Source organism: Miscanthus floridulus, chromosome 16, assembly GCF_019320115.1.
Source record: "Miscanthus floridulus cultivar M001 chromosome 16, ASM1932011v1, whole genome shotgun sequence".
Classification (NCBI taxonomy): Eukaryota; Viridiplantae; Streptophyta; class Magnoliopsida; order Poales; family Poaceae; genus Miscanthus; species Miscanthus floridulus.
In genome coordinates, this window is record NC_089595.1 from 74,363,758 (window position 1) to 74,435,846 (window position 72,089).

Here is a 72,089-nt window from a genome sequence, read left to right on the forward strand (position 1 = left end):
ATGTAATTAATTCATGGCTTGCATGTCATGAGTATGACAATATGGCTGGAGCCACAAAGATATTGTCAATTTGATGTAATGGCCTACGTGCCAACCTATGATGATCCTATCTGCGACTATGTAATTTTCTTCACTGCCTTGCGTTAGTGATAGCTAGTCTTGGTGGACTCATCACTGAAGGATGGCATACATGGATCATGGAGATCATCATGAGGAACAGTTCGATTGAGATGGAGATCCCCAAAGAAACAATGGGTTATACCATGTCATATCTGTGTTAATGCCGTTCTTACTATGTTCTACTTTCACGTGCGATAATATTTTTGTCTACATGCGATGGTGAAGTAGAACAATCCCTCGGCAATGCTTAAGTTAAAATGCTTCCCCAAACCTTGCACTATCATGTGTCTTGTACAATCGGTGGTGGGTCTATGAAATTAGGGTGCCACTGGTTTTCCTTGACTAGACAGGTTCGTATCGGATACTTACAGCAGAAGGGTTGGTTACATTGGACAAGGTCATCCTAACAGTTAGGGACCTTGGAGCATGAGTAGTTGGGCACCAAAGCATAGAGATGCTACCCAACAATAAGAGTCATATGTGATATGATTAGCAAAGAGCTGCTTACCAATTTACCATGTCTTCTAGCGGTGATGCTAAAGCTCACTAGTAGACTTGTTAGTTGTGGATCTTGAATCACTAAGTTTCAAGAGAGGGATATTGATTTTAGTGGGAGTAGGTTCTATTAAAGGTTTAATATTGTTTACTCTGTCTTGGATACATTGTCTTAGTATTTTGTATTACTTTTGTTGTAGATAAATGGTGCCTAGCAATCAACCATTTACTTTGCGTTCAATTCTTGAGAAAGATAAGTTGAATGGAACAAACTATACGGATTGGATCCACAACCTGAGAATTGTTCTCAGGGTTGAGAAAAAGGAAAGAAATTCTAGACACCCCATTACCAGAAGAGCCTTGCTGATAATGCACCTGCTGTAGAGAAAAACGCTTACAAGAGAGCATGTGATGCTGATCTTGAAGTGAGTTGCCTTATGCTTGCTTGTATGGAACCAGATCTGCAGTTGCGGTTTGACAATAACCATGCAGCGCACGATATGATTGTGGCGCTCAATGATATGTTCTAGACTCAAGCCAGGACTGAAAGGTTCAATGTCTCAAAGGCTTTTGCTAAAACCAAGCTAGCAGAGGGCACAACAGTTGGGCCACATGTGATCAAAATGGTTGGTTACACTTAGAGGTTGGAGAAGCTGGGCTTCCCAATTGGCCCTGAATTAGCTACTGATTTTATTCTCGCGTCTCTTCCGTCTAGCTATGGAAATTTCATCGCAAACTACCATATGCATAGGGCGGAGAAGGGCTTGAATGAATTATGTGGCATGCTTAAAACAGCAGAGGCTGATATCAAGAAAGGTGCTGGCAGCAGTTATGTGATGGCGGTCCAAAACAAGCCTAAGTTTAAGAAGAAGGGCAATTCTTAGAAGAAGAAAAAGGGCAAGGCTAAAGATGAGATCTCTAAGCCAAACCCACCTGCGCCCAAGGGCTAGACCACCTGCTGATGCTGAGTGCTTTCATTGTCATGGGAAAGGTCACTGGAAGAGGAACTGCAAGCTGTACCTGGAATCCATAAAGGATCGCGGCAGTAAAGGTACTCCCACAGCTTGTACACTTGTTTATGTTACGGACATTTTCCTTGCTAATTCTTATATTAATTCTTGGGTATTTGATACTGGATCAGTTGCTCATATTTGTAATACGATGCAGGGAATGATAAGAAGTAGAAGCGTGAAAAATGGAGAAGTTAATTTCCGCGTAGGCAATAATGCAAGAGTTGTTGCGTTGAACGTCGGGACGATGCAACTCCACCTCCTATCAGGATTTATTATGGAGTTGAATAATTGTTATTTTGTTCCTAGTTTAAGTCAAAACATTGTGTCACCTTCATATTTGATGAAGGATGGTTATTCATTTGCGAGTAAAGACAATGGTTGTGTGATCTCTAAAAATGGCATGTTTGTGGCTTCTGCATCCATTGTGAATGGGTTATTTATTTTAAATCTTGAAGATGCTCCTGTCTATAATATAAGTGCTAAAAAGCCTCGGCTTAATGAGTTAAGTCCTACCTATATGTGGCATTGTCGTTTAGGTCATATAAGTGAGAATCGCATGAAGAGGCTCCATTCTGATGGGCTTTTAACTTTGTTTGATTTTGAATCATACGAGACATGTGAGGCTTGCCTGCTGGGCAAGATGACCAAGACGCCCTTCACAGGTTTTCCTGAGAGGGCGACAGACTTGCTAGAACTCATACATACTAATGTGTGTGGACCAATGAGTACGACAGCAAGAGGCGGATTCCAATACTTCATAACCTTCACTGATGACTTTAGTAGATATGGCTATGTCTACTTAATGAGACATAAGTCTGAGACATTTGAAAAGTTCAAGGAGTTTTAGAATGAAGTAGAGAATCAACGTGGCAAGAAAATTAAGGCTTTGTGATCTGATCGTGGAGGCGAATATTTGAGCCACGAGTTTAGCAATCATCTAAAGAGTTGCGGAATTGTTCCACAGCTTACGCCACCTGAAATGCCTCAGAGAAATGGCGTGTCCGAGCGACGTAATCGGACTTTGTTGGACATGGTTCGGTCTATGATGAGCCAGTCAGACCTACCAGTTATCATTTTGGGGATACGCTCTAGAAACTAGCCACTTTCACATTGAATAGGGTACCGTCTAAGTCCGTAGTTAAGACACCACATGAGATGTGGACTGGTAAGAGTCCCAGTTTGTCTTTTCTAAAAATTTGGGGTTGTGAAGTTTATGTCAAATGACTTATGACAGATAAACTAACACCCAAGTCAGATAAATGGTTTTTTCGTGGGATATCCGAAGGAAACTTTAGGGTATTACTTCTACAACCGATTAGAGGGCAAAGTGTTTGTTGCTCGGAATGGTGTTTTCTTAGAGAAAGAGTTTCTCAAAAGAGAGAAATGTGGACATAAGGTGTATCTTGAAGAAGTTCAAGATGAGCCAGTTGGGAAGGACTCTACGAGTGATGCTAATGTAGCAGAATAAGTTGAGATACCCATGGCAATAGAAACACCACCACAACCACGAAGGTCAGCAAGAATCCGTGAGTTGCGTGGGGATTTGTTATTGCTAGACGATGATGAACCTATGACTTATGCGGAAGCAATGATGGACCTAGATTTTGAGAAATGGCAAAGTGCCATGAGATCCGAGATAGATTCCATGGGAAACAATCAAGTTTGGAGCTTGGTTGACCCGCCTGATGGGGTTAGACCCATAGAGTGCAAATGGATCTATAAAAAGAAAAAGGATATGGATGGAAATGTTCACATCTATAAAGCTCGACTTGTTGCAAAGGGTTTTCGACAAGTTCAAGGAATTGACTACGACGAGACTTTCTCACTGGTAGCGATGCTTAAATCTATCTAGATCATTCTAGCAATAGCTGCTTATTTCGATTATGAGATATGGCAGATGGATGTTAAAACAGCCTTTCTAAATGGAAATTTGGATGAGGATGTGTATATGATACAACCTGAAGGTTTTGTTGATCCAAACAATGCTGGAAAAATTTGCAAGCTTCAGAAATCCATTTATGGATTAAAGCAAGCATCTCGGAGTTGGAACATTCGTTTTGATGAAGTGGTCAAAGCGTTTGACTTCCATCAGAATGAAGAAGAACCTTGTGTTTACAAGAAGGAAAGTGGGAGCGCTATTATATTTCTGATCTTGTATGTGGATGGCATATTATTGATAGGGAATGATATTCATATGTTGCAATCCGTAAAGACTTCACTGAATAATATTTTTTCTATGAAGGATTTAGGAGAAGTAGCATACATTTTGGGCATCAAGATCTATAAGATAGATCGACGAGGCTTATAGGATTAAGCCAAGATACGTACATTGACAAGGTGTTGAAACGATTCAACATGGAACAGTCCAAGAAAGGGTTCTTGCCTATGTCACATGGTATGCGCTTTAGCAATAAATAGTGTCCTTCGACAGCTGATGAGCGGAAGCGCATGAGTAAGGTTCCATATGCCTTGGCAGTTGGTTCCATCATGTACGCCATGATATGTACTCGTCCAAATGTCTCATTTGCTCTAAGTGTTGCGAGCAGGTACCAAGCTGATCCAGGAGAGAGTCACTGGACACTTGTTAAAAACATTCTTAAGTACTTGAGAAGGACTAAAGATGTGTTCCTAATCTATGGAGGTGAGGAGGAGCTCGTTGTAAATGGTTACACCGATGCTAGCTTCCAAACTGACACGGATGATTCACAGTCTCAATCAGGTTTTGTGTTCACAATAAATGGTGGTGCTGTAAGCTGGAAAAGTTCCAAGCAGGAGACGGTGACCAATTCTACAGCAGAGGCCGAGTAGATTGCAGCTTTTGGAGCTGCGAAGGAAGGTGTTTGGATGAGGAGGTTCCTCATTGAACTTGGTGTGTTTCCGAATGCGTCCAGCCCATTGAATCTACATTGTGACAACAATGGGGCAATTGCGCAGGCTAAGGAGCCAAGGAATCACCAAAAGAACAAACATGTACTGTGGAAATTTCACCTCATTTGAGAGTTCATTAGACGAGATGAGATCAAGATGTGCAAGATATACACAAATTTGAATATTGCAGATCCTTTGACAAAGGCTCTTCCACAGCCTAAGCATGAGGCGCACATGAGAGCTATGGGTATTAGATATCTTTGAGATTAACTCTAGTGTAAGTAGGAGATTGTTGGGAGTATGCCCTAGAGATAATCATAGAGATGATTATATTGCCTTGTATCCATGATATATTATAAGTTCATTGAATTTCCATTAAAGACAACCTATATCGATTAGCAATTATGTGAATTGTTTGTGAAACTCTTTTACTTGTATGGTTATTCTAATGTTGTCCCTTGGTCAGAGTTCGTGTGAGGACACACATGAATAATGGATCAGCACATTATTAGTTGATGACTATGTTTCACAAGTCATAGACATGGAGATGCCAAACTAATAATATGGGCACATGTATGACATGGGGCTAGACTGACCCAACGTGAGACGTTATTATCTCTATTCACATCATGTATGTTATGTCCTTCGACCTGAGATTGTTGTATGTATTCAAGATGTGAAATGACCTACTCAGGGACTATCAAACGCTACTCCGTAACAGGGTAGTTATAAAGGTGGTTTTTAGGTTTGTCGAGAAACATGCTATGAGACATAGACAATCAAGAAGGAATTTGCCCTCTTGTATATGAGAGAGATATCACTGGATCACTCTAATGATTAGATCAAGAAATGCATGGCCGTGCTTGGGTTAAGTGTTAACCTATGAGTTGGACCAAATATCGTGAGGCAAGGGAATAACAAGTATGTGGTTTTGTGGTGGTTCGTCTGATATGATCTTTGCGTACGCATAGAGTTGACATGCCTTGCTAGAGGCCGCTATCAACTAATGGCCGAGTAGGAGTACTCGGGCCATGTCTATGTGTGCATGAACCCATAGGGTCGCACGCTTAAGGGGCTGAAAGCCTAATTCGGATTGGATCCGAGTTAGACAAGGCTTAGGGTTACTAATGGGCCTCCAACTCGGGAGCTCATTAGGAACGCCTATAAATAAGTGGGGTGGGCAACGGAGCTAGTGATCCACGCCATTTTGGCAGCCGTCGCCGCCCATCCTACGCCTGCGCCTACTGCTCCTCGCGGACCTAGCAGTCCGAAGGCGTGACGTTTCCTCCCTATACGTGTGGATACCTTGAAGTTGCTGCATCTAGAGCACAAGGACGAACCGCATGAAGGGGACGGACGTACGAACGACCTTGGAACTACATGACACTGCTACGACGCGTACGACTACATCGAGTCGCTTCCACTGCACCTGCGCGTCTAGTGGTAATCCCATGATCTATAACTAGCAGTAGATCCTGGTTTATGAGATCGATTTTTTTATTTTCTGGCTAGCGTAGCATCCTCATAACCCTACAAACATTTCTTGTTGGCAGTGACTCACTTCCTATGCTCAAGGTCATAGGACATCTTTTGGGATTCAAAATCTCTCTCTAGTTGCCCAAGCGGCATCAGCCTCGTTTGTCTCCCTCACCGGTGCCACAAGCTCAGTGGGACACGGTGAGATGACTACACAGTCCACCTCAGCCAAGATGAAGGCCAGGTCAATCTTTTTCTTCTACTCCGTGTAGTTGTCATCTTTGAGAGTGGGGATCTCTTTGATACAACCCATTAAGTTGTATCCACCTGAAAACATAATTCATATAGAGAGAACATAAATAATAACAACAATTGCATGCCTTGATTCAAACGTTGGTCAAAATTAAAAAATACAACTGTTTATACATTAAATCTACGTCACCATTGGGCAGAAATAAAAATAATGCATAAAATCATTAAAATTATGATATTGTTATTAACAACGTTGGTTAGAAAATAACATCATAATCATGTTAAAATCTCTTTTTCTCCTAATTAAATATCACGTTGGTTCAAAATAACTAGGAGAATAAACTATTTCTTTAGCAGCGGAAACTTAAACATAATTTGTGAATTTTACCCACAAGGAAAATTCATATTTCTACTATTTTCTTTGAGCCATTTTTCATTTTTCTAGAAATAAACATTTACTAGAAAACAAAAAAATAAGGAAAGAACTGGGCTTAATCAATGCAGTTTCTCAGGCCCAAAACGACAAAACCGCCCTGGCCCAGCTCCCTTGCACTCGCGCTGACCCGCACCCAGGCCGCAACCTGGGCCTAGGCCGGCAAAGCCGCGCGGCCGCGTGCGCCCGCCCGGGCCGGCCTCCGGTCAGGCTACTCTCCGCCGTCCATCTTAATCCGACTGGCCACGCGGGCGTTTCGCTCGAACAAAAACGCCCGGCGCGGCGTCCTTCCCCGAACCCTAACTCATTCTTCTCTCGCCCTCTCTCTCTCACGCAGCAGCTCTTAGCGCAACGAGTAGCAGCAGCGACCAAGCGAGCATGGCGCCGTTGCCGGCCCTCTTGCCGACGTGCGCGCTCCCCACGTGGGTGAGCACGCCGCCGTCGAGCGGACTAGGGGCGGCGCCCTTGGCCGGAGCTCGCGCAAGCCCGAGGAGCGACGATGGCTCAGCTTCTCCCCGCTCGTCGACGAGACGACGACGGAGCTCCTTCCCGCACGCCGGTAGGAGACAACCCATGCGATGCCGGTGGTGACGCGCGGCAGAAGAGTCCGGTAGGTCCTCCTCTCCGTCGTCCGATCTGTTTCTTGGGTGAGGATTTTCTATGGTTAGGGTTAGAGACTGTTCTTCTTCCCTGAGATGATTTCACGGGTTAGTGTTCGGCTTTGAGATCCTTTCCAAAAACCGTCACCCTTTCTCTTCACTGTGCTTCACTCGATTAGGGTTAGGGTTACTCTTGCTACCGGCGACCGTCGGTCTAGCTTCGGCAAGCCACCTCCCATGCCCTTTCCCCTTTCCCCTTCTCTGTCTTTAGATCTTGCTGTGTTCTTCTCAGTTCTTTGCCGATTGGGGATTATGGTTAGGGTTAGGGTTTCGTTAGGGTTAGGATTAACCCGATTCGTTTTTCGTTCACCCGATCTAGATCTAAAAACCCTAGAAGACCTAACTCTGATACCATTGTTGAGATCGAAAAGATCATCTAGGGTTAGATCTAGCGGGTTCTCTATACTGTGAATGCGATATCGAGAGTAGAGGGACAGAGAGGAATAGAAGAAGAACAAGTCGAACCTGACACCGCAGAGGGAGATGGTCCAGAAGCCGCCATCTCGTTCGTCGGTGAAGTCTGCGCACGGGCAGCTACGTTCGGGGAAGAGGTCAATGAAGTCGTCGACGTCGGTGGAGCGGGGCGGCACGGCTGGTGGCTTCCCGTCACTGGCTGCGCCCCTCTCTGATCGGGATTAGGGTTTAGGTTTCGGTGGGGAGCTCGGCTCAGACGAACCTCGTACTCAGAGCCGCCGGCCCCCACCTCTATATATTGCGCAGTGAGACAGGGGTCCTCTAGCCATAATGGGCTGGGCGCCTCCGATCAGGGCATGGATCAAAGGCCTAGGATTAGAGATCAATCAAACAATTGGGAGCAATACCTTTCTCAATCATCTCATGAAGCAGGAGACAGGCCTCATAAGATTTCCCCAGGAAATTGAGATGACGGATCAAAGTATTGTATGTCACAACATCAGCGACAAACTCTTCACTTCCAAGCAAGCAAAGTGCTTCATGAAGCTTCCCAAGTTTACAGAGACTGTGGATCACAATGCTGAAAGTCCAGCTATTTGGAGCAATTCCCTTCTTGACCATATCGACGAAGAGCTTGACAACAGCCAACCATCTCCGATCATCACAAAGCCTCCTCATCACAGTGTTGTAGTTGACAACATTGACATGACATCCAATCTCTGCACTACACTCCAAGAGGCACTTTGCAGCCCAAGCAGTTGACCTGCGGCAAACCCCATCAAGGAGGATATTCAGAGTAATCTCATTGGGACGCAGCCCAACAGACAGCATCTTATCTACCAATGCAAGGCTCTTATCTACTCTGCCATTTTTGCATAGTCCATCCATGTAAGTACTGTATGTGATTGTATCTATTGTCCACCCTTTTGCACTGCTCTCCTCAAGAAGCGCATCTACTTCCTGGAAAGCACAAGCCTTGCATAGAGCTTCAACCAGGACATTATAAGTGGCTGTGCTTGGTGCAAAACCAGCTGCAATCATCGTTTCCAAGAGATCCTTGGCCTCATGTATCATCCCACTCGTGCAGTAGGCGTGCAAGATAGGCGTATACGAGTGAGCATTGGGCTGGCACCCTTCCTCCAGCATCAAGTCCAGCACGCCAAGAGCCTCAGCCACCCGCCCGGCACTGCACAGCCCAGATATCAGCGTCGAGCAGGTGACTACGTCCGGGGCCACGCTGTTCACCGCCATCCCCCTCACGACCTCGTAGGCCGCGTCGAACCAATGCAAGCGGCAGGCGTACACCCCGCACGCGGCAGCGTCGGGCACGACGCCATCGGCGGCCATGGCATTTAGCACCGCGAGCGTGGCTCCCGGTTGAGACGCCGATGAGAACGCCGCGGCGGCCGTGGTGAAGCAGGCGGCATCGGGGCGGCGCCCCATGAGGCTCCGCATTTCGTCGAGCAGGTGCAGGGCCCGCTCGGCGCCGGCGCCTGGGTGGTCACCGCCACTGAAGCAGCGAGCGCGGAGATGAGACAGTTGTAGTCGTACAGGTGTGGGGACCGTGGTCGTGACGGAAGAGGCGGGGGCGGGGGCTGGTCGGAGTGTTCCTTCGCGATGGCGGCGAAGTGGAGTAGGTAATCTCGAGCGGACTTGGACAAGCGGCGTAGATGCAGGAGACGGGCAATGGGAGCAGAGGGGGAGGGCATAAGGAGGTGGGGGAGACTGTGGCGGCGACATCTGAGAGCGGCGGCTGGCTGCAGCTTTGCTGCCCGGAACGCAAGAAGGATGTCTGCCCACACACGGGTTAGGTTTAGCAGAAAAAGGAGCGGTGAGATGATAGACAACAATTGATTTTTTTTTTGGTTGCTGCCCGCAGCGGACGCAGCCTCCGCTCTTGGAAGTTGGAATCGCGGCGCGCCGCCTCCACGGGCCTCCCACGCTCCTCTCCCACTCCGTGAGTCCGTGCCCGCGAGGCCGCGAGCCGCGCATAGCGCAGACAACCGTCGCCTCCCCAAAGGTTGGTTTTTACCCGCCACGCTGGCCCTCCCGCCCCCACGCACGGAGGATGTTCGACGAAATGCCCGCAGCCGACGCCTTAGGTACAACTAGTCGGCAGTCGTGGGCACGCTGTTGCTACTCGTGGGGTGTTTCTTTGCGCGATGGTTTTTATTTGGGATTCGCTTTGCTTCTATTGAGGCCTGCGTTCTGTTCACGCGGGACTGTCTGCTTAGGGTTATTACCTACCACTCCCTCTATCCAAGTTACAAGAATGGGGTGAGTTAAAGAATGCTTTCTTTGAAATATACCTTGTTTTACTTTGTGTATCGATCTCTTAGATGGTCCAAGCAATTAATATGGCTTACATTGTTCTGCCTAATGTTGAAAGAGGAGATTATAATATGTTTTTTGGTATGTTCATATGCCTGTACATTCTGTTTTAGTTGTGCCGTGAGTTATTAACATACAAAATTGCTGATCATGCCATTCTCCACTTTGCTTCATACTTCTCAGTATTAGTTCCGTTTCATTGTTATGTAAAGTGAGTTTTAATCTTAACAACCTTCACCTGTGGTCCTCTTTAGCCTTGCAAGATTGACTCTGAGGAAAAGGCGAGGAAGGTTGTAGGGTGCTTCCGTGTTGTCGTCAAGGTGAATACCGATTTCCTACTGTACTACTACAAGCAACTACTTCCGATTATCTCTACTTTTTTACTTAAATGATGCCCAAGTGAAATCTCAGCACTGGGGTGTAGGATTTAGAATTGTGGCACTCAACTTTCGGCTTTCAAACATGTGAAGCTTAAGCAAATGGGAAATGCCCTAAAGATGGGAAGTTCATAATAAACCAATTTGAGGTTGAAATTTTGTTTTGCAAGGACCAGCCAAGACAACATAATATATTTACTCTGGGAGCTTGCACAATATGTGAAGTATTTGTTTTTTCAGGAACATTGGCTGGCTTCTAGTATGTGAGGCGGTTCTCTGTCTTGGTACTTCTGAAAAATTGAAGGGATTAGATGGAGCTGGTAATTTCAGGGCACTGAAAACTGCAACTGACTTTTGCAAAGGAGAATATAAGGTGTAATAAATTGTTGAAAATTGTCAAAGCTACCAGATGGTGGGGAGAAGATAAGGAGGCAGAGAGGAGAAGCTGACTTATGCAGAGAATAAGAAGGGGGCTGCTTGAGTTATTTGCTTGGATGATCTGAGCGCAGATATGGGGAGCATAGTACTATCCGTTTTGGCTATGGAGTTTTCATGTGAAGTTGTCTGTTTAGGCTAGCCGGGTATGTGTTGTGAAGTTGTGTTGCTAGAAAAAACTAATAGCTTTTAGTCACTAAGTTCTAACTAACAAGGCCACCAGTGGGTACTAGATATATTATTGTGCACTTTTGGTATGCCTCACAAGGCTATTTAGCTTTATTTGTAACACTTAACTCTAATCCTAAACTAGGAGGAAATTTCCCTTTTCTCATTTTTTCATCACTATAAAAGTAAAAGGTTGATGTTGCATATCCCTGTGGTGCCCCATACAATTAATTAGTTATTCCAACAAAGAACTATTCAGAAAATGAGTAGAATATGATTGGGTTAATCTTATTCAATCTGAATTTTTTCTTAAAAAACTTGCACGGAAGACATCAAGCATTCAAGCTACACTAACATGAATACTGGCTGGTGGCTGGTAGAGAAGGTGATCCTGTTTGTCTTCAAATGTGAGATGTCAAATTTGAGATTATGTTAGGTTGTTCAATGTTCGAAGTTGATGAGGATTTCATCTCACGCTTTTCTCGATTGGTTCTCTTTTAATTTTCTTAATGAATTCATCTACCCTCCAGTGGCCTCCCACAATGGTGACCATGCGCCTGCAGCTTTACAGAACCTCGGTTCGTCACACTGGGGATCATTAATAGTCCACCAAATGCAATGATGCGCTGCCCAGCCTTCCGAGGTTTGATTTCTCACATCATGGTGTACTGATGTTGTCAAGATTGATCAACTGATTGCTGTATGATTGGATCTGTGTATAGTTGAGTTTCATGCAAGTAGAGAGCATTTGGAACACTTGCAAATGAATGCGACTTTACCTGAAATTGTTCTACATAATTAAAAAATATAGGTACTTTATTTACAATTAATAGAAATGATTTTGTAAACCTAGACAATGCAATGCCCTGGAATGTATCTTACTCGTCCATTCTTCTTTACCATCAGTGCCTCCAAATATGGCGATTTGGCCACTGAAAACTTAATGTTTGATGCAGCTAGCTAGAAACTGAGCTGCAAGTTTGTGAGTATGATTTAAAAGCACACAGATTAGCCTACAGATTATTGGATTAGGTGTAAGATTTGAGGTTTTGTGCATCTTCCTTGTGCACTTTGATTTACTGAATCTGCGTAGTTTGGTTTCATCTAAACCTTGATATATATTTCCAGATATGCAATTTGGGCTTCGATATTTTCTTTAAAGGGCTAATTTATATTTTATTAATCACTTGTGCATTTACCCTTTCTGCTGGGAACTAAGCCTAACGGTTCAAGCGGTTCGAGCTTTGTACATGGAGCCTTTCAGCGCGCTTTGCTTAGCTGACGGGAGAATAAATGAACAGGGCACTTTGTCTCTTGACAAACAAGAAGCTAAACAAAGGAAGTTGTTACCTCAACCGCTACGCTGGTGAGTTGGCTTCCTTCCCTGTTCCTTCAATACAAAGATATATGAGGGTTTGAATGCTCGATGGATGCAGTGATTTGGTTTAGTTTAGTGTTACTCTTGATTTAAGCTGATTTGGGTTGGTGGATTGGTAGAACTGCCATTACAAACACTCTGTTTTCTGCATGATTTGAGGTGTAGAAATGTAGGCAATGCCATGGAATGAAAAATACAATGTATGTTTGTCCTGGAAATCTGAAATGTATAACTCTGCAAATATGTTTCTTTGGTTTTTTTCCCCCAAAATAGAACCATCTGAAGTTTCACTCTGCCAGTCTGCCGTATTCTGAAGCTCTTGCATTATCCAAACACATTTGTTATGGCATTTCTCTGTCTAATCTAAAATGTGTTAGCCTATAGGTTGGCCTGAATAAAGGTTCCACACATTTCTGACTAATGACTCGCTATTACTTCACATGTGTTGAATATTTTTGGCTTCCAGAACTCTCTTTACTGAAGCTGCAGAAATTCGAACAAAAGGGGTGTGCAGTTCGGGTGCCTTTGTCAAAATGACATCGATTTAGTTTTGAGGGAAATTAATTACAGTTAGTTTCGAGGGATTACACAACATTGATCAAACTGGTTTTGGTTCCACATTGTGTCTCTTTTAAGTTTAGCAATATTTTTGGTTCATATTTGAGGCAGATTATAGTCTTGGGACGTCTGCAAGTTTTAGTCTTCCTATTGCCTCCATTGGTTATAAAGGTGGTGTTCATGTCATCCATAGTAGTGTGGGAGGAGAGGAGGTTTCATGCCCACAAGGTGGTGTTGACTGCACAGCCTCATGTAATAAGATCAAAACTTTTTTTTATGGTTGCCAACACTATCTTTGGTATATTTTATTCAAATAGAATGGATATTGTTATGTAATCGATCTTATACTGCAATCTATCCAAAGTTCAAAATAGTTCCTCCGCAATGATGACTAAACTTTTGTAACACCCTGGTGTTACATTGTAACGTTTTGCTGAAACATTTCGTAAGCATCTGATTCAGGTGCATTTGTGTATGATAGGCTTTATAATCCATGTTTGGCTTTGAAACATTTTTACGAAACGGGAAAGCATAAGGTTATGTTTCGTGTCACATAACGCGTTTATTACCTTAATCGAATTATTGTTAACGCTAAATGTTATAAAACGTTTTGGGAATGACGATAAAAAGTTGCAGTCGATGACATGGATGGCTAGCGCGTACGTCCCAGGGGTCGGGTTTGGGGTTTCGACGCGAAACCTTTCATATCGACGTCCTCCGCGTAAGTATTTGAAGTGGTCGACGAAGCCACCTTTGGCATTAGTTGTAGAACAATTGGCTTAAGAAGTAGCGCAATGTCGCGACTGAGAGTGATGGCTCGGTGTACTCCTTTTCGCATCGAGCAATTGGAGTAGCGTTTGGAGCGCGGCGTACACATTTTCTAGCTGCTTTAAAAGTCGTGCACGTCACCTGGCTGAACTCTGGGCACGGTCACCACCCCGTTTGGTTTGCCAGCACGCTTTGCCGCGCGGGTCAGAGCCACTGCCGCGCCCGGCTGCGCTCGCTGCACCGTGCACGCGCACGACCCGCGCGTCCTGGCCTCCTGCTCGCTGCTGCCCGCCTACGCGCTCTGCCCCGCTGCTGCTCGCCTGCCGCCACGTCTGGCCCGTCCTGCGCGCCGGCACGGCCACATTTTCCTTGTCACCGAGACGCGACGCGCACGTCTTGCTCTGCTCTGCTTTGGCCGGGAGAGCGCCGGTCCCGCGCTGCACGTCGCCTGTCGCCACGGCGGTTCTGCGCCGTTGACATCGCCTTGGCTGTTTGTGCGTTGGACGACGGTCTGCCCGCCGTCACCTCGCGTCGCACTCGCGCTGTGGACCTTGTCGGATGCTGCCCACTGCGTCGCCGTATCGTTGATTCGTCGGCTTGCTGCCACACCTTGCTGGCTGGCGCCTGGAGCCACGCCCTACTGTTTCCCCATGGCCGTGTAGGTCAGTAATTGCATTGGCGACCACCGCAGGTCCGAGCCATGCCGCGCCAGGATCTCCCCTGTCCCCACTGTCTCCTTGCTGCCGAAGCAATTTTCCCCAATTCGCCTTAATCATAGCCGTAGGCTCATTTCGCCTTAGGCACGGCTCCGTTAGGCGTCTGGCCACGCCCCGTTCCCACCTTGCGGTGGGTGTCCTTACACATGATCGGAATTTCTTAATTCCGCGTCACCGGCTCCATAAGACCGAACTGACGTCCTCCAACGGCGAGCCAGACCCGCAGTGCATCTCGTATCGATTCAGTGCACCCACAGTCTCACCATACCCCCTGAGCACCCCGCGCACCTCAGTCGTAGCATCGCAGCAGGCCAGCCCCACCGCCGCGGTAGTGCCCCCGTCGGTCACCACCGCACCGCCGCGAGCTCACGTGGCTAGCCTTGCTTAGACCGCCTCTAACCTAACCATGAACGCAAGGGTGTCGGTGAGTACTCCCTGGTGCTCGCTAGCTCGTGCGCTGGCCTCGCCGTCGCTGTTGCTCACGGGAACGCGCTCGCCTTTGCAGGTCAGGAGCCACCGCCGGGGAGGGGGTTTGCGCCTGTGTCTCTGCTCGTCGTGTCGCCTCCAGTAGCTTCTACGTGCTATCCAGGTACCTATCAACCCCTTAGGTAGGCAGTAGGGGTTCAGGTGAGGTCGGCGTGGTCGCCCGGTGCCGTGCCGTCGCGCCGGTGCGTGCCCTAGGGGCCAGGGACCTCCTCGCGGTGAAGAAGAAGTGGGAGGGTGCAGATGTAAAATGGTAGACTAGCGAAACAGTACCGTAGAGCTCGTAGCAAATACCGAGTTCGTCGGGGGTGTTCGTGCATTTTTGCTGACGTGCGCAGACTTTCCCCTTCGCGGGCCGTTGGCCATCTGGGCCGCGCCTCTACGTGGGCCGCACGCTGGACTGCTGTCGCGCGCGGGCGGGATAACGCGCTGGACTGGGCTGCGCGTGGTGGGCCGGCGAAAGAGGATTCGATTTTCATTAATTCCTGGAAATTGAAATGCTTATTTATTTCCTGTTATGAATACAACTTCGATAAATTGTAGTAAATTGCATGGTGGTCCAAAAATAGCGAAACTAAGTTTGTTAGGTTCGCAAAAATGTCGCCTACCTGTTAGTACAGTGAGTTCACCATTAGCGGTTAGGATGGTAGGCTCATAAGCTTGAAGTAGAAAGCTTAGCGGTATATTGATCTTTAATTGCAAGATTTATTGTGGTAGACCGACGAAAACTTTAGCTTTGAAATCGTTACCGTAGGTTCCTTAGGCATTTATATGCTTGCTGTAAAAATGGTAACCATAGAACGAGTCGTTTAATGACGTAGTTATTATCCTTGCTTTATCGTAAACTAGCATTAGGAGTATGAATATCCGTAGTCATCGTAAGAATGTAGGACACGGTCATACATGTTAGTAGTACTGGTATATAGCTTAGACTTTAGGGGTCGTTTAGTTGGCCAAACTTTGGAGTGGCCAAATTTGCATAGTGTAAGATTCCCTACTGTAGCATTTTGTTTGTATTTGGTAATAATTATCCAATCGTTGACTAATTAGGCTCAAAACGTTCGTCTCGTAAAGTACAACCAAACTGTGCAATTAGTTTTTGATTTCGTCAACATTTAGTACTCCATGCATGTACCGCAAATTTGATGTGATGGGGAATCTTCTTTTTGCATAGTGCGAAAGTTGGGATTTTAGGTGAACTAAACATGGGCTTAGTAGGAAGACCTCGCTTAGTAATGTAATAGAGGTACTTTTGCATTGAGAATTTCTGTTGCCATAGTGTAATCATTGCATCGTCATTTCATGTAGATCACGAACAGGTAGACTTCGTACCTGTCGGTGATCCAGAGTACGACGAGGTGATCGAGGAGTACGAGGACGAGCTTTTCACATAGGAGAGAGCCCAGGAGCCTGTCGGTACTGACTTTGCTGACTCGGCACCTGCCCAAGGCAAGCCCCGGTGCATAACCCCTATTTTTAAATGATCACTGAATATATTTATATGATATGCATTTACGTTATAGGCATTTTATGGAAACTACATGCATAGATATATCTACCCTAAGTCCTACTAGTGCAGGTCGAGTAGCTGCTATGCTCAGGATGTCGGTAGCGTGAGTAACCTGACGTTACTCGCAAATAGGTGATTACACTATAATATCATGATAAAATAATGGGAAGGAAAAATGGTGACCGGATAGGGATGTGGATTTGGTACTGGTGGGTGTGAGGGGTTGTGTCCTGCGGCCAACAGGGCATAGCCCGGTTACACTTTTTCCCTGTCTGTGTCGATTAAGGACCGGTCGTTGCATATGACTCTAGGCAAGTCACAGACTATTGTCCCGAGCACATACTTGGGTATGGGCGTAGGGAAGACTTGCTGCTCTCTTGTCGTGGATCCGGCTCTTTCTGGACCGACTGATGGAAAGAGGAGGTGGTGGAGGTCCTTGCGCCGCACTGAGTCCGGGATTCAGAGGCGGGGGCTTGGAGTCCAAGTTTGGATAGGGACCTGGACACCCAGGACAGGAGAGTGGTAGGTTCGTCCTGCTTGTGCCTGGGGTACAAGTGGGGCGTGTGTCTTTGAGGCACCCAGCTAGGCACATTGATTCGCGAATCGCCGGGTTATCCGGTACGGCTTGTCTACGGTTTAGCACCATAGTAAGAACTGGAAGTGGAAAAGGAGAAGGAACAATATCGATTGCTCAACTCTTGCTTGAAAGTAGTACAGGTGCTTATATAGATTGACTAGATAAAAACTTAATACGGCTGATGATAATAATATATCAATAAGGACTCACTATTAGTACTGCTTTTGGCTAAAAGAGAACCAGCAACCATAAAGCCTGGCATATTCCTTGGAGTCGGGAAAGTATTCCTGCTATCGGATAAGTCTTGCGAGTACATTGTGTACTCAGGGTTTATTTACCCCTGTTGCAGGTGACGCTTGAGGAGTTTCTTGAGTGGAGGATCCACCTGGTGGGCTCAGACGAAATCCTCGTTATCTTATCGCTAGATGTTATCCTTTTAATATTCCGTTGTTTATCATTCCAAACTCTCTATTTGTTATTGTAATAATGTACTTTTTCAGAAACTCTAATGTATGAAATGGACTTGTGTTGTAACTCGTTTTCATTATTGGATCCTTGGGGAAAAATGTGGATCTTTCGGGCTCTCCCTCGGGGTGTGTCTGACGGATACCGCTCGTGGTAGTGGCTTTCGGGGTGCTTAGTGTCTGGTGGAAGACGAGCGCCTCCGTAAGTACGCTATTCCGGGTGGTTTTGGCACAGTTGGTACCAGAGCCAATAATGGTCACGAGTTCATCACTCTTTTACAAAACTAAAAGTTGACCAACAAAGGTTTTGTGAAAAGTAGGATGCGATTAAGTAAGTTATATAAGTATAAGCCCTAGCTATATGATATATCTAGGATAGCGGCACTGGTTTTACCTAATCAGTTTTCTGTAGGTACACTGACTTACGTTGTGTAAGAAATCGCTTAGTATACGGAAAGTGAGTGTGCGATGTGCCAAAAAATTTACGAACGCCGCTATATTCCGGCTGGAGTGAACGTATAGGTCGAAGCATGCATCATATATTAGCATCTTTTGAACTAGGAATCCCCCTTCACGTATAATGAAAGTAGTAAATTGGCAGGACTGACTTAATGAATACTTTAATAAATGTGCTGCCATCTCTTTAATCCCTAGATTCTAATCGGGAGGGTGTCCTAATGGATGGTTCGTCTCTCTTACAGATGAATCTGAGGTCCGGACATGGGAGTACCAGTTCAGGAGCGGCCAACAAGGGCCATGGTGACAGTGCTTGGGCCTTTGAGCGTGACAACGAGGGAGCTCGGGAGGTTCCACCTTTGGTTCCTCATCCTTTCTCGCCGCCACCACCGCCTCTGCCGCTGTCCGCCGTGGAGGTCATGGTGGAGTTGTTGGCTGCTCGTCGGGAGTCAGCCGCGGCTCGACAAGAGACTGCTCGTGCCTTGGAGATTATGGCACAGGCCGTCGCGGGTCTCGCCCGTGGAGGACCCGGAGGCAATGGTGGGAATAGGGGTGGTGCTCGCCGTCTTGAGGGACAGTCCTCTTACCAGGACTTCCTCAAGACCCACCCGCCCATGTTCACGCCATCGGATGATCCGTTGGAGACGAAGCACTGGCTTTGCACGCTGGAGCAGAAGTTTCAGCTGCTCGGAGTGGCCAACGAGCAGAAGGTGCACTTTGCGTCCCAGCAGCTTTTGGGGTCCACAGGTGCCTGGTGGGAGACTTTCCTAGCCGCAGAGCTGCCAGATCACCCGGCAACGTGGCAGGAGTTCTCCATCGCCTTCCGTGAGTTCTTCATACCTACTGGCGTTATCCACCAGAAGGTGACCGAGTTCATGGAGTTGCGTCAAGGGAGCAGGACGGTAATAGAGTATGTGAATCAGTTCAACCACTTGGCTCAGTATGCTGGTAGTCAGGTGGACACAGATGACAAGAAGAAGGATCGCTTCTTTCGTGGTCTCACTCCCGTTCTTCAGGAGAAACTATACCTGGGAAACTATCAGACCTTTGGGGCTCTGATGAACGCCGCCATTGCTCTTAAGGGTTTTCAGCAGGCATCTCAGGCGGATTGGAAGCGGAGGAGGGTGGCAGCTAGATCCTCCAGCCACCCTCATACTCAGAAGGTGCAAATTGTGAGGCGAGGGTCCTATCAATCATCCGGCGAGCCTCCGTTCTGGTCACCCCAGCAGACCTCATAGACTTCTGCTACTCAGTACAAGGCACCTCAGCAGCAGGTGCAGCCCCAGCAGACTCAGGGACAGCAGGTCCCACCTCGTTAGGGATTCAGAAACAAGCCTGGTGCTTGTTTCAAGTGTGGTAAGGAGGGCCACTATGCCAGGGAGTGTCCTCAGCAGCAGACAGCTTAGCCGTCTCAGCCGTTTGCAAATTCTAGGCTGATTAAGGGGACTTTCATTAAGAGGAAGGTGCCCAGCATATCTGGTCAGGTGCACTTCACGGATGCTCAGTAGGTTGTGCAGTAGGAGACAGTTATGGCTGGTATGTTTACCATCGAATCCCATCCAGCTTTGGTGTTGTTTGATTCTGGTGCATCGCATTCCTTTATGAGCATGGGGTTTGTAGAGCGGCACAATTTATCACTTGTGGCTATACCATATGCCTATAAGATCCGTACTGTGGGTTCTCAGATGTTTATCAATACCCGCACGAATACAGTAAGTTTGGTATTAGCCACCCACACTTATCGTCTACAGTTCATGATAATGCCTGGGCAAGGCATTGATGTTATTCTTGGGATGAACTGGTTGCGGGTGTATGGGGTATTGGATATGAAGAGAAGAAGTGTAGAATTACGGCTTCCGTCTTCTAAGGATAGGATATCTCTCATCATACCCTCAGAACCGATCTTACTTATTGCTGCCCATGCTGAAGCCGTTCCTAATCTTACCTCCATTCCAGTAGTATGTGAGTTCCCAGATGTTTTCCCGGAGGATCTTCCTGGATTGCCACCGGACCGTGAGGTAGAATTCTCCATTGAGCTTGAGCCTGGTACTGCTCCTATCTCCAGACGTCCGTACCGCATGGCTCCAAGAGAACTAGCAGAAATGAAGAAGCAACTAGAGGAGTTGATGGACAAGGGGTTCATCCGCCCAAGTTCTTCACCATGGGGTTGCCCAACGATTTTCGTAAAGAAGAAGGATGGTACACTACGGATGTGTGTGGATTACCGCCCCCTCAATGCGGTAACAGTTAAGAACAAGTATCCCTTGCCCCGCATTGATACTTTGTTTGATCAGTTAGCTGGTGCCATGGTGTTCTCGAAGATAGATCTCTGATCGAGCTACCATCAGATCAAGATCAGGCCACAGGATATACCAAGGACAGCTTTCTCTACTAGGTATGGGCTATATGAATACCTAGTGATGTCTTTCGGCCTCACCAATGCGGGCTTTCTTCATGTACTTGATGAACTCAGTTTTTATGCTGGAGCTAGATAAGTTTGTGGTAGTTTTCATTGATGACATCTTAATCTATTCCAAGAATGAGGAAGAGCATGCCCGTCACCTTCGGATAATACTGACTCAGCTAAGGGAGCACCAGCTGTATGCTAAATTCAGCAAGTGCGAGTTTTGGCTTGATCAAGTGTAGTTTTTGGGACATGTGTTGACACCTAAGGGCGTTTCTGTGGATCCCAGCAAGGTGCAAGATGTATTAGATTGGAAGTCTCCAAGGTCTATGCACCAGATCCGTTAGTTCCTTGGGCTAGCTGGATACTATCGACGTTTCATCCCTGATTTCTCCAAGATAGCCTAGCCCATGACTAAGCTGCTCCAGAAAGAAGCTAAGTTTGTTTGGAGTCCAGCTTGTGAAGAAGCTTTTCTGTCCCTAAAGACTTTTCTGACCACTGCTCCTGTGTTGGCTCAACCTGATATTGAGAGGCCCTTTGATGTTTACTGTGATGCCTCGAAGACGGGATTGGGGTGTGTGCTTATGCAAGAAGGGCATGTGATAGCTTATGCTTCGTGCCAACTGAAGAAGCACGAGGTGAACTACCCTACCCATGATTTAGAGCTAGCTGTTGTAGTTCACTCTCTGAAGATTTGGAGGCATTATTTGTTGGGCAACAAAGTGCATATCTTCATTGACCACAAGAGCCTTAAGTATATTTTCACTCAGTCTGAGTTAAACATGAGACAAAGGAGATGGTTAGAGTTGATCAAGGATTATGATTTGGAAGTCCACTATCATCCAGGAAAAGCCAATGTGGTGGCAGATGCTTTGAGTCATAAGTCGCATCAGGTTGAGGAAATACCCTTGTCACTCCACCACACTGAGGTGCTAGCTCAGATTACTTTGACCTCATAATTACTGGAGCAAATTATTCAGGAACAGAAGGGAGATCACGAAGAGATTCCTCACATCAAGAAGTTGCTAGCAGAAGGGCATGGATCTCATTTTAGCATTGATGAGCAGGGAGTCATAAGATACAAGGATAGACTGGTAGTTCCATCCAATGAAGCGCTGAAAAGAAAGATTTTGCAAGAAGCCCATCATTCCAAGCTGTCTATCCACCCTGGTAGCAACAAGATGTATCATGATCTATGCAAGCTATACTGGTGGTCATACATGAAGCAAGATATCACCCAGTTCGTTGTGGAATGTGACACTTGTGGCAGAGTCAAGGCAGATCATATGCGTACTTTGGGATATCTACAGCCCTTGCCCATTCCTGTTTGGAAATGGGAGGATATTTCCCTAGATTTCATTGTGGGTTTACCCTGCACCTCCTCTGGTTTTGATTCTATTTGGGTCATCGTGGACCGTCTCACCAAGTCTGCCCACTTCCTTCTGGTGGACACTTGATACAATGCCAAGAAGTATGCAGAGTTATACTTTGATCGGATTGTGACCCTACATGGAGTTCCTCTCACCATCATCTCTGATAGAGGGTCAGTTTTTGTCTCTCGTTTCTAGGAGAAACTCCAGGAGTGTTTGGGTACTCGTCTTCTCAGAAGCTTGGCATACCACCCACAGACGGATGGTCAAACTGAGAGGGTGAACTAGGTGCTCGAGGATATGCTGCGGGCTTGTACCATCTCTTTTCCTGAGAAGTGGGATCATTGTTTGAAGCTGGCAGAATTTTCATATAATAACAGCTATCAAGAGAGTATCCGCATGGCGCCGTTTGAAGCTTTATATGGACAAAAATGTAGGACACCACTAAACTGGGTTGAAGTAGGAGACCGTGGGTACTTTAGGCCTGATTTCATAAAGGAGGCTCGTGAGAAAGTAAATATAATTCGTGAACACTTGAAGTCAGCTCAGAGTCGACAGAAGGCTTACGCAAACAAGCGAAGGAGGCCTTTAGAATTTGCAGCTGGAGATTACGTGTATCTCAAGGTATCTCCTATGAGAGGGGTACATCGATTTGGTGTTCATGGCAAGTTAGCCCCTCGATATGTGGGTCCATACAAGGTGTTGCAGCAGTGTGGGCCCGTTGCTTATCGTCTCCAACTCCTTGAAATTCTCTCGGCGGTGCACAATGTATTTCACGTCTCGCAACTGAAGAAATGCCTATGAGTTCCTGAAGAATCTGTGGAAATAGAAGAACTTTCGCTACAACCTGATCTGTCCTATGTGGAGCATCCTATAAAAATCTTGGATGAGAAGGAGAGAGTAACTAGGAACAGGGTGATAAAGTTTTATAAGGTACAATGGCAAAACCATGCAGAGGACGAAGCCACCTGGGTGCAAGAGAGTTACTTATCAAAGCATTACCCCCATCTCCTCTCTGGGTTGGATAGTTAGCTTTGCACAAAATGTACTCCATACCCTTTCTCACACTAGGCACATGAAATCTCGGGTCGAGATTTTGTTTTAGGGGGGTAGATTTGTAACACCCTAGTGTTACATTGTAACGTTTTGCTGAAACATTTCGTAAGCATCTGATTCAGGTGCATTTGTGTATGATAGGCTTTATAATCCATGTTTGGCTTTGAAACATTTTTATGAAACAGGAAAGCATAAGGTTATGTTTCGTGTCACATAACGCGTTTATTACCTTAATCGAATTATTATTAACGCTAAATGTTATAAAACGTTTTAGGAATGACGATAAAAAGTTGCGGTCGATGACATGGATGGCTAGCACGTACGTCCCGGGGGTCGGGTTTGGGGTTTCGACGCGAAACCTTTCAAATCGACGTCCTCCACGTAATTATTTGAAGTGGTCGACGAAGCCACCTTTGGCATTAGTTGTAGAACAATTGGCTTAAGAAGTAGCGTAATGTCGCGACTGAGAGTGATGGCTCGGTGTACTCCTTTTCGCATCGAGCAATTGGAGTAGCGTTTGGAGCGCGGCGTACACATTTTCTAGCTACTTTAAAAGTCGTGCACGTCACCTGGCTGAACAATGGGCACGGTCACCACCCCGTTTGGTTTGCCAGCACGCTCTACCGCATGGGTCAGAGCCACTGCCGCACCCGGCTGCGCTCGCTGCACCGTGCACGCTCACGACCTGCGCGTCCTAGCCTCCTGCTCACTGCTGCCCGCCTACGCGCTCTGCCCCGCTGCTGCTCGCCTACCGTCACGTCTAGCCCGTCATGCGTGCCAGCACGGCCATGTTTTCCTTACCACCGAGACGCGACACGCACGTCTTGCTCTGCTCTGCTTTGGCCAGGAGCGCGCTGGTCCCACATTGCACGTCGCCTGTCGCCACGGTGGTTCTACGCCGTTGACATCGCCTTGGCTGTTTGTGCGTTGGACGACGGTCTGCCCGCCGTCACCTCGCGTCGCACTCGCGCTGTGGACCTTGTCGGATGTTGCCCGCTGTGTCGCCGTATCATTGATTCGTCGGCTTGCTGCCACACCTTGCTGGCTGGCGCCTGGAGCCATGCCCTACTGTTTCCCCATGGCCATGCAGGTCAGTAATTGCATTGGCGACCACCGTAGGTCCGAGCCATGCCGCGCCAGGATCTCCCCTGTCCCCACTGTCTCCTTGCCGTCGAAGCAATTTTCCCCAATTTGCCTTAACCATAGCTGTAGGTCTCATTTCGCCTTAGGCACGGCTCCGTTAGGCGTCTGGCTGTGCCCCGTTCGCACCTTGCGGTGGGTGTCCTTGCACATGATTGGAATTTCTTAATTCCGCATCACCGGCTCCATAAGACCGAACCGACGTCCTCCAATGGCGAGCCAGGCCCGCAGTGCATCTCGTATCGATTCAGTGCACCCACAGTCTCGCCATATCCCCTTGAGCACCCCGCGCACCTCAGTCGTATCATCGCAGCAGGCCAGCCCCACCGCCACGGTAGTGCCCCCGTCGGTCACCACCGCACCGCCGCGAGCTCACGTGGCTAGCCTTGCTCAGACCGCCTCCAACCTAACCGTCAACGCAAGGGTGTCGGTGAGTACTCCCTGGTGCTCGCTAGGTCGTGCGCTGGCCTCGCCGTCGCTGTTGCTCACGAGAACACGCTCGCCTTTGCAGGTTAGGAGCCACCACCGTGGAGGGGGTTTGCGCCTGCGTCTCTGCTCGTCGTGTCGCCTCCAGTAGCTTCTACGTGCTGTCCAGGTACCTATCGACCCCTTAGGTAGGCAGTAGGGGTTCAGGTGAGGTCAGCGTGGTCGCCCGGTGCCGTGCCGTCGCACCGGTGCGCGCCCTGGGGGCCAGGGACCTCCTCGCGGTGAAGAAGAAGAAGTGGGAGGGTGCAGATGTAAAACGATAGACTAGCGAAACAGTACCGTAGAGCTCGTAGCAAATACCGAGTTCGTTGGGGGTGTTCGTGCATTTTTACCGACGCGCGTAGACTTTCCCCTTCGCGGGCCGTTGGCCATCTGGGCCGCGCCTCCGCGTAGGCCGCGCGCTGGACTGCTGTCGCGCGCGGGCGGGATAACGCGCTGGACTGGGCTGCGCGTGGTGGGCCGGCGAAAGAGGATTCGATTTTCATTAATTCCTGGAAATTGAAATGCTTATTTATTTCCTGTTATGAATACAACTTCGATAAATTGTAGTAAATTGCATGGTGGTCCAAAAATAGCGAAACTAAGTTTGTTAGGTTCGCAAAAATGTCGCCTACCTGTTAGTACAGTGAGTTCACCATTAGCGGTTAGGATGGTAGGCTCATAAGCTTGAAGTAGAAAGCTTAGCGGTATATCAATCTTTAATTGCAAGATTTATTGTGGTAGACCGACGAAAACTTTAGCTTTGAAATCGTTACCGTAGGTTCCTTAGGCATTTATATGCTTGCTGTAAAAATGGTAACCATAGAACGAGTCGTTTAATGACGTAGTTATTATCCTTGCTTTATCGTAAACTGGCATTAGGAGTATGAATATCCGTAGTCATCGTAAGAATGTAGGACACGGTCATACATGTTAGTAGTACTGGTATATAGCTTAGACTTTAGTAGGAAGACGTCGCTTAGTAATGTAATAGAGGTACTTTTGCATTGAGAATTTCTGTTGCCAGAGTGTAATCATTGCATCGGCATTTCATGTAGATCACGAACAGGTAGACTTCGTACCTGTCGGTGATCCGGAGTACGACGAGGTGATCGAGGAGTACGAGGAGGAGCTTTTCACATAGGAGGGGGCCCAGGAGCCTGTCAGTACTGACTTTGCTGACTCGGCACCTGCCTAAGGCAAGCCCCGGTGCATAACCCCTATTTTTAAATGATCACTGAATATATTTATATGATATGCATTTACGTTACAGGCATTTTATGAAAACTACATGCATAGATATATCTACCCTGAGTCCTACCAGTGCAGGTCGAGTAGCTGCTATGCTCAGGATGTCGGTAGCGTGAGTAACCTGACGTTACTCGCAAATAGGTGATTACACTATAATATCATGATAAAATAATGGGAAGGAAAAATGGTGACCGGACAGGGATGTGGATTTGGTACTGGTGGGTGTGAGGGGTTGTGTCCTGCGGCCAACAGGGCATAGCCCGGTTATACTTTTTCCCTGTCTGTGTCGATTACGGACCGGTCATTGCATATGACTCTAGGCAAGTCACAGACTATTGTCCCGAGCACATACTTGAGTATGGGCGCAGGGAAGACTTGCTGCTCTCTTGTCGCGAATCCGGCTATTTCCGGACCGTCTGATGGGAAGAGGAGGTGGTGGAGGTCCTTGCGCCGCACTGAGTCCGGGATTCAGAGGCGGGGGCTTGGAGTCCAAGTTTGGATGGGGACCTGGACACCCGGGACAGGAGAGTGGTAGGTTAGTCCTGCTTGTGCCTGGGGTACAAGTGAGGCGTGTGTCTTCGGGGCACCCAGCTGGGCACATTGATTCGCGAATCGCCGGGTTATCCGGTACGGCTTGTCTGCGGTTTAGCACCATAGTAAGAACTGGAAGTGGAAAAGGAGAAGGAACAATATTGATTGCTCAACTCTTGCTTGAAAGTAGTACATGTGCTTATATAGATTGACTAGATAAAAACTTAATACGGCTGATGATAATAATATATCAATAAGGACTCACTGTTAGTACTGCTTTTGGCTAAAAGAGAACCAGCAACCATAAAGCCTGGCATATTCCTTGGAGTCGGGAAAGTATTCCCGCTATCGGATAAGTCTTGCGAGTACATTGTGTACTCAGGATTTATTTACCTCTGTTGCAGGTGACGCTTGAGGAGTTTCTTGAGTGGAAGATCCACCTGGTGGGCTCAGACGGAATCCTCGTTATCTTATCGCTAGATGTTATCCTTTTAATATTCCGCTGTTTATCATTCCGAACTCTGTATTTGTTATTGTAATAATGTACTTTTTCAGAAACTCTAATGTATGAAATGGACTTGTGTTGTAACTCGTTTTCATTATTGGATCCTTGGGGAAAATTGTGAATCTTTCGTGCTCTCCCTCGGGGTGTGTCCGACGGATACCGCTCGTGGTAGTGGCTTTCGGGGTGCTTAGTGTCTGGTGGAAGACGAGCGCCTCCGTAAGTACGCTATTCCAGGTGGTTCTGCCACAACTTTGGTCCTTACGTGATGGAAATATGCACGTAACAACACATTTAGCTAGTTAAGACTTAATAAGAAATAGAATTGACCGGATTTATAAGAAAACTGGGTTTGAAAACCTATGGGATGCACAGTTTATTAAAGAAAATCTAGAAACCAGTGCGTTTCAGAAAATACCAATGATGGTGCCTGCAACAGATATACTAATGTCAGCACAAAGGAAATCTAGAAATGTGCCACCCACAAAGGGCTCTTTTTCAATCCTACAAAGGGCTCTTTTTCAAGGACATCTTATATGACTATCATGTTGACTGTGTGTAAGAGACTCAAAAATATTATGAGAAGGTGCTTTTTTAAAAGAAAATTGATCCTCAAAAAGCTTATGCTTTGGAACCGGTTGCATTCTCCCGGAAAACCTAGAAGATTCTCTATGCTGTTAATTCCGAGAAGATCTAATATGGAGGATTTTGCTATTAGGGAGTTCTATGTAGCTGCTTCATAAAAAGCTTAGGAGAAGTTGGACCGTAGTAACTCTGTATGGTCGTGCTCGCGATGATGAAAAAGAACAATTTCTTATTGAACTGTCTCGATATATTAAGGCCCCGTTCGCTGGTCTGAAACTAGCTGAAAAACACTGTTCCGGCTGAATTATTGTGAGAGAAAAACATTGTTTCGGTTAAAAAAAGAAGCCGAACAAGCCGAATATAGAGTAAGCCGAACAGGGCCTAAAGGTTCAAAACAGAATTTCGTGGGGAATAAAAATACTAACATGTTTCATGTAATCATAAACTCATATTAACTTAGGCCTCGTTTAGTTTCTCTCTCTAAAGTTTACTTCCTATCACATCGGATGTTTGGACACATGCATTGTGAGACGAATTTTTTAAGCCTAATTAACCCATGATTTGACAATATGGTGCTACAGTAAACATGTGCTAATGATGGATTAATTGGGCTTAATAAATTCGTCTCACGGATTACTGAGGATTTCTGTAATTTATTTTATTATTACTATCTAAACACTCCCATATAATACCTCGATGTGACAATCGATGTGATATCTCTAAATTTTTTTCTCTCGATTTAAACACCACCTATGACAATTTTTCAGACTAGTGGGAAATAGTACATGTGTAGTACGAGTAATAGTCAAGCTGTGCTGACTCTTGAAAAAACAAATTGGCATGGCGAGGGAGATGAATTCATTTGCCATTTAATTCTTCGGCTGATCAATGTCAAGGTATGTTTGAAGCCTTTGCATCGGTTGTGGTTGCCTGGTTGGAGCTGACTGTAAACCCCAAACTTTTGGGCCCTGTTCGCCTGTTGATTTTAGTCAGGGCTTATCAGTTATAGTATAGTGTTTTTCTCTCACAACAAACCAGTATTAATCAGGCTTATCAGCCCAGAAACCGAGCAGCGAACAGGCTGGATCAGATCTGGGTGTGGTGTAAGTTGTATTTGCCTAAGGCAAAGTAATTTTGCATGGTTGGGCTTGCTGCCATTTGCTGTTGCTGGGCACTTTGGAGGTTGCTTTGAAAAGAAAATTGGATAGATCTCCTGGACTCCTACTGAGGTCATTTGCCAGGCATATTCATTTGTCTCTTGGGCAGGTTTACACTAGGACAACTAAAATTGGATACCTACTCCCTTCGTTCGAAAAGAATAACTATGAGAGTTGTGCTAGTCAAATTAGTTTAAATTTGACTAAATTTATAGTAAATAATATTAATATTTAGGTTTCTAATTAGGATTAATATAAAAATATATTCTATAATTAATTTAATAATTATTATTTTATATCATAAATATTAGTATTTTTATAACCTTAATCAAACTTTAAATATTTTTTTAGCTTAAAGAATGGAAAATGTATTTTTTTATGACGGACCGGGTTGGCGAGCCAATTTTCTGCGGTTCTCGACCAAACAGCTGCCTAATCTTTATTTTGGTGGTAAACTTCCCTCGTGCCGAAGTTGCCTTCGGATAGGATTTCCCGGCCCGCCAGTTGAGGCCTGCGGTCGCGGCGCGCCATCTCTACTCCATGGAGCCGTTGGGTTGTTGTTGTTGCACGGACCCAGCCTTCGGTTTTAAACTACACACATTGGCGGATCCAGGGGGGGCTGGGGGGGCTGCAGCCCCCCCGGGAGAGTGATTTTGCCTTGATATTACTGTAGAAAAAACGTGATTTCATTGTTAATCTTCGACATTTGTTCTAAATCTCTATTGATTAGCCTCCCCTGAGGTGCTCATCCTGGCTCCGCCACTGACTACACACAACCAATTGCGGCGGGAACGATGCACGTGTCCTTGATGCACCCACAGACGCCGACTTGTGGGGTCAAGGAAACACGCACCGCGGCTGTAACGTGGGGCCACCCAGCCCCGTGGCCGTGAGCACACGAGCAGAGCTGTCCCGCAACAGAACAGAGCGACCGCGCGGATCCCCCAAGATCTGCACCGCCGCCACTGACAAGCGCAGCCCCAGCGGCTGGCGTGGTCCGGGCTTCAATCATGGGAAAAAGCAGACAAAAAATGGTGCTGCGTGAAACCGTGGAGAAGCCCCTGTAAATTCCTAGTAATTACCGCCTATGGCTAGGCAGCAGCCAGCCCAGCCGCTGAGCCGGGCGAGCGCCAGCGGCAGGCGAGCAGCACCACGCTCCCAAAGGCGAGAGGACGGGGACAAACACAGCACAGGCGCGGCACGCGCGGGTGCACTGCCACCACTGACCGAGGTCCACCAGGCCCATCGGCGCCGCGTGACGCGACCCACGCAGTCAGTCCCTGACGCTTCGGACCCGCTGCAGGTAGGGACCAAGTATCAGTGAGGAGGGCAAGACAGCAGAAAGGGCAGTGAGGGTGAGACTCCACCCGTCTCACCGAGCCCCTCGTCAGTCGTCACGCCGACCGAGCGGCTGGCTGCCACCACGCCTCGGGGCGAGCAGCAGCAGGAGGGGCAGGCAGGGCAACAACTCTTGGTAGATCCACCACCCGCCCGCTTGCTCGCCCACTCCGCCTGCCTTGCTCCGCTTCGCTTTGCTTCTGCTCTGCTCGGCTTGCGGGGGTTTGCGGGCGCAATGCGGTGAAGTGGTGGTAGAGTAGAGGTGGGTGAAGGGAAGCGGAGCTGCGGTGGAGAGGAGACGAGATGGGGTGCGCGCAGTCGCGGATCGAGAACGAGGAGGCGGTGGCGCGCTGCAAGGAGCGGCGCCAGCTGATGAAGGCGGCCGTCGCGGCGCGGAACGCCTTCGCCGCCGCGCACTCGGCCTACGCCGCCTCGCTCAAGGACACCGGCGCCGCGCTCTTGGAGTTCGCGCACGGGGAGGGCTTGCCCCCGCCGTCGCCGCCGCCGGGGGCGTCGGACGAGACGGCGGCGCCCGTTGCCGCGCAGGGCGGGATCGGCGCGGCAGCGGCGGGCGCCTCGGCGTCGGGGGCCGACGCGATAATGCCGCCGCCGCCGCCGCTCGACTCGCTGCCACCGCCGCCGCCGCCTCTGCCGGATTTCTCGCCGTCGCCGGCGAAGATCCACCGTTCCATCAGCATGCCACTGCCGTCGTCGTCGGGCAACAAGAATCCTGCCATGCTCCACAGCGACTCCATTAGGGAGGAGGACGAGGACGAGGACGAGGACGAGGCAGAGAGGGAGGAGGAAGAGGAGGATGACGGCCACCTCGACGACCGTCGGCAGCGGTTGCGCCACCGCCCGCCGGTGCCCCAGCCCTTGTCGCCGCCGCCACCGGAGACGCCGGTTACTCCTCAGCCTCCGCCACCTCCTCCCCCGCCCTCGTCGGAGATGAAGGCCGGAGTTGACACGTGGGACTATTTCTTCTCCATGGAAGAGGGGATGGCGGAGCCGGAACCGCCATCGCCACCGCGCCCGCCTCATTCCCCTCCGCTGGCGGCCGTGCCGCTATCTGAGGAGTTTGAGGAGGAGCCGCGGACGCCGGAGATGGCCACTCCACCTGCGTCTCTGCCCCCGAAGCCGCCGAAGCACTCGTCCAAAAAGAAGGGAAAGGGGAAGCTTAAGGCGGCGCACCATCAACACACAGAGTCGGCGCCACCGGTCACGCTGGTCACCGGTGGTAGGGCGGGTAAGGTAATCCACGCCGAGATGCCGCGTGTGGACCTCCTCCGCGTGCTTGCAGAAATCGACGAGAGGTTCTTGAAGGCGTCAGAGAGCGCCGGTGAGGTATCCAAGGCGCTGGAGGCCAACAGGATGCATTACCACTCCAATTTCGCCGACAACCGAGGTCAGTCACTTGATTGTGCCCTCATACGTGCCAATTTTGGATGTTTTAGTCTCCCAGGTGGTGGCCTTTCGTGTCTGTTGTTGTTGGATTTGTCAAAAAAAAAAAAAACCATTTTTGCTGATGGTGATAGTGATGCGATGGATTCTTTGGTAGATAGAGGTCAAGAACTAGTGTCTCAGAGGTTGGTAGTGGTGGTGGGGCTGTTGCAGAGTCAAGTGAGCTCCCACACTCCACTATCCCATTTTCCCCAACAGGTAACATGCGGGCGTACAAGGCGTTTTGTAACTACTAGGCAGCTGTTGGTTAACAATGTTTGTGGGACAATCATTGGTGCACTATCGCTTCATTATTATTCCGTCTTACATATAGTCAGCATCTTGATCAATGGATGACATATTGTAACTGTGTACTGAACTTAGAATGCAAGTTCCATAGTGATGTAATTTTTCTATACAGTTTGTCCTGTGTGTTCACAATCTTGGCTGTGTTCTCTCTTTTATGGCAAAGTGGCAAAACCAGATTAGATCAATTGTGAAGTAAGGGCTCACTAAAATTGACAAGAATGAAGAGAATAAAACATATGATATCTTCTTATGAAGAAACCAAATTCTTAGACGAACAATAAATTATCACTGATAGTATTGTGTTGCTAAATTATCACTGATATGTTTTTGATTTTAATAGCTGATGAAAACTGCCAGTGCTTTAAAATATATAGAACCATGGACAGGAATCATAGTGGTGGGTAGTAATTGTGTTACCTGTTTGATTTGTATATACATAACACGTGAAATATTAATTGTGACTAAGGATGGATAACCAGTGTGCATTCCTTTTAGCATACAAGCAGGGAAGATTTAAGTACTATCTGTCTAAACATGGCATTCAGAATATGTATGTTAATACTATGTAACTATGTGGTTTTTCATTAATTATCTGCATAGTGTGACACCTTGTCATTATGAGGTTCTCATGTGCAAAAGGCACCTCCATCTTTTGTCTTCCATCTGGTCACATATGCTGGGCAGCTGGAAATTCTTCCTCATCGTTGTAACTAATTTTTACTTCCATTGCATTCTAGTCTTCCATCGTTGTGACAATTTTTGACTTAAGTTGTGTTTGGGAAAATGATGGTGGATGCCATCACAGTCACCTGTGTGCGCTTTCTTTTGTTCAACTGTTTAAAAAATCAGCTGCCTAGCTTCTTTGGTGCATAGCGCAACTGATTTTCTGCTTAGCTTTCCTGGTTGGGGATTAGGCACTAGGCACCACCCCTGGCTGCCTACAACAACAACAACAACAACAACAACAAAGCCTTTAAGTCCCAAACAAGTTGGGGTAGGCTAGAGTTGAAACCCAGCAGAAGCAATCAAGGTTCAGGCACGTGAATAGCTGTTTGGCTTATTCTTCCATAGTAATACAAATTAATTTGTTATTATACAGAATTAAAAAATAGACAAGTTTGGCTTATTCTTTCATAGTAACAAAACTCTAGTGACGTAGTTAAGGGAGGCCTTTTTATTAGTATAGTATGTTTATGCATTCTCCTATGTGATCCAATGGACTAAAATGTGTCACCACTGCCAGTGAAGATGACATAGCTATTTTGATTATTTTGTGTCCAAATGCATAAGAGTCCTTAATCTCTTCTGCTAATTTTTTCTATAAAAAGATTGCACCAGCTGATCAATAGTTATGCTGTATTCTTTTAATTTACTTGAGCATTAGCCATAAGCAAAAATACATTCTGCCATGCTTCACTTGCACTTAGTGTAATATAGCTGTCTACTTACACTCCCTCATTTGATCATGTTCATAATAACTTTTGCAGGGCATATTGATCATTCTGCAAGAGTCATGAAAATAATTACATGGAATAGATCCTTCAAAGGAATGCAAAATGGTGATGATGGGAAGGATGACTTCGAAAATGATGAATTGGAGACCTTGGCAACTGTAGTAGATAAAATCTTAGCATGGGAGAAAAAGCTCTATGATGAAGTGAAGGTACATCTCATTACTTAGTTTTTTTTATACCTAGCAATATGAACTTTTATATTCTGTACTGGTTCTATGGAATATACGGAGTTTGGTCTGGTGCACCTGCAATTGTTTTCCATTTTCTGCTGCAAGTATGTACTGGTTTTCAACTTTTTGCCCGTCCTGGTGCCTTCCTCTAGTTTAAAGCACAAAAGGCGCATGCCCAGGCACTAAGACCGGAGTAGCACAGTAATAGCTCCTCAAGGAGTAACCAGGTGCAGTGCCATGCCACTGTTGTCAAGGCGTGCAACTTTACCTCCCAAGTGCAAGATGCATGGTGCAGAAGCACTTGGCCCAGCTATTGCCCGCCGGACGGTCTTGCTGCAATCCAGTGGATTGAGCTTCCAGTAGCTAAAATTGGAGTGCCCATGAGTGGGACTGCGGAATCTGCTGGTACCCTTGACCCCTTACTACTTCCATGAATCATTTTGCCGACAGCGTTGATGGCATTGAGAGCGAATAGGTCTCGGGAAATTGTGATGATTGATATGGGTACAGGGAGTACATTATATAGGCAAGGATCAGGAAGGGTTTATAGAAACACCCAAGGGTTTATAGAAACACCCAATCAACGGTGATCCTTGCCGAATCAATAATCATCTACCATAATCCTTGTGGACGTGGTCCTGAAGAGAGAACTTGTCGAGGATGAGCAAGAACTGATCGCGCCAGCGGTTGAAGTTGCCGGAGTCGACGTCGAGGATGGTGGTGACGTGGTTTCGGATGTTGTTGTCGTCGACGGCCTGGGCGTGCAGTTGCAGCAGTGCCATGGCCTCATGAAGGAGCATGGCTGAGGCGAGGTCGGGAGGAGACGTGGAAGATGTGCTGGAGGAGGCGCCTCCAGGTGCACTGGGGGCGGCGGCGGCAGCAGCTGCTGCGTGCGCCAGGGCTTTGCTGGCGCGGGCAGCAGCCGCGTCGCGATCTTTGACGGCAGCTGCAGCCTCCTCGTTCTGGGCAGCGTGAGCCAGGGCGGCCTAGCGCTCCTTGTCGAGAAGTTGGGTGGCGGCGTCGTCGTTCGCCTTCTCCTTGGCCTGGTGTGCTGCGATCTCTTCAGCGGTAACATCCCCAGACCTGGGAGAGGGCGGGGGGGGGGGGGGGGGGGGGGAGAGACATGGCGCTGCACGGTAGAGGCTGACGCGCAGGGGTGTGCAGCGGAAGGGAAGACCTAAACCTAGGCGGCTGATACCATGAGAGCGAATAGGTCTCGGGAAATTGTGATGATTGATATGGGTACAGGGAGTACATTATATAGGCAAGGATCAGGAAGGGTTTATAGAAACATCCAAGGGTTTATAGAAACACCCAATAAACGGTGATCCTTGCCTAATCAATAATCATCTACTATAATCCCTAGAGGCAGCCTAGCCAATAGGCTTGGCCGCCAGGCCCATAGGCGCCTATTCTAATAGGCATCAGTGCTTATCATTAAGGACAAGGCAGAGGAGGAAAGGTGTGTGTGTGTGGGTGTTGGTGGGGGGGGGGGGGGGTGGTAAAGATGGCAACAGACAAGAAAACCCCGCGGGCACCGGACCTGGTGGGCGTGGATATGGGCGGGAACCTATGCCCGTAGGCACGGGCGCGGGTACAAAGTTGTACCCAACGGGCAAAGATAGACGGGTAAGGAAATCGCAAACCCGCCAAATCTGCACTGACATGTGGGGCCATTATAGAAGAGGTATATAACTTCAGATCTTAGGGTTTGATTCATCCCAAAATCACAATCCCCACTCCCACCAGCCGAGCAGCGGCTGCCGCCATCCACGTGACCCCGCCTCCCTTCCCACTCGGTCGCGCCTCCCTCGTGTCCTAGTCACCTAGCGGTCGCGACCCCGCCTCCCCTGTCAGTCCATCTCCTAGCGGTCATGCGCGGCTCCTGCTCCTCCACTCGCTGCGGCAACGTCACACCTCCCCCGTCACCCAGCGGTTGCGCCCGGCTCTTGCTCCTCCACTTGCGGTGGCGGCGTCGCGCCTCCCCCGTCACCTAGCAGTCAAGCATGGCTCCTGTTCGACTCGCGACGAGTCCCCCCCACGGCCCTGCTGCCTTCGGCGTGCAGCGAGAAGGAGCGGGTCGGAGGCTCGGAGCTGCTCTGCACTGGGTCGCTCCACGCCGGTGCACACGCGGTCACCCTTTGCCTATCCCCGTCCTCGTCCGTCAAGCCGCCCCGCCCAGCTGCCGTCCGTCGAGCTGCCTGGCAGCCGTCGTCAGTCATCCCGTCTCACTGACGCGCCGTCCTCTTCCAGATCTGGCGGGCATACCCGCGGGCAAGCCATGCCCGCGGATAACCAACGGGCGCGGGCACAGGATAGCGCCCGTGGTGGGTGCGGGCGCGGGCACAAAATTTTGCTCGCGGGCACGGGCACAGGACACTTGTATCCGCGGGCATTTTTCCTGTTGCCATCTTTGGGGGGGTGGGGGGTGGGGAGGATGAGGCAGCAGTTCACTGCTTCTATTCGACTCCTAGATTGGGTGGTTCTCATGGAGATGGTGGTTGAAGATGAAGCATGCCATCATTGTTCGTTTAGGTGGCTTCTGTAGATTAGATGGGAAGAGTCCTGGACCCCAGTAGCACCCAACAACATGGTTTGGGATGAGGTATGCTGTGGGCTTGTTGGGCACGGTTCAACCTCTGACGTCATCTGTGACCTCATCTGCGGCTGCTGCCTTTCATCAGGCATACATGTGCCGTACTGCCTAGGTGATTTAAAGATTTTGTGCCTAAGTGTGGCACTTTTGAGTGTACCATGGAAGACCCACTGAAAAATATTTCATGTCAAATTATGCAGTATAAACTTTTATGCAATTATGCTGCATGGGAGTAAGGAATTTTTAATAGTGCACTTAATCATAACACTTAAATATGGCAGAGAATCAAAGTAATATAACTTTTCTCAATATATGAATGGAACATATGGTCCATCATGTGAATGGAGGTTTGACATCTAAATTTCTATCTGGCTATTGTAATCTTAAAGTTTGAAGTGAAGATTTGGTGTCCAATTTTCTATATCTGTTTATTGTAGTCTTAAAATTTGAAGTTTGCATTCACTACAACTTTTCAACATGGCTGTATTAATATGTTTTTTACATGTTCCCTAATTTCTGAAACAAAATATAGTACCAATCTCATAAGTTTTCTGTAACATTTTTGCTTGATTAGAGAAGGATTAGGCAACTCTGTTATAGTTATAAATTTGACATTGATGCTTGTTTCATTTGATGCATTTGAACTGTATGGTTTCCACATGGCTGTTGCTAAAATTCTCCCTTGTCCTCATCTGTGCAGGCTGGTGAGATTATGAAGCTTGAGTATCAGAGGAAGGTTGCTTTGTTAAATAGACAAAAGAAACACAATGCTGCCATTGAAGTTCTTGAGAAAACGAAAGCTGCGGTAACGCACTTGCATACTAGATACATAGTTGATATGCAATCAATGGATTCGACTGTGTCAGAAATTCAGCATCTCCGTGATAATCAACTTTACCCAAGACTATTGGATCTTGCTGACCGGTACCTTATCTGGATCTTTTTTTTTTTCCTATCATGCATGATGACAAACACTGAACTTTTCAGATGAGTTTTTACTTTTTAGAACACCAATACATCATTTCGTTTCTGTGTTTAATATAGTTGCATGCAATTTTTATGACACCCCTGTATGCAGCACTTCTCTTCTGATTCAGTAACAATCAATTTTGAGCTTACTCACAGCATCAACAGTTTATTGTGAAACCTGACTTGCTGTGCATGAACAGGATTTTTTTTAGTGGCATCACATATTGTTACTCGCTTTGTTTGGTTTATTAATTTCTGTTAAATTAATGGTATAGTAGCCCAACAGTTTTTATAATCTATATTTTCTGCTATCATTTCAGGATGGCAAAAATGTGGGAGGACATGCACGTGCATCACGCAGACCAGCTGGAAACTGTCCTAAATCTGAAGTCAGTTGATATTTCTGATTCCAGTATTGAAACAAGTGATTATCACCACAGCCACACACGACAGCTGCGAGATATTGTAGATAAGTGGATAACAAATTTTACTGACCTCATGAACTATCAAAAGGAATACATAAATGCTCTCTATAGCTGGTTGAAGTTGAACCTTATACCCATAGAGAGCAGCTTGAAGGAGAAAGTAACATCACCACCCAGGATGCAACAACCTCCTATCAAAGCCTTTCTTCAAGCCTGGAATGAGCACCTAACCAAGCTGCCTGATGATCTTGCCAAGACGGCCATTGTCACTTTACGAGCAGTCTTGGATACCATATTAGGTGTTCAAGATGAGGAGTTGAAACAGAAGGAGACCTGTGAGCAGACTCGTAGGGAGTACATGCGTAAGGCCCGGGCCTTTGAGGATTGGTACCACAAGCATTCACAGCGCAAAGCGTTCGATGTTGATCCAGAGAGCGGTGAGGGGATAGGACATAAGGATGCAGTCACAGAGAAGAAATTCGTGGTGGAGAGCTTGAAGAGCAAGCTTGATGATGAGATTGAATCCCATAATAAGCTATCAAAGCAGGTCAGGGAGAAGTCCCTCTCAATCCTGAAGGCACATCTGCCAGAGTTGTTCCGCGCTCTGACCGACTTCTCCAGCGCCTCTTTTGATATGTACTCGAAGCTGAGGCTGATGTCGTTGATGCAGGATCAGGGAAACAACTAGATGGATAATATGTATAGGAGTTAGGATCAGTAATATCCCTCCCTCCCTCGCCAAGTGTTGTCATGCATGTGCTCTCCTACCCCTTTTTGCGGTATGTGTAATAGGCTAGTAGCTCTTTGGATGAGGATAGTTGGGGATGGTGCCTGTTCTTGTGGAACTCGAGTTGCATCTCAGGATCAACCATCCTTGTTGGAGCTGACTCATACGCACCATGGTATATTGTCCTTGCAACTTCCTCATTTGACCTAGAGAGTCGAATCTCGATGTCATGAGAGGAAGCACCTCCATGAGAGTGCTTAAGGGAATTTTGGGAGCGCCTTGATGAGCTCCTGCTTGTGGCATCTCGCACCTTCTAGGCTATCTTCTCAAATGGGTTCTTCATTCCCGCAACAAGTAGAAAACAAGAACAAAACTTGTACACAAAAGATTAGTGTTAGAGGTTAGTGTCAAGTCAGTCATTCTTGTGGGGGTGTGGTTGCCTCCGCAAACCATTCTCATGGGTTGTTACACTCCACAAACCATTCTTGTGGTATATTAGAAACCTCCACAAACTTTTTTGTTAGCAACTCAGGATCAAAGACAAGATTAGAAATGCAACTAAATGAGAAGGAAAAAACAGAAAATATGCACAAGATTCTGCTCAAAATGCTAGAAAAAACAAAGATGCAACTGAGCTGGTTGAATGGGGGGTCGGTCGACCCCCCCAAATCCACCAATATTTTGTGAAAACAACTTCTCCAGTTTTTAGTAAAGAATGGGGAAATGGTTTGTCGAAAAATCAAACATGAAAATTCTAAATGAAAATGCAAAAATAAAAATGGTTTGTCGTTAATTTTGTATCGACTAGCACCATAGGTTGGACATTTCGTTAGGTCTTTAAGCACCCCACGATACAGGATACAATGGTTTGGACACACATGTATTCTTTTCACACCCATCATCATCAATGGAGTGATAAGCTTCTTTGCTTGATATGTGTTGGCGGGCACAGAGTTTGGTTTAGGAAGCACACCAGCCAAGAAAGTCAATAGGTCGTTGAAGCTCCTATTAGACCATCCATATTTGGCCTTCAAGATCAGCATGTCTAGCACATAATGTAAGCAAAGACCACCTTTTCTCACAACCCTTTGCCTCCTCATACAAATGTTTTTCTCTCACCTTCTTTAACGTCTCCACGTTATTTAGCCCTTTTGCAGCTTTCAATAGAAATTCTGCTTCTACATGATGCAACATTTCCTCTAGGAAGTCTTCTTCTTCTTCTTCTTCATTGTCTTCACCATTTTCCTCCCCATAATAACATTCTCCACCACCACCTTCTGTACCATCATCTCCCATACCATCATGCATCATGACAAGATGGGCAGTGTCATCTTCCCTTACTTCTCATGCGATCTCTTCCTGGTTGCTTGCTTATGTACGTCTCTCACCATGATGATCTCAAATCATGTAGTCCTCCATGAAATCCCTTCTTACTAAGTGTGATCTTATCGTATTTGAACTAGAGTAAATGTACAAATTAACTAGAGTTGATGTGAGCCAAGTAAGTTGGGCAAAAAAGGAGTCTAAATTGCTAGCAAAAATAAAAAAAATTATGAAACATCATGTCTCTCTAGATCTCTAGATCTACATGACAATAAAAATTAGTGAAAGAAATGTATAGGTAAAATTTAAAAAGATTTTAGGGATGGCACAAACTTAGCTCTCAAATCCAACTCCTTCAAAAGGTTGAAAGGGCAAAACATCCCCCCTCTTTTTTGCAATTCCTCACCTCCAAGCGAGCTCAACAGTTGGCATGAACAGCTATAGTCTTGCATGACTATCTATCGTCGCGAGGAGGAAGAAGGGTACTTGTAGGGTTTTATTTTTAGGGTCGGTCAACTAAGAGCACCGTCCTTGTAAATACATTTTAGACGTGTTTCACAACCGTCCCTGATAATCTGGTTCTTCTAGAGATGGTTAGGTAAAGACGTCCGTCCCTAGAAATTCTATTTTCAGGGACGATTCTTTTAAGGAAACTGCCCCTAGAAATGGATGTGTTTCTAGGGGTAGATTTCTTAATAGATCTACCCCCTACAAATTGATTTCTAGCAATGGTTCATTAGCTATAGTGCTCCTAGCTAAAGTTACAAACGGGTTTCTAAGTCGTCCGCCTCAATTAGAAATGGGAGGCATGTGTCCAACTGGCCCCCACACAACTCAATGATTTCTAATAGTAGCTAGCTAGCAATGGGCCTCATAATTCAATTTCCTTCTTAGTGCATCGGCCATGTGTCCACACCCTTAGCCTGCCAATCCAGTGCTCATCTTGTCGTCTAATCACCCCTCAGAATAAGACATCTTAGCAAAAAAAAGTATGTGGCTTCTAATGGAGAACTGTTACCATGACAGTATGAGTGATGTAGGGGCGAAGCCAGGATAAATGGCTGCTGGGGTCGGTACTCAAAGTACTAAGTGCTAATTTATAGGGTCCGATAATATAATACCATGCATAACATCAAATTATTAAAATAACAATGCATATTGTGACAAAATAAGGTTTCACAAGAGTAGTTACCTCTTACAGTTTCCCTATACGACTATGATCCTCCATCTTATGAAACCGAACTATCACATCTTTGATTGGAATTGTAGATAGAAATTCCGGTTCCATGAAGCATATCATACAATCATTCATAAATCCATCTCCAATACGATTTCTCAGTATTGTCTTCATAATTTTCATTGCTGAAAAGCACCTCTCCACCGATGCAGTGGCGATTGGAAGAACTAGTACTAGCTTGAGAAGCCGATAAACCAAAGGAAAAGCCAAATGTTTTTTTGTACCCACCATCAACCTAGCAGGCTCAGAAATAGTGTTCAAGTCGGCAAATCTTTCATCAGCTCGCATATTGTCACTGTAAATATTAAGCTCTCGATCAAGATCCTTAAGTTGTGTTGAGTTGAAATCATCAGGATATGACTTAGCCAACTCCATTAGACTCTCAGATTTGAATGCCTCAAAAGAATTCTTGGGATTGAAAGCAGCGATATGAGTAAGTAACTGAGAGTTTGCCTCATTGAAACGATCACTAAACTCTGTAAGCTGCAAGTCAATAATTGGGTTCTAGCAATCATATCTATAATGTTGATAGTTAGGGCGATTGGTCTTTTTTCTTGGCCTATGACGATCAATATATTCCTCATCCATATCCAACTTAGGAATGCCATGCTCTTCACAAAAGGAGTATACAATCTGCAGCAAACAATCCCAACCATCATCTCTAATTTGATGAAATTTCTGCTTGGTTAACTTCACCTCTAACATGGCCTCTAGGATGTCTTTATCTTTCCTCTGCAAGGACAGTGACAAAGAATTTGCATGGCCTAAAATAAGCAACATTAAGTGCAAGTGAAACACAAAGTCAAAATCTTTGAGATAGTCTAGGAGACCATGGGCTTGGCGTCTCTTTGCATCATTTGGACCTTCTTTTTCCACATATTGGAGAACTTCAATAACTTCAGGGAATAGATTGCTTAGGCTCTTAAGGGTTCTATAATGAGAACCCCAACGTGTGTCTCCATCTTTTTGAAGGGATTGTTCTTGATTTAATCTAGTTCCACTAGTTAGTTGTCCAGTGCCTATGGCTTTTCTAACTCTCTCCCGTTGACTTTCTTGAATCATATCTTTACGTTTACAAGAAGCTCCTGCCACACTAAGCAATGGAGATATCATGTCAAAGAAGTTACTAGCATCATCATTCTTTTTAGCCACTGCAACAATGACTAATTGTAGCTGATGAGCAAAGCAGCGGATATAATATGTTGAGCTATTCTCTCTCTCGATTAAAGCCCGTAGTCCATTGAATTCGCCTCTCATGTTGCTTGCTCCATCATAACCTTGTCCTCTGATTTGCTTTATGCTCAAGCCATACTTAGCAAACAAATTGTCAATGTTAGATTTCAGACATGAAGCCGACGTTTCTTGCACATGAACAACAGCAATAAGTCTCTCCTTTATTACCCCAAGCTTATCAACGTACCGTAAGACAACTGCCATCTATTCCTTCCCAGACACATCAGCTGACTCATCCACTAAAAGGCAAAACACATCACCATCAATTTCTTCAATAATAGATTTCACGATGATCTACAAAAAAAACAAGAAAAAATCATTATATACTATGAGAGATGACATAGTTTGTAAAACAAAAATAATATGACAGCCTTTTCTTACCTCAGCAAAACAATTCGCAACATCCCTTTAAATTTTAGGAGCAATCATCTTATTATTTTTAGGAGCATTACTTCCAACAGCTTTCTTTACTTTGTCATTTTCATCTGCCAAAAGTTGTACTAACTCTCAAAAATTCCCCTTATTGGTGGAATCCACTGATTCATCATGGCCACGAAAAGCTAAACCTTGATGCAATAAATATTGGACAGCTTTAATAGATGTCTTCAATCGAAGTAGATGCTGCTCTTTAGTGATATCACTCTGCTTGTTTAAAGCATCACCAATCGATTGGCCGGGCTTCAACAAATTGTTGCATCTCTTCACAGCCGTGTTATGAAAACTATTACATTTGCTGCCTACATGATCTCGAAGCCTATCAGATTTGTTACAGCCATCCCAACCATCTATTACAAATGCATCATTCCCACCTTGGCCCTTGTTGCAATCTCTGAACAAGTAACAATATAAACAAAAACACCTATCCATCTTTTCACTGCACTCTAGCCAACCATATTTAGTGAACCATTCATGTTGACACCGTCGTGGAAAACCCGCTATCATTGTCGTTGGAAACATAAAACCAGGTGGTGGCTTACAAGGACCTCTAGTCAAATATTTTTGCCTTATGTCATTTTGCAATTTGTCGCCTATGTAATCTGATATTCTCCTTCTATCTACAGGATCATATGGAAGCTCATCAAAATTTACCTCCTCTCGTGAGATCCATGAAGTGCGCTGAATAGTACAATTAATGTTTGATGCAGTGCCATCTCCATCTCTTCTTATTCTTGAAGTGTCTCCATGATTATTCTCATTATCACCGGCTGGGGGTAATTTCCTTTTAAGAAATCGTTCCAAAGTGCTCTGATTGCCAATCAAGTTACTAAATTAGTCACATAATAAAAAACTAAAGCAAACAATAGGTATGTGTACATTATAAATACTAGATCCTGGCATCTTGTTGGAATGAAAGCGAACGTTCTTGACTAATGCTTTCTGAGAATCTGAGTTTGGAATGTATTGTATAGCTGGAAAAAACCCTAAGACCTCAAAATTTAGACTTGATCGTTAATTGCAAACTGCGTAATTGGATATTTGAGGGGTACCTTGTCTTGTCTAGATGTCAGGGGTACCTTGTCTTGTCTAGACCTGCCTGCTGCATGTTGCCTGTTGATCGCCGCCGCACTAGGTCAAATTGCGATGGGAGCTGTAGCGTCGCCGTCAGAGAGGAGAGTCGGAGGCATCGAGGTGAAGACCTTTGGACTTTTGGTTAGCTGCTATAGACTTGGACGATGGGCATGGATAGTGGAAAATGGGCCTTGGTCACTTGGTGGGCTTATTAGCCTGAATGTGCAAGCTAATGTGCATGGCGACTTGGTGATGGACGATGGGCTAGAGCTAAGGATGCTGGACTGCCAGGCTGCTGGGGTCGTATGATTTTTTTATTGGGGTCTTCTACGGTGAAAATTTAGTACCTACAAGACATTCACAGGAAACCATCGGTGTCGACAGACTCCAGCGGCTCAACATACACTACTGTAGACGCGTTCTTTGCCGAGTGCAATTGCACTCGGCAAAGAAGGCTTTGCACTCAGCAAAGCCTTTGCTGAGTGCTACACTTGGCAAAGAGCTGTCGACATATCCCTTCACGGCAAAGGCTTCTTTGCCGAGTGCCACATGTCGGGCACTTGGCAAAGGATTTCCCGAGTGCCACGATGGCACTTGGCAAAGAAAAGCCACCGTGACGGCCAGGTCACGGTGACGGCCCCTTTGCCGAGTGCCACGCGTCGGCACTCGGCAAAGAAATGTGTTTTTTTAAATACTTTGCCGAGTGCCTGCATCTGGCACTCAGCAAAGCTTGTTTCCTTTTTTTTGGATTTTCTTTGCCGAGTGCCTTGCCCATGACACTCGGCAAAGAAGTGAAAAAATTCAATTTTTTTGGTTTTTAGTCTTCCATCGTTGCAAACAAGATATACATCATATATATATATAACACAACTATATATCACACAAATGTATATCACAATCCACCACAAACACAAACATAGCATACAAGTATCACAATCTCGACTCCTAAGTTCAAAGTCCAAACACACAAGCATAGTTCACAAAGTTCACAAGTGCATTATATCACAACGGCTGCCATTTGAAGCTCATGGCAATGGTCCGAGTTGGGATGGCCCAACGTGCGATCCCGGCGACCCTCCGAGGTGGTTCGATGCCGCCCCCGATTGATGCCGCACAAAATAGAAGAGATTGCACGTGCGCGACAAGAGAAGAGATAAATATGCAAGATAAATATCTGCCACTACCACCACCACCACATCATCGCCATCACCAACACATCACCACCATGACCACCACCACTACCACACCACCACCACCACCATGAGCACCACAACACCGTGACCACCACCACCAACACCACACCACACCACCACCACCACCATGACCACCACACCACCATGACCACCACACCACCACCACCACCACTAGGTTTATCTAGGTTTCACTAGGTTTCTCTAAGTTTCAGCATAGAAAGTAAAACTTCATACTTATACTCACCGGGGTAGAATCAGGATGTTGTGGAGGTGGATCTGGAGCAAGCAGTGTCTATGGGATCGCCCAACCTTGTTGCTAGCCAATTTGCTGCATGAACTTGATCATCTCGGCCATCTACCACTGATCTTGCTCCTGCTAGGCCTCCAAAGCCTGTAGCCTCTACCACTCGGCCTCCCGCTCGGCCTGTAGTTCCTGCACCTGGGCCTATAGCATTTGACCCCAATGTTTCAATAATGCATAGGTAAGGTATGTAAAAGTCAAAGAATGATGAATGAAATAGGAATGCTTACCTAGAGTGCTAACACCTCGGTCGGCCATTGGTGTATGGGCATGCTTGAGCTCATGCTCGCTGCTCAGAGCTAGGGGAGAGGAGGAGTAGAGGCCGTGTCGAGGACGTCGTCACCAATCCAGAACCGCCCATGCTTCTTGCCTTGCCCCACCCTCATCACGAGCTAAGGATCAAGGTGCTCCTTGGTTCTCGAATCGTAGCCTAGCCCATGGACTGACCTTGCCGCCTCCGTGTACGAAGAGAGGTAGGTGTGGACGCTGGAGTTGGTGTACGCCTCAAGCGGGGCATCTAGGTCATACTTCGATGTCGGCCATCGCCTTACCCATGTGAGCCAGAGCATATGCCTTGAGTTGACCAACTGGCTGGCCACCGTGTGCATCCTACTATGAGAAAGACAACAACATGTGGTTAGAAATGATGTAGAATTGAGCACGGCTAGATTAGAGCAATGGCGAAGACTTACATATGCCTTTGCATATTTGCTGAGGCTACGGCTGCCCTGATGGTGAGGTACACCTGGCATCTGCAAACACCTATCGCGGGCCTCCTCATGCTTCTTCTACCAGTCCCCGTCCAACCAGGTGTCCGCAATATATTCCTAACAATCGGGGTGGGTGGCGCACCAGCTTGGAATCGCCTCTAGGACATCAAGTAGACAACATATCAGAAGATCAAATTAGGCATACTTAATCTCAAAAGAAATGAATATTCATGTTTTGTATTTACTTGTATGTACTGCTCCCTTGTCAGCGTCATCCATCTTGCCTCCTCTTTGTTGACACGCCTGAGTAGGAACTTGGCGTTGTAGTCTATGTGGGCCTAGAGGCGGGACTCATAGTGCAAGTCCATGACATGCCTTTTACAGGAAGCATAAGCCACCTGATACGCACTTTCCTCCTATCCCTCCTGGATTCTAAAGAAGTCCTGCATAAAGACATGAGGTATCCCTTATTTTATTTCAAGAATGTCCAATGAATGCGAGGAATTGAGGAATGTAGTGCAAGAAAGACTTACCCACAACTCCCTAATCACCCGATCTAACTTGTTTCTGCAGTGGATGCCATTATGATCTAGAGCATCCTGCACGAGGGCATAGTGGTCAAATGTCTAGGCCAGCTCCCAATCCTGATCTCCTTTCCTAACCAGGCTAGGGAAGTGTTCCTTGTACAGAAGTCCTAGGATGCCATTCACATTGCATGCCAGGGCCGCTTGGTCCACAGGCACCTAGTTCCTGCACAAGTGGTCCACAATAGTTATTAGTTGTTATTATGATTTTTCAACATATCAAATGAAGAACATATGAAGTTACTTACCTATCGCCCTTGGGTGCAATCAGTGGGCGCCTCTCAATAGGTATCGGTCGCTTCGGGAGCTTTGCGGGACCTCGCTAGTAGGGCTTCGACGTACCAGAGGAAGTGGAACCCCTACCATCGCTACCTCCTCGTCCTCTGTCGTTGGAATCGCCTCCTTGTCCTCTATCTATGGACCCCCATCCCCATCCACCGTGTGCTGAAGGTCATCATCGTGCATAGAGTCACATGAGGAGCTGCGCCCGTGGTCAGTCAACAGCTCCCTCCTGGGCCTGCCTCTCGGCCTCCTCGGCCTCTCTGACGCCTTCGCCTCCTCAACCACCGCCATGTCCCTCCAGTTGGCATAAATCGAGGGGTAGCTCCTCCTAGTGGGCCTCATCACCTGCAATTAAAAAGAGTAAACCAATAAGTACAGATAAATGAGACGTACTTAGTAAGAGATGCAAAATAAAGAAAATGTAATTACAAAATAACATAGTATTACATGTATTTCTAATATTCTTCATGATCGGGATTATCTAGACGATAGGTATCGTCATCACTATCAAGATTGTCCAAATCCTCAATAGCCTCATCCTCATCGTTGTCATTGCCTAGTCGTAGTCCGTCAAGCATTTCGAAGTCCTTCAGATCATGCACCTCATTTGCAGCGTCCTCGTCAACAACCCATTCCTCGTCTGCTTCCATTTCGATCTCTTCGGTTAAGTCTATCTCAAGCATCCCTGGTAGCCCCTCTTCTTATTGATAGAACTCTCCGTCATACGTGTTTGGGTTCAAGTTGTAATCATCAGGGTTTGGGCGAGGTAATCTACCATGTGGTGATACCTTGTGCACAATATACCAACCCTGAAGACATGGGTCGGTTTTGCAAGCATATGGACAATAATAAACTTGTGTGGCTTGTTGAGCCACAATATAGACATCTTCTCCTAGATAGAAGGAATCCTGTCAAGTTTTGACTATCCCAAGTTGATGGGACTTTCTTGATACTGCAGGATCAAACCACTAGCATTTGAATATGATACGATTAAGTGCTTTGGAACCATGGTAGTCGAGCTCGTATATTTCTTCAACTGTCCCATAATACTCCTCCTGATCAGTGCTGGGCGTCAATACTCCGGTATTCGTGGTCCTTGGATTGGGACGACTCTGCTCGTACCTTGTTGTGTGAAAGCGATATCCATTCATGTCATAAGCGTTAAATGACAAGACCTTATAGTCAAAGCCATTGGCCACTTGTCATAATTCAGCACTTATAGACACATCCCTTTGGCACTACAAGTTCAAGCAGGAGAGAAATGAAATTAGGCAACTTGGAACGTCAAACTTAGTAAGAGCTAAGTTGGCCGGTACCTTTTTTTGGAACCATGTAATGAAATTAGGCAAACCATGTTGAAGAAGGGTCTCTCATTCATGGTCAGAAGGTGGCCTTGAATGATGTCAGGATTCATCAAAAAATTCCCTACACTGACAAGGAACAATGTTGTTGGATGTACAAAAGTTACAGAGTATGTAACAAGTTCATTGAGAACTTACCCCAGATATGTTTCCACTTCGTCAAGGTTGGTCAACATGTAGAGCATGATCTTGCACCACTCTTCATAGCTCAAGGTCTTTGTGGTTGCTCCACTTGCTCTCTCACGTGGCCCTTTGAAAAGGCTAAGGGTCGATTCATTTTCGTCCTCGTTGTACCGAGCGGGTGGATTATGCACGCTAGGAAGGTTCTCATTATAGTATGTTGTTGTGAAGTTTGACACCTCCTCATGAATGAATGCTTCAGCAATGGAAGCCTCAATCCTGCCTTTGTTTCCACATTTCTTGCGAATAGTCTTTAGACATCTCTCGATTGGATAGCACCAACAGTTCTGCATGGGCCCCCCATTCGTGCCTCAGACGGGAGGTGCAAAATCAAATGCTGCATCAACAAGAAAAAGCCAGGTGGAAAGATCTTCTCCAACTTATAGAGCAACAGAGGTGCCGCTTTTTCCAACTCCTCAACCACTTTCATAGATACCTCCTTGGCACAAAGCTGGCTGAAGAAAAAGCTCAACTCTACTAGCACCTTCCAGACATTCTTAGGGACGTAGCCTCAAACCATTGATAGAAGAAGCCGCTCAATCCATATGTGGTAGTCATGACTCTTCATCCCTAAGACTTGGCCAGTCTCTAGGTTCGCTCCCCTCCTCAGATTCGCTACATACCCATCCGGGAACTTTAACGTCTGCATCCATTGTATCACTTCCATCCTGTGTTTCTTTTCTAAGATGTAATCGGCCTTAGGCCTTTCCATGGCTTGTCATCTCTTGGAGGCAACATCTCTAGCTTTGGTCTATCACATAGCATTGCCAGGTCCACTCTGGCCTTAGGGTTGTCCTTTGTCTTGTCAGGAATGTCCATGAGTGTTGCCCAAAGTGCTTCGGTGACATTCTTCTCAGTGTGCATTACATCTATATTATGTGGAAGGAGAAGGTCATCAAAATAGGGAAGCCTCTCTAAGCCCAACTTATGAGTCCACATATATTTGACACCATATCCCACAAAGCAATCTTTCTTTGGATTATCTTTCTTTTGACTATCTTTCTATGGATTGACCATGAGAGCATCTATCTGAGCATGAACCTAGGCACCAGTCATCTTCTGAGGTTTAGGGTCGGTCACCTTGACACCTTTCGTGAAGTTCTTGGTGTCTTGTCTGAATGCATGGTTAAGAGGGAGGAACTATTGATGCTTGTCAAACGATGAAAACTTGCCACCCTTCTTCAACCAAATGAACTCTAGAGTTGTCTTGCATACTGAGCATGGGAACTTTCTGTGGACACACCAGGCGCTGAATATCCCATACGCCAGGAAGTCATGCATGGAGTACTAGTACCAAACATACATTTTGAAGTTTTTCTTTGTAGCTCGGTCGTAAATCCATACCCCTTCATTCCAAGCACTGATCAATTCATCATAAATAGGCTCCATGTACACACCCATTTTGTTTCCTGGGTGTCCAGGAATTATCAATGTCAAGAATATGTTTTGCTGTTGAAGGAGGACCCGGGGGGGGGGGGAGATTGAGGGGGATAGCGAACATGGGCCAACAAGTGTATGGGGCCAACATCATTCCATAAGGATTGAACCCATCCGTTTCCAGCGCAACACGTACATTATGGGCCTCAAGATCTGTCATGATGCTTGCGATTAAAGCTTTTCCATGCTTCACCATCAGCTGGATGTACCATCTTGTTAGGATTGTACCGAATGCCATTCTTGTGCCATGTCATCTATTTCATGGACTCCTTGGTCATGAATAGCTGTTGGAGCCTCGATATGATCGGAAGGTGCCATAGGACTTTCATGGGGATCTCAAGCTGCTCCTTCTGGCCATCACCTTTGTCTACCTCCACATACCTAGAGGATTTACACTTTGGACAGTACTTTGCATCCTTGTGATCTTTCCTAAATAGGACACACCCCTTCAGACAACAATGTATCTGCTCATACGGCATCTTAAGTGCACAAAGGAGTCTCTATGACTCGTAGAAGCTGCTCGGCAGAATATGACCCTCCGAAAGTAGCCCACCAATAACTGCCAACATACCATCGAAGCAGGCTCGACTCATGTTGTACTGGGACTTCAACCCCATTAGGCGTCCAATGGCATCCAGTTGAGAAACCGTTGCCTTCTCATGTAGGAGCTTCTATGCCGAAGACAACATTTGGTAGAACGCCTTTTCGGTTGGCTCTGGCTCCTCCTCCTCCTCCTCATCCTCCTTCTCCTCCTCCTCCTCTGTAGGTCTTTCAGTGAACGTTGCTTCGTGAAAGTCACCTAACCATCCTGCTACCCCACCATCAGCATCAAATGCCTCCAAGCGTGGTCTCACCACCTCCTCTCTAGTACGATGGGCTTCACCATGGAACACCCACTGGGTATAGTTTGGCGTAACATACTTGCAAAGATGTTACCCCATGATCTTCCTTGTTTTTCTTTTCCTATTTCCACATTCGCTACAGGGACAGAATGTGTCTCTCGCTCCCTTAGCTGCCTTGCCAAATGCTTGGTTCAAGAAACCCTCGGTCTTGTCCATCCATTCAGGGGTGATTTTAGCCTGACTTGGGTGGCCTATGTACATCCTCCTCTATCATATACATGAGCGAGTAATATAACCACCAATTGTATCTGAACAGCGTGCCTACTATCTAATGGATGAGGATAGGTCCTAATCCCACCTGTGGATGCATAGATGAGGTTAGTTTACATGCTCTACTCCGATCCAAGATAGAATTTTGGCAGCACCTCCCCGCTGTTCTCCCGATACACGTCCTAGAAGGGAGAGTGTGTATCCAGAGAACAACAGGAAGGTGGTGCCAAAACTCTGTCTCAGATCAAAGCAAAACATGGAAACTACCCCATCTACGCATCCACGGGCTATCCAAAAAAGTGGACAATCTAAAACAGATACGGTCTTAGATATGCGAAGATCCACATACCTCCAACCGTATCTGTTTTGAACGGGAGATGCCTAACTAGGTTACACCGATCTATGACAATGATAAGGAAGAGAGGTTATTTATACCTAGGGTGGCGGTGGAGTCAGGCTAGCGGGCAGTGGCGAGGCGACGCTGTGCAGGCAGGACCGCAACACCGACAAAGATGATCGGGGTCGCCTACGTACTCCGGGTCCCCTCCGACGGGTCCTGCTCTGCAAAAGAAGAATTATAATACTATAAGTTAAAAATTTTGGCAGAACCACTCCTATATGGGGAGGTTTCCAAAACCTACAAGAAAAAAGCCAGCACGATGGCCGACAGCATATATACGGCACGAAGGCCCACACATCCACGTACGGCACGAAGGCCCACACATCCACATACGACATGAAGGCCCACACATCCACGTACAGCATGAAGGCCCACACATCCACATACGGCATGAAGGCCGTCGATGACATACAAGGCATGAAGGCCGATGTAACACCCTAATTTTGCATTTTCTAAAAAAATAGTCAAATTGATTTATTTAAGCAATTTATGTGAGCATGCAAACATAGGAAAGTAATAATTTTTGTAATACTAAAATTGAATATAAGATTAGCTACAAGTGATGCATACATGCTGCTGCATATTAATTTGTGAATGTTTGGTATTGATCAAAAATTTCAAAGAGAATTGAAATTTGAAATTTAAAATGCTTTTGGAAAATTTGTTTGGAAAAAGAAAAAGGAAAAATTCTTTCTTTTCTCCTTCCCCCTCTCTTCCTGGATTTTCGGCCCAGCCCGAGCAGCCGCATCAGCTCGGCCCTCCTTGCCTCCCCCTAGCATCCCATGCCGGCCTAGCCCCGCTCCGGCCCAACAACCGTGCTAGCCCAGCTCCACGCCAGCCCAAGACGCGCACGCCGCTGGAAACTGCCGCGCCTCCCTCTCCCCGGCCGCTGACCGACCAGGCCCGCTTGTCAGCTCCTCCCCCCACCTCCTTCCACGCGTCCTGCAACCGCCCGCGCGTGCGCTTGGAGCAACCGCCGCCTACGCCTGATCTTCTCACGTCGTGGGAGCGCCCCTCCCCGTGCCTGGCCTCTTTAAAACGGATCCCGCACTCGAGCCGCCCCCCCCTGCTGCCTCTCCCCGCTCCATTTTCTCACTTTTGCTCGCACCTCGGAGCCCACAACCGGCGCATGGAGAACACCAAAGATCGTCGTCCGCCGTCCACGTCGCCGTCTTCCCCGAGCCATCTCCGACCCTGATTTTCCCCGCTATGAGCCTCCCCATGCTCTCCTCTCTCTCCCCGACCTTTTTCTTTGGTGTTTGGTGGCTTCTAGCGCCGTAGCCGCATGCACCGAGGATCTCCGGCCGCCGTCCATGGCGACTGCCGCCACGGCCGCACCCTCCAGCCACCTCTTTGGCCTGGACGCGTTTGCCTGCTCCCCCTCTCTCATCCGGTGGCTTCGGGTCATCGATTCGTGAACCCTAGCCCCCCATACCATGCTCGCCGGAGTGCTCCATGCCGCCGGCCATGGAGAGCCGCCACGACTGCACTGTTCCCCGCCGGCGTCTCCTTCTCTCTCCTCCGAATCCATTTCTGGCCGATCATTTCTAATCCGACGGCCACCAGTGACTGATACCCCTACGTGGGTCAAATTGTTAAAGAGCCCCTCCCTTTTCCCAAAATTGAACCTGCCGTCCTTAGTGCTTTTCCCCGAGTATGCATTCTCGTTTTGAAAGCGTAAAGTTAACTGCTTTAGTCTAAAATACATTTTCAGTATTTATGGAAATGCCATTTGAACTGTTTTGCTTATAAAATCGTCGTTTTAGCTCTGAATTCATCCGTCCAAATCGCGTTAGCTTTGTAATTTCATAATCTACATGTTAGAACCACTGTTAGTCAAGTTTGGAACTTTTAAATTTCATGGTTAGATTTAATTAAATATATTGCTATAGGAAATCCTGTTTAAATCAGAACTTTCGTATTTTAGCTCTGTTTTTCGTGAACCTCGCGTTGACGTGATCGTAGCGAGACGTAGATCATTTTCACAAACATTTTATCTTGTTTTCTATACTATTGGTGTACTGTTCTAATGATAGGAATGTTTGCTTTGCATGAATGCTTTTGGAATGTTGTATGTTGCCGTGTTGGTCGCGTTCAGACGGTGAGGAGAACGTTGGAGACCAAGAATTCTTCAACAACCAGCAGGACCAGCAAGAGTTTATGAACCAAGGTAAGTATAGCATGGGCCTACCTTGATGTCCTATTTCACTTTAATCGATTACTCATTTGCATGTGTCTAATTTGATACCCGTAAGGACATCCTAGTGATTGTTTATCCTGTTCCTTGTCTCCTATGGGTTATTTGCATATGGGTAGATTGCTAGTGCTCTAACTGAACATGATCTATAAGATGATGAATGATTCTATGGAACTAAAGGTATAACATGAGTTATAACAACTGATACATAGGGCGAAGGGGCAAATGACTATTGATCATGTTGCACCCGGCCCTCCATAAGGACTTATCTATCGGCAAAAGCTGGGACTGACAGTGCAACCGGGAGAGTCATATGGCTCTGACTTTAGCTCAGTAATAGGACCTTTTCTAGCTAGTTAGAGGTTACCTTTTTGGCACAAATGGGGCTTGCCACGTTGGGTATAGGGCTGCCTCTGTTCCTATGTGTATAGCCATGATGGATATGTGCCATAGGAAAGGGGGGGGGGGTTCCTACATCTGCCTGCCAAGGAAACCTAGCGGCCCTAACTTGTTAGAGAAACCTATAAAATGGCTTCATAGTGTACCTTGCTCGCTCACCTTGGCAGTGACATGGGAGTAATTAACCCAGGCATATGGGGATCATGACTCACGGTGAATGTGCACCACCTCTGTAGAGGGTAACAAACTGTTATAACAGCCATGCTCACGGTCACGAGCGGCCCGGAAAACTCACAGAATAACTGGCTACTTGTTGTTGATCATTTAAGTTGTTCTATGATGATATATGATACACTTGACCCTGATGTCTGTTCATATGGGATTAAATGGGAGCTTAAGCATAATTTGATAATATCTGTTAATAAAAGCTTGTCGTACTAAAAATGCTAACTGTAGTAAACCAGAGTCAACCTTTTGAGCTTCATAACCCCATGTTAACTTGTTAAGTATAGGATGTACTTATGCTTGTTTATTTTCTTTATTTGGATAAAAATCCCGGATGGGTAACAGATGACAACGGGTATGAAGAATTCCCTGAGGATTTTTAGGCTTGTGGTCAACCAGTTGACCTTCCCTATGATGAAGCCCCACGAGAGAGTTATCTTTTCATATTCTGCTGTGTGATGTAAGACTATGTTATATTATGAATTTGATGTAAGAGACACCGTGATGATACGTTATGTAATTTGTCAGCTTGTGTGTGTGATTGATCCCTGGGCACACATGAGTTTTGTGCATTCAATTTTATCCTTAAAATTGGGTGTGACAAATTGGTATTAAAGCCGTGTTGACTGTAGGACGCAAGCCCAGTTAGAAAACAGTCGTTTTAGCATCTTTGCTCCTCTGGTTTCTTGCTTACTGTCTTATTCTTGTATTTTATTAAAACATTTATGCTTTTCATATCTTAATCTATTATATAAAATTGTTGATTCTAATTCTATCTCACTTTAAATCTATAGATGTCTCATAACCCGAAGACTGCTCGCCTCAGCACTGCTGGCTATCATGCCCTATTCACCCCACGTGCTCCACAGGCGGAGAAGGAGATTGTGATCATCTCCGATGACGAGGAGATGGCTACCCCGATGCCTGCACCTGCTCCTACTCCAGCTGTCGCACCGGTCTATCCTGTCGTAGCTTCACCTGAGGAGTCAACGGCTACTTCCCCTACACCTGCACCATCCCCAGCTGTCCCCGTGGTGGATGAGGAGATAGGCTGGAAGTGCAAGTACTACTTCAAGCCAGCCTCAGAGATGGCCTACTACCACACCCTCCTCACTCATGTGCTGGACGACTACTACCCCGACTTGCGCGCCTCCATCAGCTACCACTGTGCTGAGTACCAGCATCCATTGGAGGCTACCTTCTAGAAGGTAGAGCTGGTGGTCACCACCTGGAACGACATCAAGAATGGACATGAGGTGGAGACTGTCCACCGTGCCCCTACCAGGAGAGCCCATGCCTTGGATGGCATGGAGGATGCAGCACAGAACGCCTACATCCACTACCATGGTCATCGCTTTGAGGCCATGAGGGAGGATCGCTTCAGGTTCCTTCCTCGTAATGATCATGAGGGTGTTTGGCAGGTTTTGGCTCCACCAGAGAGTGACCCAACTCTGGAAGCAACGGTGCAGCATGTCCACGCTATGCAGGGGGTGGATGAGGAAGTCAAAGGAGAACTGCGTGCATCCTAGAGGGCTGAGAGACGCCTCTAGAAGCAAGTGGATGAACTTCGAGCTCAACTTGGGCAGCCATCCATCTACAAGAAGAAGCGCCGGTCCTTCACCATGATTGACACCGCTCCATAGGTGTTAGGTGCCTTGATCTAGATTACCACGTCGTTAGTTCATGTTTCATATTTAGTTTTGTTTGGTCTTGTGAACTTGGATGATTAGATGTTTAATTTGTGAACTTGGTTGATTTGGTATTTGTTTGATTGCTGGAAGTTTGTGGGCATGTCCACAACTTTCTTAGATGGGAACCATAAGTTTAGAATGAAATCTTAATGCAGATGTTTCGCTTTATCTTATCTCTGTTGTGCTGATTTCTGGAGTAGCCTGTGTTCTTTATCTAGTATCTCGAAATCTGGGCTGTCAAAAATTCTGAAATTTTTGTGGAGATAACTAGACCTCTGTATCTTTCAAATGTCTCTGGAACCACGTCAATAACTGTTCAGGTTTGTGAGATCTAGCTGACACAATTTGATGTTCCTGCGCTGTCTGAAACCCAGAACAATTTCGGTTTAGCTCTACTTTTGACCATGTGTGTGTCAGAATCTGTAAAAGTAATCTAAATAAAAGTTGTAGCTGATCTCCTAAGCTTTCTAACAAATCTTGGTGCACCTCTGTTGGATCTCCGAAACTCGAGATAAAATAGTTATACTGAACTGCTGAATTTGAATCTTGTCCAGAAAATTCTCAGCATTGTTTCTTATCTTTTGTAAGCTCTCTATAATTGGAAAATCTCTGAATTTTGCACATTTGTTGGAAAATAGATGGCCACAAGAGGAGGAAGAGGTAGAGGCCGTGGTCGTGGACGTGATGCTCTCATAAATCCACCACCACCGCCACCTGTGACCATGGAACAAATATTGGGAATGCAAGCGCAGCTGATGCAAGCTATGATGCAGCGCTTGAACAATGAACCTGCAAGAGGACCACCGCCTATTCAGGTCAGAGATAAGCGTGGAGAGTTTATGAAAGGTCGTCCACCGGTGTTCACCCATGCTTCAGACCCTATGGAGGTAGATGATTGGTTGCGTGCTGTGGAGAAACAACTGAACATAGCACAATGCAACGACCTTGAGAAGGTGTTGTACACTTCTGGGCAACTCCAAGGAGTTGCTCAGGATTGGTGGGAATCATTCCAGTTTGGATGTCCCAACAATGCTCCTGCTATCACCTGGCAGGAATTCAAGGACAATTTCTGGTCTACCATATTCCCGATGGACTAGTGGAACTGAAGCAAGAAGAATTTAGGTCCCTCAAGCAAGGATCCATGACTGTGGCGGAGTATCGGGACAAGTTCGCACAACTATCACGCTATGCTCCAAATGTTGTAGCAGACGACAAGGATAAGCAATGTCATTTCCTCAAGGGACTCTATGATGGACTGCAGCTCTAGCTGATGTCTAATACTTACCCTAACTTCCAGTCTTTGGTGAATCACGCTATCGTGATTGACGATAAGCGCAAGGAGATGGAAGCTAAGAAGAGGAGGCTACAAGGGCAAGCTTCTGGAAGCAACACTCGTCCACGTGCTTATCCCCAGCAAGGTTTCTAGCAAAGGAATCAAGGACCAACTCACCAGGGAAACCGTGGTCAGTATCCTCAGCGGAACCAGTTCTAGCAACGCCCCCACTACCAGCAATAGTTTGGAAATCAACGTCCCCTACAATAGACCAGCAATCCTGCAACACGCCAAGGAGTGCCCAACAATGCTCCTATGAAGAGTGGTGCACCCAACAATCCTAATGCCTGCTACCGATGTGGAGAAGTAGGTCACTATGCTCATCAGTGCCCTAAGAAGCAGAACTAACAAGCACCTCAGAACTAGACCGGCAATCAGAAGTTCAACGCCCGACCACCTCACACTGCGAAGGTGAACTATGTGTCATCTGATGTAGCTCAGGAGACGCCAGAGGTCATGTTGGGTACATTCAGCATCAACTCTATCTCTGCTACCGTACTTTTTGATTCTGGTGCTTCGCATTCTTTTATCTCCCAAGCTTTTGTTAGAATGCATAGCATACCTTTGTGTGCCATGAAAAACCCCATACTAGTAAATTCCTCGGGAGGTAGTATGCCAGCTTCTTATTGGAGCCCCTCAACTAGCATTTCCTTAAGGGGGTAGACTTCAAAGTGAAGCCTATTGTGTTGAAAATAGTAGGAATTGATCTTATTCTGGGAATGGATTGGATGAAACAACACCGGGCAGTGATCCAGTGTCAGGAGAAATCTGTGGTTGTGACATCACTCAATGGAGATAGAATCTGTGTAGAAGTGGTAGTGCAAGCTCAGCCTATAGCCACAGTGAACCAGCTAGAAGGTGAAGCCAATAAACAAGATCATGTCGTGGAGGAGTTCCTAGATGTCTTCCCCGATGACTTGCCAGGTATGCCACCTAACCGAGACATTGAATTCATTATTGAATTATTACCTGGAACTGCACCAATAGCTAAACGTCCATATAGAATGGGAGTTAATGAATTAGAAGAGCTTAAGAAACAACTAAAAGAGTTGCAAGAAAAAGGTTTCATACGCCCCAGTTCTTCCCCATGGGGGGCACCTGTGATCATTGTGGATAAGAAAGATGGTAGTCAACGGATGTGTGTGGATTACCGCTCACTTAATGAGGTTACAATCAAGAATAAATATCCTTTGCCTAGGATTGATGATTTGTTTGATCAGTTGAGAGGAGCCCATGTGTTCTCCAAGATTGATCACCGCTCAGGGTATCATCAGCTTAAGATTTGAAACTTAGACATACCCAAGACAACATTCACTACATGGTATGGATTATATGAGTACACCGTTATGTCTTTTGGATTGACCAATGCACCTACATACTTCATGTATCTGATGAATAAGGTGTTCATGGAGTTTCTAGATAAATTTGTGGTGGTATTCATAGATGACATACTAATATTCTCCAAGACTGAAGAAGAACATGCTGAACACATAAGGTTAGTCTTGCAAAAGCTTAGAGAACATAAGTTGTACGCTAAGCGGAGCAAGTGTGAGTTTTGGTTGAAGGAAGTCTCTTTTCTGGGTCATGTTGTCTCCAATGGTGGAATAGCAGTGGATCCAGGCAAAGTGCAAGATGTATTGAATTGGAAACCACCAACAACTGTAAGTGAGATTCAAAGCTTTTTGGGATTGGCTGGATACTATAGAAGGTTCATTGAAGGTTTTTCCAAGCTAGCCAAGCCTATGACAGCTCTGTTGGAAAAGAATGCTAAGTATGTATGGTTGGATAAATGCTAGGCAAACTTTGATGAGCTAAAGAAGAGATTGACTACAGCTCCAGTATTAATTCTGCCCGATTTAAGCAAGAACTTCTCTATATATTGTGATGCATCCCGTTTGGGCCTTGGATGTGTGCTTATACAAGAAGGAAGAGTGGTGGCATATGCATCTAGACAACTAAGGAAGCATGAGTTGAATTACCCTACTCATGACTTGGAATTGGCAGCTGTGGTTCATGCTTTGAAGATCTAAAGACATTATCTAATTGGACATAAGAGTGATATCTATATAGATTATAAGAGTTTGAAGTATATCTTTACCTAATTAGATCTGAATCTGAGACAACGTCATTGGTTGGAATTGATCAAAGACTATGATTTGGAAGTGCATTATCACCCGGGAAAGGCAAACATCGTAGCTGATGCACTAAGCAGAAAGAGCTATGCTAATGGACTTCAGATGACATCTATGTCAGTAGAGTTGTGTGCTGAAATGGAGTATCTCAATTTGAGTTTTGTCACTAATGCAATGGAATTGGTGATAGAGCCTACTTTGGAACAAGAGATACGCAAAGGTCAATTGAAGGATGAAAAACTTAAGGAGATAGCAGATAATGTAGTGCTTGGAAAGGCACCAGGATTCAGAATGGATGAGAATGGCACTCTTTGGTTTGGAAAAAGGATATGTGTACCTAAAGTGAAGGCTATCCGTGATGCAATTCTGCAGGAGGCCCATGAGTCTGCTTATGCTATACATCCCGGAAGTACCAAGATGTATTTGGATCTCAAGGAGAAGTATTAGTGGTATGGTTTGAAGAGAGATGTGACAGAATATGTGGCTTTGTGTGACACTTGTCAAAGAGTGAAAGCTGAGCATCAAAGACCTGCAGGGTTACTACAACCAATGAAGATTCCTGAATGGAAATAGGAAGAAGTTGGTATGGATTTTATAGTAGGATTGCCCCGCACTCAAAGAGGCTATGATTCAATATGGGTAATAGTGGATCGACTCACCAAGGTTGCCCACTTTTTACCAGTCAAGACTACTTATACAGGTGCAAGACTAGCAGAATTCTACATGGAAAGAATAGTATGCTTACATGGTGTTTCCAAGAAAATTATGTCGGATAGAGGCACTCAGTTTACATAGCAATTCTGGCATAAAGTACATAGATCTTTGGGGACAAAGTTGAATTTTAGTTCTGCTTACCACCCACAAACTGATGGACAGACTGAAAGGATCAACCAGATTTTGGAAGATATGTTGAGAGCTTGTGCATTACAGTATGGTGATAGTTGGGATAAGAGTCTACCATACGCAGAGTTCTCATACAACAACAATTATCAGAAGAGTATCAAGATGGCACCTTTCGAGGCGTTGTATGGACGAAAATGTAGAACGCCTTTGTTCTGGAATCAAACTGGTGAAACACAAGTGTTTGGACCCGATGTCCTTAGAGACATGGAAGAACAAGTGAGAATGATTAGAGACAATTTGAGAGTGGCTCAGTCCTAACAGAAGAGTTACGCTGATATTCACAGAAGAGAGCTGACTTTCGAAGTTGGTGATTATTTGTATTTGAAGGTGTCGCCAATGAGAAGTGTGAAAAGATTCAATATGAAGGGAAAGTTAGCACCAAGGTATATTGGACCTTTTAAGATCCTAGAGAGACGAGGAGAAGTAGCTTATCAGTTGAAACTGCCTGAGAGTTTGTCAGGTGTGCACGATGTGTTCCATGTTTCCCAATTGAAGAAGTGTTTGAGGGTACCAGAAGAGCAAATTCCTTTAGAAGAACTTGCTGTTAAGGAAGATCTTACTTATGAAGAGTATCCGATAAAGATCTTGAAAACTGCCGAAAGAGTTACGAGAAGCCGAACCATAAAGATGTGCAAGGTGAAGTGGAATCAGTATACAGAGGATGAAGCTACTTGGGAAAGAGAAAAGGATCTAAGAAAGTCTTACCCACAACTGTTTTGAGTAAGCAATCACCCGAATCTCGAGGACAAGATTCATCTTAAGGGGGGTAGAATTGTAACACCCTAATTTTGCATTTTCTAAAAAATAGTCAAATTGATTTATTTAAGCAATTTATGTGAGCATGCAAATATAGGAAAGTAATAATTTTTGTAATACTAAAATCAAATATAAGATTAGCTACAAGTGATGCATACATGCTGCTGCATATTAATTTGTGAATGTTTGGTATTGATCAAAAATTTCAAAGAGAATTGAAATTTGAAATTTAAAATGCTTTTGGAAAATTTGTTTGGAAAAAGAAAAAGGAAAAATTCTTTCTTTTCTCCTTCCCCATCTGTTCCTGGATTTTCGGCCCAGCCCAAGCAGCCGCGTCAGCTCGGCCCTCCTTGCCTCCCCCAGGCGTCCCACGCTGGCCCAGCCTCGCTCCGGCCCAGCAAACGTGCCAGCCCAGCTCCACACCGGCCCAAGACACGCGCGCCGCTAGAAACTACCGCGCCTCCCTCTCCCCGACCACTGACCGACCGGGCCCGCTTGTTAGCTCCTCCCCTCACCTCCTTCCGCGCATCCTGCAACCGCCCACGCGTGCGCCTGGAGCAACCGCCGCCCGTGCCCGATCTTCTCACGTCGTGGGAGCGCCCCTCCCCGCGCCTAGCCTCTTTAAAACAGAGCCCGCACCCGAGCCGCCCCCGTGCTGCCTCTCCCCGCTCCATTTTCTCGCTTTTGCTCGTGCCTCGAAGCCCGCAACCGATGCACGGAGAACACCGAAGATCGCCGTCCGCCGTCCGCGTCGCCGTCTTCCCCGAGCCGTCTCCGACCCTGATTTTCCCCGCTGTGAGACTCCCCATGCTCTCCTCTCTCTCCCCGACCTTTTTCTTTGGCGTTTGGTGGCTTCTAGTGCCATAGCCGCATGCGCCGAGGATCTCTGGCCGCTGTCCATGGTGACCGCCGCCACGGCCGCACCCTTCGGCCACCGCTTTGGCCTGGACGCGTTCGCATGCACCCCCTCTCTCATCCGGTGGCTTCGAGTCATCGATTCATGAACCCTAGCCCCCGTACCATGCTCGCCGGAGTGCTCCATGCCGCCGGCCATGGAGAGCCACCGTGGCTGCACTGTTCCCCGCCGACGTCTCCTTCTCTCTCCGCCGGATCCGTTTCTGGCCGATCATTTCTAATCCGACGGCCACCAGTGACTGATACCCCTTCGTGGGTCAAATTGTTAAAGAGCCCCTCCCTTTTCCTAAAATAGAACCTGCCGTCCTTAGCGCTTTTCCCCAAGTATGCATTCTCGTTTTGAAAGCGTAAAGTTCACTGCTTTAGTCTAAAATATGTTTTCAGTATTTACGAAAATGCCATTTGAACTATTTTGCTTATAACATCGTCGTTTTAGCTCCGAATTGATCCGTTCAAATCGCGTTAGCTTCGTAATTTCATAATCTACATGTTAGAACCACTGTTAGTCAAGTTTGGAACTTTTAAATTTCATGGTTAGATTTAATTAAATATATTGCTATAGGAAATCCCGTTTAAATCATAACTTTCGCATTTTAGCTCCGTTTTTCGTGAACCTCGCGTTGACGTGATCGTAGCGAGACGTAGATCATTTTCACAAACATTTTATCTTGTTTTCTATACTATTGGTGTACTGTTCTAATGATAGGAATGTTTGCTTTGCATGAATGCTTTTGGAATGTTGTATGTTGCCGTGTTGGTCGCGTTCAGACGGTGAGGAGAACGTTGGAGACCAAGAATTCTTCAACAACCAGCAGGACCAACAAGAGTTTATGAACCAAGGTAAGTATAGCATGGGTCTACCTTGATGTCCTATTTCACTTTAATCGATTACTCATTTGCATGTGTCTAATTTGATACCCGTAAGGACATCCTAGTGATTGTTTATCCTGTTCCTTGTCTCCTATGGGTTATTTGCATATGGGTAGATTGCTAGTGCTCTAACTGAACATGATCTATAAGATGATGAATGATTCTATGGAACTAAAGGTATAACATGAGTTATAACAACTGATACATAGGGCAAAGGGGCAAATGACTATTGATCATGTTGCATCCGGCCCTCCATAAGGACTTATCTATCGGCAAAAGCTGGGACTGACAGTGCAACCGGGAGAGTCATATGGCTCTGACTTTAGCTCAGTAATAGGACCTTTTCTAGCTAGTTAGAGGTTACCTTTTTGGCGCAAATGGGGCTTGCCACGTTGGGTATAGGGCTGCCTCTGTTCCTATGTGTATAGCCGCGATGGATATGTGCTATAGGAAAGGGGGGGGTTCCTACATCTGCCTGCCAAGGAAACCTAGCGGCCTTAACTTGTTAGAGAAACCTACGAAATGGCTTCATAGTGTACCCTACCCGCTCACCTTGACAGTGACATGGGAGTAATTAACCCGGGCATATGGGGATCACGACTCGCGGTGAATGTGCACCACCTCTGCAGAGGGTAATAAACTGTTATAACAGCCATGCTCACGGTCACGAGCGGCCCAGAAAACTCACAGAATAACTGGCTACTTGTTGTTGATCATTTAAGTTGTTCTATGATGATATATGATACACTTGACCCTGATGTCTGTTCATATGGGATTAAATGGGAGCTTAAGCATAATTTGATAATATCTGTTAATAAAAGCTTGTCGTACTAAAAATGCTAACTGCAGTAAACCAGAGTCAACCTTTTGAGCTTCATAACCCCATGTTAACTTGTTAAGTACGGGATGTACTTACGCTTGTTTATTTTATTTATTTGGATAAAAATTCCGGATGGGTAACAGATGACAACGGGTATGAAGAATTTCCTGAGGATTTTTAGGCTTGTGGTCAACTAGTTGACCTTCCCTGTGATGAAGCCCTACGAGAGAGTTATCTTTTCATATTCTGCTGTGTGATGTAAGACTATGTTATATTATGAATTTGATGTAAGAGACACCATGATGATACTTTATGTAATTTGTTAACTTGTGTGTGTGATTGATCCCTGGGCACACACGAGTTTTATGCATTCAATTTTATCCTTAAAATTGGGTGTGACAGTCGACAATCGGGGGGGCTTTATACCTTGGGAGGCGGTGGAGTCGGGCGACGCGGTGCCGGGACGACGGCAGGGATGAACGGTGAGGGGCGTGGCCGGCGGCCGAGGCTCCTCCTCCTCCCTTCTCCTTCTCCTCCCTTCTCCTTCTTCCTTCTCCCTTCTCCTCTCCTCTACCTCCCTTCTCTCCTCTACTCCCCTGCTCCTCCTCTCCTCCACTCCGGCGGTTCAGGGGCAGGGCACCACCGGTGGGTCCGCGTCCGGCAGTGGAGCGGGGCTGGGGCGAGGCTGGCTACGGTGGACGTCGAGCGGCGGTGGGGCGGGGCCAGGGCGGGGCTGGGGCAGGGCGGCGCACCACCGGCCGGGGAGGGCAGACCCGGGCGCGGGCTAGCCACGACGGAGGTCTAGCGGCACCGGTGGTCCACGGCGGCGGAGCGGGGTTGGCGCGGGGCCGGCTGCTGCGGAGGTCAGGCGGCGATGGGTCGGGGCCAGGGCGGGGCGACGCACCACCGACCGAGGAGGGCAGACCCGGGCGCGGGCCGGCCGCGGTGGAGGTCCAGCGGCGCCGGTGGTCTGCGGCGGTGGGGCGGGGTTGGTGCGCGCGGCTAGAGGGAGAGTGGGAGCGGGCCGGCCCGCCCGCTAGGGTCAAGTGGGGCGGCCCTTTGCCGAGTGCCGAGATGCGGGCACTCGACAAAGAAATTCAGGGGTTCTTTTAATTCGAAAAATGAAAAAAAATTCTGAATATTCTTTGTCGAGTGCTGCAAGCCTGGCACTCGGCAAAGAGGTTCCTTTGTCGAGTGCCAATTCCGACACTCGGCAAAGTATTTTTTTTTCAATTTTTTTCTATGGCATTTATACAGTACCTTGAAGCACATGTTCCAATTTGGAACTTTTCTATGACTTTTTGGTATATTTTTAAAATTTTTTATGTTTACTTGAATTTTTCTCAAAAAAGTAAATTTGAACTGCAGGTGCATGAAATATTAGAATTTAGCGATTCAAAAAATGGTATTCATGTTTTTGAGTGTATTTTGAGGCCATGTGCAGGGACATTCGTGAAATTTCAAACATCTGTTTCATGAAACATGACCACCAACTTGTTAAAAAAGTGTTTTTTAATTATATAAAATACAAACGAAGTATGAAAATCACGAAACTTGTCGAGATGTCGTGTCATCGCATGTAGAGGTTATGGTAAAAAATTTAGAAGTTTCTGAGCAAGTTGTGACATACGATGCCTAGAACCTAGACATCTCCACATGTGAATATAATTAAAAAACACTTTTTTAACAAGTTGGTGGTCATGTTTTGTGAAACAGATGTTCGAAATTTCACGAATGTCCCTGCACACGGCCTCAAAATACATTAAAAACATGAATACCATTTTTTGAATCGCTAAATTCTAATATTTCATGCATATGCAGTTCAAATTTACTTTTTCAAGAAAAATTCAAGGAAAGGATAAAAAATTTAAAAAATATACCAAAAAGTCATAGAAAAGTTCTAAATTGAAACATGTGCTTCAAGGTACTGTATAAATGCCACAAAAAAAATTTTAAAAAAAATACTTTGCTGAGTGTCGGAATTGGCACTCGACAAAGGAACCTCTTTGCCGAGTACCAGGCCAGACACTCGACAAAGACAACACGTTTGCCGAGTGCTAACGGCCAGCACTCGGCAAAGGATGACGGAGGGGCCACCGGCGTCGCTTGCGGTATTTTGGCGAGGGTTATTCTTTGCCGAGTGCCTGACACTCGACAAAGAGGACGTTTGTCGAGTGTTGGCCTTTGCCGAGTGCCGGTTTTACCGAGTGCGGCACTTGGCAAACTGCCTCTTTGCCGAGTGCCCGTGTTTCGACACTCGGCAAAGCGCCGAGCACTCGGCAAAGAGCGCATCTCTCGTAGTGGTAGCTTGGCCACTGGAGTGATGTGTCCTCTTTGCTCTCCACTGATATTAAGGAATAGCAACTGGACAGGTCCTAAACCTCCTGTGGTAATTGGACGCTACTACTGGAGTCCACGTTACCCCATATTATGGCCATATGTATGGAATCATCATTTACCATATATATGTGCATCAATGCATGCTAAGACGGGACTCGTGTCGGAGCTCGAAAGAAAAACATTACACCTAGTAGGAATATTAATTGGTCGGATACACATGGATTTATTATATATGAATATCACTATTTACTATATTTGTGGTTGAATACGGATCCAAATATCCTCGGATACTAACACAGAGCGGATAGTTTGAATATGGATTTGCATCCATTTAACTCTGTTGTATATAAATATCCATTTGTTGATTCTAGGAAACAAATCATATAATGAGATATCTAAATATAATAAGTATACTAAATTCTACTCATATAGATAAATAGTAATAAAACTACATTGTTAGTCATACAAATTATCATACCAAATTACTACAAATCAACAACCACATTAATTATGTGTGCATCATTAGTATTAAAGATAAAACATAGGTTATTAATTACTCATAGACACAACTTTTAAATTTCTTTAACCTTTTAAAGTTGAATGCCAAGTATTAAAAAACCACATTAAATTAATGCCATTAGTTATACAAAAAATATTTAAAATTTTTATTTATATATCCATATTAATATTAGAATTATTTTTAATCATTATTTTTAAAGAGTTTTAATGGTCCATATTATATAAAATCGATCATAATAACTAAAATTAACATAATTAGCCATATTAAATTAATGTCATTAGTTATATAAAAAATAAATAAATCTTTATTTATAATATATTTTTATTAATATTTAAATTAATATTATTAGTTATCACTTTTAAATGTTTTTAATGGTACATATTAGTAAAATTACAAATCAATACTATTAGTTATTAGTCTTAGAAACAACTTTTTAATTGTTTTACCTAGTGCTATATTTTTCATGGATACAAATGTTATCGGATATATAAATCTGGAATCAGATAGAGAAAAATAATAGAAAACATATTCAAATATATCTATTTACTATCGCATTAGAAATAAATCGATGGGCTTCACCATGGAACACCCACTGGGTATAGTTTGGCGTAACATACTTGCAAAGATGTTACCCCATGATCTTCCTTGTTTTTCTTTTCCTATTTCCACATTCGCTACAGGGACAGAATGTGTCTCTCGCTCCCTTAGCTGCCTTGCCAAATGCTTGGTTCAAGAAACCCTCGGTCTTGTCCATCCATTCAGGGGTGATTTTAGCCTGACTTGGGTGGCCTATGTACATCCTCCTCTATCATATACATGAGCGAGTAATATAACCACCAATTGTATCTGAACAGCGTGCCTACTATCTAATGGATGAGGATAGGTCCTAATCCCACCTGTGGATGCATAGATGAGGTTAGTTTACATGCTCTACTCCGATCCAAGATAGAATTTTGGCAGCACCTCCCCGCTGTTCTCCCGATACACGTCCTAGAAGGGAGAGTGTGTATCCAGAGAACAACAGGAAGGTGGTGCCAAAACTCTGTCTCAGATCAAAGCAAAACATGGAAACTACCCCATCTACGCATCCACGGGCTATCCAAAAAAGTGGACAATCTAAAACAGATACGGTCTTAGATATGCGAAGATCCACATACCTCCAACCGTATCTGTTTTGAACGGGAGATGCCTAACTAGGTTACACCGATCTATGACAATGATAAGGAAGAGAGGTTATTTATACCTAGGGTGGCGGTGGAGTCAGGCTAGCGGGCAGTGGCGAGGCGACGCTGTGCAGGCAGGACCGCAACACCGACAAAGATGATCGGGGTCGCCTACGTACTCCGGGTCCCCTCCGACGGGTCCTGCTCTGCAAAAGAAGAATTATAATACTATAAGTTAAAAATTTTGGCAGAACCACTCCTATATGGGGAGGTTTCCAAAACCTACAAGAAAAAAGCCAGCACGATGGCCGACAGCATATATACGGCACGAAGGCCCACACATCCACGTACGGCACGAAGGCCCACACATCCACATACGACATGAAGGCCCACACATCCACGTACAGCATGAAGGCCCACACATCCACATACGGCATGAAGGCCGTCGATGACATACAAGGCATGAAGGCCGATGTAACACCCTAATTTTGCATTTTCTAAAAAAATAGTCAAATTGATTTATTTAAGCAATTTATGTGAGCATGCAAACATAGGAAAGTAATAATTTTTGTAATACTAAAATTGAATATAAGATTAGCTACAAGTGATGCATACATGCTGCTGCATATTAATTTGTGAATGTTTGGTATTGATCAAAAATTTCAAAGAGAATTGAAATTTGAAATTTAAAATGCTTTTGGAAAATTTGTTTGGAAAAAGAAAAAGGAAAAATTCTTTCTTTTCTCCTTCCCCCTCTCTTCCTGGATTTTCGGCCCAGCCCGAGCAGCCGCATCAGCTCGGCCCTCCTTGCCTCCCCCTAGCATCCCATGCCGGCCTAGCCCCGCTCCGGCCCAACAACCGTGCTAGCCCAGCTCCACGCCAGCCCAAGACGCGCACGCCGCTGGAAACTGCCGCGCCTCCCTCTCCCCGGCCGCTGACCGACCAGGCCCGCTTGTCAGCTCCTCCCCCCACCTCCTTCCACGCGTCCTGCAACCGCCCGCGCGTGCGCTTGGAGCAACCGCCGCCTACGCCTGATCTTCTCACGTCGTGGGAGCGCCCCTCCCCGTGCCTGGCCTCTTTAAAACGGATCCCGCACTCGAGCCGCCCCCCCCTGCTGCCTCTCCCCGCTCCATTTTCTCACTTTTGCTCGCACCTCGGAGCCCACAACCGGCGCATGGAGAACACCAAAGATCGTCGTCCGCCGTCCACGTCGCCGTCTTCCCCGAGCCATCTCCGACCCTGATTTTCCCCGCTATGAGCCTCCCCATGCTCTCCTCTCTCTCCCCGACCTTTTTCTTTGGTGTTTGGTGGCTTCTAGCGCCGTAGCCGCATGCACCGAGGATCTCCGGCCGCCGTCCATGGCGACTGCCGCCACGGCCGCACCCTCCAGCCACCTCTTTGGCCTGGACGCGTTTGCCTGCTCCCCCTCTCTCATCCGGTGGCTTCGGGTCATCGATTCGTGAACCCTAGCCCCCCATACCATGCTCGCCGGAGTGCTCCATGCCGCCGGCCATGGAGAGCCGCCACGACTGCACTGTTCCCCGCCGGCGTCTCCTTCTCTCTCCTCCGAATCCATTTCTGGCCGATCATTTCTAATCCGACGGCCACCAGTGACTGATACCCCTACGTGGGTCAAATTGTTAAAGAGCCCCTCCCTTTTCCCAAAATTGAACCTGCCGTCCTTAGTGCTTTTCCCCGAGTATGCATTCTCGTTTTGAAAGCGTAAAGTTAACTGCTTTAGTCTAAAATACATTTTCAGTATTTATGGAAATGCCATTTGAACTGTTTTGCTTATAAAATCGTCGTTTTAGCTCTGAATTCATCCGTCCAAATCGCGTTAGCTTTGTAATTTCATAATCTACATGTTAGAACCACTGTTAGTCAAGTTTGGAACTTTTAAATTTCATGGTTAGATTTAATTAAATATATTGCTATAGGAAATCCTGTTTAAATCAGAACTTTCGTATTTTAGCTCTGTTTTTCGTGAACCTCGCGTTGACGTGATCGTAGCGAGACGTAGATCATTTTCACAAACATTTTATCTTGTTTTCTATACTATTGGTGTACTGTTCTAATGATAGGAATGTTTGCTTTGCATGAATGCTTTTGGAATGTTGTATGTTGCCGTGTTGGTCGCGTTCAGACGGTGAGGAGAACGTTGGAGACCAAGAATTCTTCAACAACCAGCAGGACCAGCAAGAGTTTATGAACCAAGGTAAGTATAGCATGGGCCTACCTTGATGTCCTATTTCACTTTAATCGATTACTCATTTGCATGTGTCTAATTTGATACCCGTAAGGACATCCTAGTGATTGTTTATCCTGTTCCTTGTCTCCTATGGGTTATTTGCATATGGGTAGATTGCTAGTGCTCTAACTGAACATGATCTATAAGATGATGAATGATTCTATGGAACTAAAGGTATAACATGAGTTATAACAACTGATACATAGGGCGAAGGGGCAAATGACTATTGATCATGTTGCACCCGGCCCTCCATAAGGACTTATCTATCGGCAAAAGCTGGGACTGACAGTGCAACCGGGAGAGTCATATGGCTCTGACTTTAGCTCAGTAATAGGACCTTTTCTAGCTAGTTAGAGGTTACCTTTTTGGCACAAATGGGGCTTGCCACGTTGGGTATAGGGCTGCCTCTGTTCCTATGTGTATAGCCATGATGGATATGTGCCATAGGAAAGGGGGGGGGGGTTCCTACATCTGCCTGCCAAGGAAACCTAGCGGCCCTAACTTGTTAGAGAAACCTATAAAATGGCTTCATAGTGTACCTTGCTCGCTCACCTTGGCAGTGACATGGGAGTAATTAACCCAGGCATATGGGGATCATGACTCACGGTGAATGTGCACCACCTCTGTAGAGGGTAACAAACTGTTATAACAGCCATGCTCACGGTCACGAGCGGCCCGGAAAACTCACAGAATAACTGGCTACTTGTTGTTGATCATTTAAGTTGTTCTATGATGATATATGATACACTTGACCCTGATGTCTGTTCATATGGGATTAAATGGGAGCTTAAGCATAATTTGATAATATCTGTTAATAAAAGCTTGTCGTACTAAAAATGCTAACTGTAGTAAACCAGAGTCAACCTTTTGAGCTTCATAACCCCATGTTAACTTGTTAAGTATAGGATGTACTTATGCTTGTTTATTTTCTTTATTTGGATAAAAATCCCGGATGGGTAACAGATGACAACGGGTATGAAGAATTCCCTGAGGATTTTTAGGCTTGTGGTCAACCAGTTGACCTTCCCTATGATGAAGCCCCACGAGAGAGTTATCTTTTCATATTCTGCTGTGTGATGTAAGACTATGTTATATTATGAATTTGATGTAAGAGACACCGTGATGATACGTTATGTAATTTGTCAGCTTGTGTGTGTGATTGATCCCTGGGCACACATGAGTTTTGTGCATTCAATTTTATCCTTAAAATTGGGTGTGACAAATTGGTATTAAAGCCGTGTTGACTGTAGGACGCAAGCCCAGTTAGAAAACAGTCGTTTTAGCATCTTTGCTCCTCTGGTTTCTTGCTTACTGTCTTATTCTTGTATTTTATTAAAACATTTATGCTTTTCATATCTTAATCTATTATATAAAATTGTTGATTCTAATTCTATCTCACTTTAAATCTATAGATGTCTCATAACCCGAAGACTGCTCGCCTCAGCACTGCTGGCTATCATGCCCTATTCACCCCACGTGCTCCACAGGCGGAGAAGGAGATTGTGATCATCTCCGATGACGAGGAGATGGCTACCCCGATGCCTGCACCTGCTCCTACTCCAGCTGTCGCACCGGTCTATCCTGTCGTAGCTTCACCTGAGGAGTCAACGGCTACTTCCCCTACACCTGCACCATCCCCAGCTGTCCCCGTGGTGGATGAGGAGATAGGCTGGAAGTGCAAGTACTACTTCAAGCCAGCCTCAGAGATGGCCTACTACCACACCCTCCTCACTCATGTGCTGGACGACTACTACCCCGACTTGCGCGCCTCCATCAGCTACCACTGTGCTGAGTACCAGCATCCATTGGAGGCTACCTTCTAGAAGGTAGAGCTGGTGGTCACCACCTGGAACGACATCAAGAATGGACATGAGGTGGAGACTGTCCACCGTGCCCCTACCAGGAGAGCCCATGCCTTGGATGGCATGGAGGATGCAGCACAGAACGCCTACATCCACTACCATGGTCATCGCTTTGAGGCCATGAGGGAGGATCGCTTCAGGTTCCTTCCTCGTAATGATCATGAGGGTGTTTGGCAGGTTTTGGCTCCACCAGAGAGTGACCCAACTCTGGAAGCAACGGTGCAGCATGTCCACGCTATGCAGGGGGTGGATGAGGAAGTCAAAGGAGAACTGCGTGCATCCTAGAGGGCTGAGAGACGCCTCTAGAAGCAAGTGGATGAACTTCGAGCTCAACTTGGGCAGCCATCCATCTACAAGAAGAAGCGCCGGTCCTTCACCATGATTGACACCGCTCCATAGGTGTTAGGTGCCTTGATCTAGATTACCACGTCGTTAGTTCATGTTTCATATTTAGTTTTGTTTGGTCTTGTGAACTTGGATGATTAGATGTTTAATTTGTGAACTTGGTTGATTTGGTATTTGTTTGATTGCTGGAAGTTTGTGGGCATGTCCACAACTTTCTTAGATGGGAACCATAAGTTTAGAATGAAATCTTAATGCAGATGTTTCGCTTTATCTTATCTCTGTTGTGCTGATTTCTGGAGTAGCCTGTGTTCTTTATCTAGTATCTCGAAATCTGGGCTGTCAAAAATTCTGAAATTTTTGTGGAGATAACTAGACCTCTGTATCTTTCAAATGTCTCTGGAACCACGTCAATAACTGTTCAGGTTTGTGAGATCTAGCTGACACAATTTGATGTTCCTGCGCTGTCTGAAACCCAGAACAATTTCGGTTTAGCTCTACTTTTGACCATGTGTGTGTCAGAATCTGTAAAAGTAATCTAAATAAAAGTTGTAGCTGATCTCCTAAGCTTTCTAACAAATCTTGGTGCACCTCTGTTGGATCTCCGAAAC

At 46.1% G+C, this 72,089-nt stretch overlaps 2 protein-coding genes and 2 pseudogenes across 2 annotated transcripts; 2 read left to right on the top strand and 2 right to left on the bottom strand.

Moving 5' to 3' along the window:
• Positions 1 to 8,105: 8,105 nt before the first annotated feature.
• LOC136510840 (pentatricopeptide repeat-containing protein At1g09900-like) lies at positions 8,106 to 9,185 on the bottom strand. The gene has a single exon (XM_066505162.1). It carries the CDS (start codon positions 9,183 to 9,185, stop codon positions 8,106 to 8,108), a length of 1,080 nt encoding a protein of 359 aa, XP_066361259.1.
• A 9,011-nt stretch (positions 9,186 to 18,196) lies between these two features.
• Positions 18,197 to 19,189, top strand: LOC136510841 (uncharacterized). Its single transcript, XM_066505163.1, has one exon. It carries the CDS (start codon positions 18,197 to 18,199, stop codon positions 19,187 to 19,189), a length of 993 nt encoding a protein of 330 aa, XP_066361260.1.
• A 10,738-nt stretch (positions 19,190 to 29,927) lies between these two features.
• Positions 29,928 to 38,163, top strand: LOC136512826 (protein ALTERED PHOSPHATE STARVATION RESPONSE 1-like; annotated as a pseudogene).
• A 2,255-nt stretch (positions 38,164 to 40,418) lies between these two features.
• LOC136510842 (uncharacterized) lies at positions 40,419 to 42,850 on the bottom strand (annotated as a pseudogene).
• Between the last annotated feature and the right edge of the window lie 29,239 nt (positions 42,851 to 72,089).

Excerpts from the sequence above, each read along its gene's own strand:
- LOC136510841 (XM_066505163.1), top strand. The coding sequence starts at position 18,197 with ATGAATCTGAGGTCCGGACATGGGAGTACCAGTTCAGGAGCGGCCAAC.
- LOC136510840 (XM_066505162.1), bottom strand. The coding sequence starts at position 9,185 with ATGCGGAGCCTCATGGGGCGCCGCCCCGATGCCGCCTGCTTCACCACG.